This window comes from Asparagus officinalis, chromosome 8, assembly GCF_001876935.1.
Source record: "Asparagus officinalis chromosome 8, Aspof.V1, whole genome shotgun sequence".
NCBI classification, from domain to species: domain Eukaryota; kingdom Viridiplantae; phylum Streptophyta; class Magnoliopsida; order Asparagales; family Asparagaceae; genus Asparagus; species Asparagus officinalis.
The window spans coordinates 69,060,340-69,132,428 of record NC_033801.1 but is presented as its reverse complement, the minus strand read 5'-3'; the positions used below and the strand labels follow the sequence as shown (position 1 = coordinate 69,132,428).

At 40.6% G+C, this 72,089-nt stretch overlaps 4 protein-coding genes across 4 annotated transcripts; 3 read left to right on the top strand and 1 right to left on the bottom strand.

Moving 5' to 3' along the window:
• On the top strand, positions 11,049-12,914 carry LOC109821339. The gene has a single exon (XM_020387528.1). It carries the CDS (start codon positions 11,049-11,051, stop codon positions 12,912-12,914), a length of 1,866 nt encoding a protein of 621 aa, XP_020243117.1.
• LOC109822034 (alpha-glucan water dikinase 1, chloroplastic-like) lies at positions 14,463-15,827 on the top strand. Its single transcript, XM_020388193.1, has 5 exons — positions 14,463-14,603; positions 14,692-14,754; positions 14,834-14,893; positions 15,396-15,548; positions 15,671-15,827. Exons 1-5 carry the CDS (start codon positions 14,586-14,588, stop codon positions 15,794-15,796), a joined length of 420 nt encoding a protein of 139 aa, XP_020243782.1. The 5' UTR covers positions 14,463-14,585; the 3' UTR covers positions 15,797-15,827.
• On the bottom strand, positions 21,884-24,491 carry LOC109822702. The gene is made up of 3 exons (XM_020388931.1): positions 24,392-24,491; positions 23,634-23,780; positions 21,884-22,279 (listed from the first exon to the last, which is right to left on the bottom strand). Exons 2-3 carry the CDS (start codon positions 23,744-23,746, stop codon positions 22,057-22,059), a joined length of 336 nt encoding a protein of 111 aa, XP_020244520.1. The 5' UTR covers positions 23,747-23,780; positions 24,392-24,491; the 3' UTR covers positions 21,884-22,056.
• On the top strand, positions 38,237-41,986 carry LOC109821338. Its single transcript, XM_020387527.1, has 4 exons — positions 38,237-38,300; positions 38,427-38,636; positions 40,901-41,050; positions 41,121-41,986. The coding sequence occupies exons 1-4, from the start codon at positions 38,237-38,239 to the stop codon at positions 41,861-41,863; spliced, it is 1,167 nt and encodes a 388-aa protein (XP_020243116.1). The 3' UTR covers positions 41,864-41,986.

Here is a 72,089-nt window from a genome sequence, read left to right as displayed (position 1 = left end):
TGAACGCTTCTGAGGTTCGCCTGACAACCTCGTCTGTTCACCTAGCTCGCCTGCAAGCTCGCCTGAGCATTCAACGCACACACTAGCTCGCCTAGCTCACCTGAACGGTTAAAACCACTTCCCACGATTTTAGGGATTTGGGTATGGTTCTCCTCAGCTATAGTTGTGGTAATAGTCACTTCCCACGATTTAAGGGAATATTTATGGTCCTCCTCAACTATAATTATAGGAATGGCCACTTCCCACAATTTAAAAGATTGGCCATGACTCTCTTTAGCTATTCAGCTATATGAAGGGGGGAGAAGGGCTCTCGGACTGATCTTAATTTTGGATCATCTTTGTGATCACAATCTTGGCATCTTGCTGGAACTCTTTTGACAACCGGTCTTTTGGGAGATAAAATAACTTAAACTTGCCTCTTGAGTATTCGGCCTTTGATTCTAAGCTCGAGTGATCGAACTCTTCATCTTAAGTTTCTACCACGCGTTGGAACTTGTCCGTAATCTCGTTCAAATCGTCCAAGAGAAGCAAACTTGGCACGAGCATCAAGTGAGGCATCCTATCGCTACCAAAGAACCCACGTTAAACAAGGAGAGATAGAATCAATTCTCTTTGCTTCTGTGTAAAAAGTGATTTATTGATTTGTAATACAATTTCAATTAATACAAATTCATAATCAAATTTTACGACCTATAGAAGATGGAGACCACAGTGGGAGAAACCATTCTTTCTGACAAGATGGTGGTGGCGCAATTTGACGAAATTACGGCGGGGATAATTGTTGAGTCCCTCGTAATTGAGTTTGATCAGGCTAGGTATGAGGAGTACTTATCCTCAGCTTTTTCTGACAGCAAAGCATCTCGCAAATACCGCAAAGTTTTGCTTGTGGCTTAGCCCCAAGCGGCTAGGGCTACCGCGCTTGAAATCTCTACTCGAGCAGATGCAGGGGGTTCTATCTCCCCCAAACCAATTGAGGCTGATCAAAAGGCCAAGAATGCAAGTTCAGGGGTTGCTCGATGGGTTGTTAAGCAATCCTTACAAGCTCCTGCTCCCGAGGAAACAATAGTTCATGTCGGCGTGGACCACACCTTCACCGTCAACATGATCGCTCCTCTGTCAAAGAGAGCCAAGCAACGACGACGACAATCCCTCGTTCGCCGCGGGGCACGGGCCCTCATCTCCTTTGATGGCCTGAATTACTATTCAGGCCTAAAAAGGGCCAACCATGAACGCAAAGTTCTCAGTTCAGGCGAACAACACCAAGTTCCCAAAACTGGTGAACTCAGCTTTTTAGGCGAGCCTAACAGTGCAGGCGAACTTTGCTATGTGAGCAAAGTTCCCAATTCTGGAGAACTTCCCAAGTTTGGCAAAGTTCCCAGTTTTGGCGAACTGCGTAAATCAGGCGAACCCAGCAGGTCAGGTGGGCTTCACTTCACTAGCCGTGTTCCCAATTCAGGCGAGCTGAGCAAATCTGGCAAACCCACCAACTCAGGCAGATTTCGCTTTCAAATTCCTAAATCTGGTGAACTAAATAAATTAGGTGAACTGAAAGCAGTAGGCAAACTGAAAGCAGTAGGCGAACCTCACAAGGCTCGCCCAACGGTCTTATCTCGCCTGCAATCAGACCTTCGCCAGAAAGGCAAGGTGGCAGTTCGCCAAACAGACGAACCTCGCCTGAATGAACAAAAGGTCAGACCTCGCCAATCTAAGCAAGCTCGTCTGAAACCAACACTAGGTGAATTTTCCAAGTATTCTTTCAAGTGTTCTCTTGAGCCTTCTTCGTACGATTGTTCATCTGATCCTTCTGACACTAGGGGTTGTTACCATCAACCAACAGGAGATCTTAGAGAACGTTCGACCCGCAAGCGCACAATTCACGTGGCGACCCTTCAGTGCTACTGCGAAAGGCTCATTACAGGGTGTTGCTCCTCCCTGATAAAGCCCGAGTCAATAAGCTTTTTAACTTCAGACTCGATCGCTTCCATGATCTGCGGATAAAACTGTCTTTGCTGTTGTTTGACAGGTTTAACATCTGGCTTAATGTTGAGATGGTGCACTGCCACATTTGGATCGAGTCCTGGCATATCCTCGTAGTTCCAGGCGAAGACATCGATGTATTCTCCAATGAGAGCAATTAACTCTTCTTTCTCATTTGGCGGGAGGTTGTCGCTAATGAATATCGGTTTCAGATTATCCTCATTACCCATATTTACTTGGGTTACTTGGTATTCGGTAGGGGGTTCCCTTTATTCATACCTATCACCGTACTGCATATTCAGGTGATGAACCCAAGGGTCTTCCCAGGTTAGCATTTGATCGTCCTCCTCAATTGTGACGGGATTGATCGCAGTCATATTTGACATTTGTCCCTTGAACATTTCTCCAAGACTAGTGTCGGAGTCCCAAGTTGAAGAATCGAAAGAATGCCCGTCTTTTCCTTTATTAGCTATTTGATCGATGACTTGCCAGCAGCACTCGTTATCGGACGAGGAGACATAGCCTAAGCCTCTTCTGTGGCTATAATAATTATCGGGCTTTCCTTTTGGTACATAGGCCATGCGAGGCGGAACTCACGGACCTCGACCAAAACAAAGACCTTCCCCAAGTGAGAAGTCATATCCATATCTCTCCATGAGATTACGCACTTTTGTGTCATATTTAAATAGATGAGGAGCAGGTTTATCATCTTCGTCATCTTCTTCCAAGAAGTGGTCTGGTATTGAAAATTTCTTCCCTTTACCATAAATGACTTCTTTCTCACCCTCTGTCCTTGCGGGGATGACAAGTGTCATTCCGAACGAATCCTGCACATGCTTGTTCGTCATGCAAGACGAATGGAGTGGCATATACAAGTCAGGGGTATCATACAACCCTTTCATGATGTTATCAAGACACAAAGAGTACTCTAAATCATCATTTATTGCCACTCCTTCGGCAAGTTGCCAATTACAACTGTTGTCCGATGATTCTTCATCATCAAGATTAATTACAATGGGTACAATGTCATTAAGTACAAAACCACCATTGTAATCAGACCCAGCTTCGGTATCAGCTTCTCCTCCGTTGTCCGTGCCTTGAGTCGATGGTTCAGTATCGAATTCAGCACCGTAGAGAAGAGAGTCAGTAAAATAATTCTCTAACCCCTTAAACGGTTGCTTATCCGTGACCACCGTCCTGACCTCGTTGTTAGTGTCTAAATATTTAAGACACTGATGGAGGGTAGAAGGGACTATAACGTTACTATGGATCCAAGGTCGACCCAATAATAGGTTATAAGAAGTCTCTGCGTCAATCACATAGCATGTGACTTCTGACTTTAAATCTCTAATCTGGCACTTTACCCAGATTTTACCCAATGGTTTGGACCCACTGGTGTTGAATCCGTAGATCGTAGTGCCCGTGGAGGCCAGCTTACTGGCCGATATTCTAAGATTGTACATTAATCGGAGTGGCATGATGCTAACAGCGGAACCCGGATCGACTTGGATCCGGTTAACAATGCTGGAACCAATGTGCCTGGTGAAATACAAGGGCTGGTCATACTTTGAATTCATTGTTTGCATGTCCTCCTTAGTGAAAGAAATGCAGGGAAGGTGGTGTGTCGCGAGGTTACAATGTTGCACTAAATGCTCTGGTTCGTCAGGGGATGGTTTTATCTGAGTCAGGAAAACGTCAGAATTGGCCAAGGCTTCTTATAGTGCTTCCCTCGTGTCCTTTGAAAGACGTAGTAGCTCATATAGAGTTATTCTAGCTGGTATATTGGCTAACTACGCCATAATATCAAAGCGCTGCGGAGTGTTCGAGCTCCCCGGTTTGTCTCTCCCAATCGGTTGATTGAATCGAGACTGTTCGGGTTCTAGCCCTCCTGGTATAATGGCTCTTTCTCCTTTAGCTTTTGCTGAGTCTTTTCAACTGGTGCCGGGGGATTCGTGACCACCCCCATTTCCACTAATGTCTTGGAGTGAATGGTTTTGGTTACCCCCTGTTTAGCTAATTGATCGGAAGCACTCGGATATTTGAAATGGTACTCATTTCCACTCCTGGTAGCAAAGATCTCTTGCTCGTCTTCGGAGAGTGGGAAAGTAGGAATTCCTTCATCATTTTCTTCTGGAATAGCTACAACTCCATAACAGGACTTTCCTTTCCCCTTTGATTTCTTCTTAGATGACGACCCAGCCCATTGTTCATCTTCGATCAGATCAGGATGGACCCAGAGAATCTCGTCATTTGGGGTTGTGTGTGGTACAAGTCCTTTCTGGCGTTATCTGTGAGGATCGTCGTTGACGGTCTTCACCGCTACATTTATCACAGGCTCATGTTGGAACCAGTTCAAAGGAAAAGATCCTAAGCTAATTGATACGACATTCACACCCACCTTCTTTTCCTTGGCCAATTTCACCGTAAGGACTCCAACACCGATCAACGCTTGGATTTTATCCTTGAGGGCGTAACACGCTTTGGTAGGATGATGCACCGCTCTATGGAATGCGCAATATTTTGGGTCGTTAACCTTCTTGGCTTCTTCCTGATCTTGGATTGGGGGTAACTTGATCTTGTTATTCTCCATGAGGTGTTTGAAGAGACCGGGAACCTCATCCTCCCTGAAAGAATAAACTTTTGGGAATTTTGGTTCGGTAGTCTTTGGCTTTTGTGACCTCTGTTGCCATTGCGATTGTTGAGGGCCCTTTTGTGGTTGCTGTTGCGGTTGCAATTCGAACGTCTGGTTCACATCCACCGCATTCGCTTGAGCTTTCCCTTTACCTCGAGGAACAAAATTCTGCTTCGAAGTATTAGTCGCCGTTTGACCTCTTTCGGCCTTCTTCCTTTTGAGGAAACGTTCGGCTCGTTCTCCTCGCACTTTTAAGTCCTTCCAAGTTTTGGATGGTGTCATTCTCATGGCTTCTAGGATATCCAGTGAAAGGTTGTTGTGACAAGTCTCGAGGATAAAATCTTCACTGACCGGATCTCGACAATTCATCGCTTTGTTCCGGAATCTTTTAACGAATTTCTCCACCAACTCTCCATCCCTCTGTTTCTCATCAAACAACGTTCCGATTGAGGCGGCGATACCAATCGAAGAAATTCGTAAGAAACATGTCTTCTATGTCGTCCCAACTGTTGATACTCCCCGGCTTGAGGCGGCGATACCAATCGAAGGCCGCTCCACGAAGAGTGCCCACGAATGACCGTACCATTAAAGGTTCATTGTCGGAGATTATTCCTAAATGGGATTTGAAATATAACAAATGCTGGGTGGGGAAACCTTTTCCGTCGAACGACGTGAAGTTAATCAAATTGAACTTGGCCGGATATGGGATTGACTCTCATTCCCTCGGGTAAGGACAGGGTATCCCAAACTTCTTTACTTCTTGGGCGATCATTAATGCATTAATTTTGCTCTCCAAGTCCCTCATCTTCTTATCCTCGCCCATATCTTTCTTTGAGCGATTCCGATGAGAAGTGACGTGGTCCTCCTTTGTATTATTATCATCCGAGGGACCACCCCCTGCATTATTAACAACGGGAGGGGTATCCATGTTGGCGTTCTCATCCGCTGACCGATCGTCATCAACTTGGTTAGGATTATTACGACGGCTGGACTCTCCCTGCTGATTCATCAGCGCCGTAATTTGTTGGCTATGCATGTCTCTCATTTCTTGCATAGCCATCTTCATCTCGAATTTAAAATTCTCTTTCTGCTTGGTTAAAGCATCCTCGAGAATTTTAGTCATTTGTTCGGTATTAATCATGAATGATTCATAAGATTTCCCGACACTGGATGTCGTATCGTTAGACGCCAACGCGGAGAAAGCATCTAACGTTTCGTCGTCGGAGGACCATGACCTCCGTGGTCTAGGCCTGACAATTCCAGACCGCAGCCAAGTCATGCGCTGAGATGTTTCTGCAAAAGGTCCAGGATTGAAGCGTTGCACGGACCTGCCTTTGTCGGGCATGTTGATAGTTACTCGAGGGAGCTCGTCACCCAAGCCGGTTGGCCTTCTTTTGCGGAAACACCTCGTCTTTGGTTCGGACATTTCAGTAGAGATCCATTCAAATATAGAGTTCCTCCAGGGAGCAATCTCGTGGCAGCTGCCTTCTGAAAACACTGTTTTGATGATTTTCATACACGGACAATAAGAATCCGTCTCTCGGGTATTTCTCTTCCGAGACTTATTCATACCCCCAGCTTGATAGTATAACTCATTGGCTTGACGACCAGAGCAATCCATCGTATGTTGGCACGACCTCCCAGGTATAACGTCGTCATCAGACGAACTCGTTTCCTTCTGGGGATATAATGCTTCATTGGCGTCTGCAAGAGTCACTCATTTGGATTTACGCCTTAATGAGCGTGAAACTCCAACGGGCTCTTGAACTTCGACTCGCAATCCAATACAATCGGTCGTAGGGGCTTTCCCTTTATTATTATTAGGGGGATTAGTACGACCCCCAGTGTAAATGGTCGTTTGGGAGCGCTTCAACGGTATCAAACGCTCTTTAACAGGTGCTTTAACTAGATCTTCGGGGAGAGGACCAAGACGGTCTTTAAGAAGAACTCTGAATTTAGTGAGATCCACGCTACCATATGGCTCTGTCGGAGGTACGGGGATAGGGGAAACGGGATCTAAAGTTGACGAAGGCCGAATGGTAACTTCGTCCAATTTTGCCTTAGGCGCTGACTTCGCCTTTGGCCTCCACACTTGTTTATGTTTGGGTGATTTTTTAATCGCCTCTTCCTTCTGTATTTCTTGCGCCTTTCCCACAAGAATGCGGGCGTACGCAAGTAATGCGCGGTGCTTCTGGATTCGCTCCTCAAAAGTAGAGCGGGTCCTTCTGACATGGACCCATTCATCATTCTCTACTTTGGAGGAGGGGTTGTTTGATCGCCGTTATTGCTCTTGGTGCTTCCTAGATTTCAGATCCCTATCATAACTGATCCTGTCCATTAGCTCCAAAGCCTTAGCCAGTTGACGCGTAAGGCGTTGGCGTTGCCTTTGGCGCGCTCTTTTTGATAGAGTCGGTACGCTTTCCACAGCTATCTTTTTTGGCAGAGGGGAGGCCAAGATCTACAGCTTCGACTTCGTTGGACATTGAATGGGCGTCACGAGGTGTAAGTGCAGTGACGGTGAGTGGATCTTGGATCTTCGAGCCCGAAGTCCAGTGAGCGTTCCTGGAAGAGGAGGCGTTCTTGCGACTGTGAGGAGAGGCGGATCTGGAGGAGGAAGAAGAGAGATACTATTCAAACATCTGCTGGTCGAATTCATATTTGACCTCTTCGTTCACCGGGATCTTGATCGCCGGTTGTGTCACGACAGCCTCGGCAGAGAGGCTGTTGGCTCCCACTATGGTCGCCAGCTTGTTTCCGTCGAAAATCGCCTTCATTATCAATTTTATTACAACTTTAACCGTTTAAAAAACAGCTTAAAACCGCCAAATTAGCATTTTTGGGCTGCAGACACCCATGGGTGTCTCAGCGTGGCCAAGACACCTCCGGGTGTCTCGGCCTAGCCGAGACACCAAGGGGTGTCTCGGCGAGGCCCAAACATAGTTTCGCGCGCTCTGTCCGTTTCCGTCGTATTTTTGTTGTCCAAACTTGGAATTGTGTGATTCAAAGTGCGTTGGAAAGCTGACGAGGAGATCTACGAGCTTCCATGATTGAATCACACGTGGAGTAAACGGGACCTGAGGGGCACTTCGTCTTTTGTAAGTGGCGCGTAACTCCCGATCAGTTCGTGTTTGGTTATTCTAAAGTTTCGTTGCTTCACACGGTCTGTCGACTCACTTCATGCGTTTATCATTGTCAAATGAGCTTCTGTGACTCGAATAGCGACGTTCATCGTCTTCTCTCTGTCTCGAGCCACGTGCAGGGACCTATAGGCAATTTTTGACGCATACATTCTTCTCCCCCCTCCTCTTTGACGTACGACACTTTGCAGAATTATGTCGTCAACGTACGAAGCCCGCTTTGGATGTGCGCTATCATGGCTGGCACTAGTGCATAAGATCGCCTGTAAGCCAAACGGACAGTGGGATAGACAACCTCTACCGGGATCGCCTCAAAAGACTGTGTGGGAACCACACATCTTTTCAGCCACAACATGAGGTACCCAGTAAGTAGGGCCTTAATTAGTTGATATCAGGGTCTTGGCCTGATGGTGGAACGATTAAAAGGTCGCTCCCACCTTGAACCTTCCTTCATCATGTTCGAGGGTGTCTAAGACCTTACTCCTGAATATTCTCTTCTCCACCTCCACCTGATCACAAGAGTTTAACGGCGAGATCGGTATCTTCTTCTCGTCGGTATTCTGAGATAGGTAATCAGCCCAGTTTTTGTGGCTGATTCACAGTGTCCTTTTCTTTTTGCCCTTGTGATCCACCGATCCGATAGTATGAGGGCAAAAGTGGTAGTGGTAGAGCAGTTCCCATAGAGTCTCCACCACTTTGGGTCGCTTCTCAGAGAGATATTCGATCTCTCGTTGGCCGGGGACGTACACTTCGTACAAGAACTCCTCCATCAGCAATCCCGACATTTCATACATTTTATGAAGTGTGAAGCCTAACTCCTCGTTTGGAGTGAAGAACGTACCGCTTTCAGAGCAGTAGAGTTCCAGTATGCTTTGGAACTGCGGTGCGTTAATCTTCATGCCAAATTGCATGGCCCTGATGGCAGAATACAATTCCGTACCCTGTAGGACAGAGTTCTCCTCCAATATGAACTCAGTGATCCTGGACCACCAAAGGCTATTGTCGGGTGCGAAGTGGATCCACCACGGAGCTCTGAAGTCTTTGGGAGGAAATTATCCTCCGACAGTGAAGAAACGATGGCAGAAAGTCTCCGCCACCGCAAGTCTCTCCTATCAGAGCGGTGATGCACTTGCTGAAATTATCAATGCCAAATCCAACGGTTGAACCTGTGAAGATTCCATAGGTGACATTGTCTTGAGTAGGAGTCAGTTTCTAGTTCATTATACGAGGGACAGAGAGCAAGCGCAACTCCACTATAGAAAATCCCCTTAGCATGCTTGGGATGAAGTAGCGGGCACCGTCCACAACGAGACCCATTTACTCTCGTCGAGGAGCAAAATTGTTGGGTCAACTCTCGCATCAACGAAGAGGAAGTGTGGCTTTTTCATCTTCTGACACTGGGAGTCCGTCATCGCCGCATCAGTGATCAATTCCCGTAGGGTCAAGTAATGACCCTCAGACACCCTCTGTTCTAACTCCGTGAGGCTATCAGCAGCAAATATCGGTATAGGATCAAGGAGGGGGAACCTGGGAGGAGCTGAGGAGCCCACACCATAAGCGTGGCCAATAGCACTAGCCCTTGGAAGAGCCTCATCAAAATAAGCCGCTACAAAATGAAACAAAACGAAGTTAGAAATTTTTAACACAAAATCAAAAAAATTCGCCAAGTCCTAAACATAAGTGAGCTACGCTGTGTATGTAAGCTTGATAAACACGTAAAATATGCATTATCTTAGTGTGTTACAAGCATGATTTATGAGTGTTTAATGCATATTTCGTGTTTAGATCGAGGATAATGCTGTTGTTTGTGTTCTTATATGTAGGTATTGGCTCAAGATTGAAAGATTTGATGATCGTTGGAAGTTTTACAAGAGTTTGAAGCAACAACAAGATTTTGAAGGAATGGTTCGTGAAGAAAATGGATGCACGAGTATGAAGAACTGGAATTTCGACCATGATGCAATTTGAATCAAGAAAAACTCAAAAGATGAAAGTTGTAGATCTCTTCAACAGGATTCCAATGCAACTTGAATCACCTCATTCCGAGGTCGGACGCAAAAGTTATAGCCAAAATACCGAAAACTGAAGAAACAAGCACAAAATCAGCAAAACAGCCCCTACCACACCCTGGTGTGGTGCAGACCACACCGGTGGCGCGGGAATTAGTTATTTTCTAGATTTTTGGGGACATATAAATAGATGTTTTGACTTAGGGTTTTGGATATCTTTTGTTTTCTTCTTTTAGCCATCAACTAGCAACTATTCTAGGGTTCAAGTACTAAAGGAAGACATTAATCTCTTGTAGAAGATTGGATTGCAAGTTCTTATTTTGAAGATTTCAATTGAAAGACGGGTTAATTCTTTCCTCTCTTTGATTTATTTCTTCTTATGATTGATTTGCATAATTATTTGATGTCTTCTCTTATTCCAATCATGTGTGAGTAGATTTCTTGTCTAGGATTGGGAAAGAACCTAACTTTTTGGTGATTGATGATGAATTGATATAGGTTCTTGGTGAAAGTTTAAATCTTTGAACTTGATTTCTTGTGTTTTAATCTTGTTGATTCGCTTGATCACCGGATTAGCAATCATAGGTAATTAATTAAAGGACTGAAAGGTGAAGATTAATACCGAATCTCTAGAGATTAAGCAGGGAGCTCGAACCACGAAAGTAGGCTAGATTCCTTGGGGATTTGATTTGGATTAGCATAAAGCTTAATGGGTTTAATTTAATCTTGATTCCACGAAAGTAGGTTAATTGAGATTGATTAGGCACGATCTTTAGACCTTGAAAGAGGCTTTAGATTAATTTAGGCTAATTCACCCTTTCTAGATTAAACCAACACCAAGAATTGAAATAATTCATCATTGAACACCTAAGTTGTGGTGATAACCCAATCCTAGTCCTTCATTATATTGAATTCCATCCGATTAGTTGTTTATTTTATTTCTTTTATTAAATCTCTTCTAATTTACTCATTAGTTTAGCTAGTCTAATAACGTAAAATTTGGTAATTAACCCTAGTCCCTGTGGGATCGACCTTGATAGCTACAACGAGTCTGTGCGCTTGCAGATTTTGCCCATCAAGTTTTTGGCGCCGTTGCTGGGGACTACGGTGTTAATATTGAGTGCTTACGTTATTAAGCTAGACTAGATTTTTTTTATTTCCCTTTGCTTCTCACTTTCTTTTATGCAAGGGAATCAAACAGAAGTAAACGACGAAAACAATCCTGAACTATCAGTGACTCTTGCAAACATAAGAAGGTCTATAAGGGAGCAAAGGAACACAGAACAAGCTACGATGGGAGATCAAAATCAGCTTCTTAAGGATTTCGCAGCCCCAAATTCTCAAGGCACACAGTCAAGCATTACAAGGCCCAATGTTGAAGCTAATAACTTTGAGCTGAAACCATCACTGCTCTCAATGGCTCAGCAGAATCAGTTTGGAGGAGGTGCTACTGAAGACCCGAACCTCCACCTATCGATTTTCTTGGAGTATTGCGACACTTTGAAACTTAATGGAGTGACCAATGATGCTATTCGACTCAGATTATTTCCATTCTCTCTAAGGGACAAGGCTAGGGCTTGGTTGCACTCATTGCCAGCTGGGTCCATCACCACTTGGGATCAATTGTCCAGAGCATTTCTTGCAAAGTATTTTCCTCCAAGTAAAACAGCACAGATGAGGAACCAGATCACATGTTTTGTACAGAAGAAAGGAGAGTCACTCTATGAAGCTTGGGAACGCTACAAGGAATTATTGAGGATGTGCCCTCACCACGGACTGGAGAAGTGGTTAATTGTTCCCACCTTCTACAACGGGCTCACTTACAACACACGGATGACTGTTGACGCTGCTGCAGGAGGAGCTTTGATGAACAAAACAATTGACGAGGCATACACTCTCATTGAAGACATGGCTCAAAATCACTATCAATGGGCGAACGAGCGTACTCCTCAGACATCAAAAGGAGGCAAGTATGAAATAGATGCTTTAGACTATATATCCTCTAAAGTTGATGCTTTATTTAAGAAAGTTGAAGGCTTGAGTATTAATTCGGTGACGTCTACTTCAATTTCATGTGAGATATGTGGCTATGTGGGTCATTCTGCACTTCAATGTCAATTAGGAAACCCCCCATCCATTGATACTTCTGGTAATGAGCAAGTTAACTATGTTAATAACTTTAATCAGAAGGGAGACCCATTCTCCAACACTTATAATCCGGGGTGGAGGAATCATCCTAATTTTTCTTATAGAAACCCACCTGGAAATTCCATGCCCGCATCTAATTTTGATCCTCCTGGTTTTCGTCCCCCTCAATCCAATTTCCCTTCTCAAAAGTCAAATTTGGAAAATATGATGGAAAAGTTTGTGATGACTCAATCAAAATTGAATGAAGAATTTAAGCAACAACTACAAACCATGAATGAGGTAGTAAAACAATTGGCCTCTAAGATGGATTCCCTAGCTACGCATAACAAGATGTTAGAAACACAAATCACTCAATTAGCGCAAAATGCTAGCTCTTCCTCTAGGCCTTCAGGCATGCTACCTGGACAACCTGAGACGAATCCCAGAGGTCATGTGAATGCTATAACCCTTAGGAGTGGAAAACAATATGAGGGACCTAAGATGAAGGAAAATGATGCGGTAGATGGTCATCATGAAGAGAAAAATAAAAATGTGATAGATGTGGATACTGATACCCAGATGCAGGAAGAAGAGAAAGCTGAGAAATATGTGGCCCCCGCTCCTTATAAGCCTCCTCTACCCTTTCCCCAAAGGTTAGCTAAGGCTAAGTTAGAAAAGCAGTTCAGAAAATTTTTAGAGATTTTGAAAAAGTTGCACATCAATATCCCGTTCACTGAAGCTATTTCTCAAATGCCTTCCTATGCTAAGTTCTTGAAAGAGATCCTATCCAATAAAAGGAAGTTGGAAGAATACGAGACTGTGGCCCTTACTAAGGAGTGTAGTGCTATCATCCAGAATAAGCTGCCTCCTAAGCTTAAGGATCCAGGTTCATTTTCTATTCCTTGTGTTATTGGTAATGTCTCTATTAACCGTGCTTTGTGTGATTTAGGTGCAAGCATAAGTTTGATCCCAATGTCCATCTATAAGAAGCTTGGCATAGGAGATTTGACTTGCAAACCATTACTCAGCTGATCCACTCGAGAAGTGTTTGGTAAGTGACGATTCAATAAATGATGAAGACCCGGAGGTAGTCGTGTATGCTCAATCTTTAGAATCAACATCAACTGCTCCATTTCGAAATGCAAAGTTTGAAAGTCTAAAGTTAAAGTCAAAAGGTTCTACTTGTGAAGAGGATAAAGCACCCATAGGCATGACATCGTTCAAGTTGGTATATGACAAATCGTGTCATCTCCCAGTTGAGTTAGAGCACAAGGCGTATTGGGCTATCAAGTTGCTAAATTTCAATATGAAGACCGCAGGTGAGGAAAGAAAGCTTCAACGTCATGAGCTAGATGAGTCACGATTAGAATCCTATGAGAATGCTCACATTTATAAAGAAAAGACTAAACGATGGCACGATAAGAATATCCTTCGAATAAAGTTTAATCAAGGAGATATGGTATTACTTTTCAACTCTCGTTTGAAGCTTTTTCCGGGCAAGCTCAAATCTCGGTGGTCCGGACCTTTTCAAGTCCGTGAGGTTTTTCCTAGTGGAGTTGTTGAAGTTTGGAGTGAAACAACGGGATCTTTCAAGGTGAATGTGCAACGATTGAAACACTACATTGTTGGGGAACAAAACGAGAAAGTGGTCACTTATACCCTTTCCGATTCCCCTTTGTCGGAGAATTGAGGCAAAAGGGGTCGAGCTCATGACCATAAACGAGCGCTTCTTGGGAGGCAACCCAAGTTTTCATTCATTTTTTTTATCTTATTTTATTTCATTTTAATTTCATTTTTTTTAATTTTTAATTTTTTTAGGCAATTGGATCGGCACAAATTTAACTTATAATATTTTTGATCGTGCAGTTGTGAAGAAATGAAGACATTGAAAAAAAACTGCAGAAAAAGGAGTTAAAGATGGAGTGGCAGAGCCTACCACACCCAAGGGTGGTGTACACCACACCCACGGTCCACAGAAAAAAAATACAGACTCTACCACACCCATCTCCCACACCCGTGGGTCGCTGGTAAAAAAACAAAAAAAAAACCCACTCTTCAAACCAGCAACATAACCACATCCCCTTTGCCCTAACCCAAATCGACAACCCATCAGCGACCACCCTTCACCACCATCGCCGGCCATCCTCCTTCTCTCCGATCATCAAACCAACCGCCGCCATCTTCACCATCACAGACCATCCGTCACCTCCTTCTGACTAGTGATTCTTCGAATCAACGACCACCCTTCACGACCATCACCGCCCTCACCCTCCACATCATCTCCGACCGGAGCACAGCCGTCTCCCTCCATCACCACCACTGCGGCCCAAACGCCTCCTCCTCTAGATCTAACAACCGAAGCCGCTCTACCCTCCTCCTGCAGAAAAACAATGATTGCAAGGTGAGATGATGGAGGAAGGGCACCAGAAGCTACACAATAACACCAGTCCTGATGTTGTGGTAATTTGTCAGGCACTTATAGGTTATGTTAGTAGTGACTTTGATGTCAATGTTTACTGGGACAGCTTGAACAAAATTGGTGTAACAAAGGAACGCTTATTATGCTATGACTGGGCTATTCACTCAGAACCACATTTTAGGAGTGACCAGAAGGATGACCTTTTACGTGATTTGGGAAACTAGTTGAGGACTCTGAAGGCTGTTCACTCAGGTGCTGATCTTGAGTCTGCAATTGCAACTTGCATGGGATATAAAGCTGAGGTAAGTTTTCATGCTTAACCTACTCTTAACCTACTCTGAAACATACTATCTGTCGATGATACTTGATGGAGCTTCAATATTTTTTCAGGGTGAAGGGTTCATGGTCGGGGTTCAGATAAATCCTATAAGGGGCTTGCCATCTGGATTTCCTGTAATTTTTCGGACTTATTTTAATAATATATGTAATTGTACCTCCCAGTATATATTATTCTTTTCAATTTGTTCGATAGGATCTGTTAAGATTTATTCTGGAACATATTGAAGACAAGATGGTGGAGCCTCTGCTTGAGGTGAGGGCACTAAAAATGTGCACAATTTCAATTTCGCACATGCATTATTTCAACTTGCATCTGCTGTTCTTAGGATTGCTTGATATACACTTTTGCTTCACATAAGCTTAAACTTTTGGATAAAGTAGTTATCAATGTGGTACCAGGGACATGATTGAGAACTTCAGCAAGACATTTAAATTATATTCATTTAGGCCTTTCCTGGAGAGACATTTTTAAATTGAGACTTTTCCACATGGCCTGAAAGTCCGCATGACAGAATAGTATGTTGCTAGCATAGATCATGCATCATGGTAGTGTTGGTTACCTATCAGCTTAAGCTTGTCGATTTAGTAGGTACCTGATAAGTATGCTCTTATATAATTTTGATCCAAAATTTTTATGGTTCCGGTTTGTAAATAACTTTTTTTTATTTCTAGATTGAGGAAGAGAAGTACATAGGCAGAGTTAAGTGGAAATATTAGCAAGTTTGTCCTAAATTTTATGCTTTAACAACTTTCAGGGTTTGTTGGAGGCACGGGTTGAACTTCGACCTCTGTTGCTCAACTCCCATGAGCGTCTTAAGGATCTTATTTTTTTGGATATTGCCCTTGATTCTACAGTGAGGACCGCTATTGAGCGGGGATATGAAGAGCTGAACAATGCTAAACCAGAGGTTCTTCACTCATTCCCCATTATAATCTCACTAGTAGTACTAGAGTAATTTTGTTACTTTTGTTTCTTTCATTTACTTGTGCTTTTGTTTTACAGAAAATTTGCTTTTGATTTTTGTTTCAGAAAATTATATATTTCATCAGTCTATCTCTTGAAAATCTTGCTCTATCGACCGATGATAATGAAGATCTATTATACTGCATTAAGGTATGTCTTTGTAAATTGTTGGTTAGCTTCTCATCTCAGTAATTGTCCTTCATTTTCTTGAGGTTTCTATATGTTACCATACCATGGAGAAATATTGAATCTCTTCAAGGCCACATATAACTTTTGTATGCATAAAAGGTGATTGAGGCACATTTTTGTTTATAGTCCACATTAGCCAAATAGCCTACAATGCACTATTGTTTCCTTTGATTAGCCCCCTTGAGCCTATGAGCCTAATTTTGTTGATTAAACCCACATATGTAACCTTCAAAATCCGATTGTATCCCTTACCCATTGTCTAAGCTAGTGGAGCACAATTTATGATATAACGGGTTATGTGAGCAATGAAATGTAAGATTGGGGGTGTGAAAGTAGGTGTTTGCTTCTTTTATACAAAAAAAAGAAAAAAAAAGAAATGAAATTGAGAAAAAAAAAGATGAATAAAGTGTCCTCTTTATGGTGTATGTAATTGCGGGTGTCGAAAGAATTTATTATGGCATACTAAAAGGAGTAGTTGGAAGAAGTTCTTTAATAGATGATGGAGTTTGTGTAGATGTCATTGATCTTACTTTGAGATATAATCTTTTGCAATCATAGCTCCACTAGTGATAGGCTTTCAATCAATCCCAAATATCTATCCTATCCTTTTGACCCTAGCCCCATTACAACCAAATAAAAGACCTCATGATTTTGTTGCATGCATTAGTTTTCGAAGTGGTGGAGAATTGAGATGAAATGCAAGCTTATGGATTGAATACATCCATTCGGAAGAATTTTGAGCGATACAATCACATCCTTAAACACATGAGAGATTGAGAGTCCACTTATCCTAAAGTGAGGTCTACCAATTTAACTACCTGAAGGTCTCAATTTTAGTACTTCGGGATTGAAGCTAGTTACATGAATTTCTTTTTTCTACTTTGATTTGAGAAAATGCAAGCTTATGGATTGAATACATCCATTCGGAAGAATTTTGAGCGATACAATCACATCCTTAAACACCTGAGAGATTGAGGGTCCACTTATCCTAAAGTGAGGTCTACCAATTTAACTACCTGAAGGTCTCAATTTTAGTACTTCGGGAGTGAAGCTAGTTACATGAATTTCTTTTTTCTACTTTGATTTGAGAATTGGATAGGATGGGTATCCTTGAATTGTGACGCTTGTGATCGTAAATAAATTTTGAAATGTGATTTTGTTGAGAGTTCGGAAATTAATTTGTTAAGTCCCGATGAAAAGTATTTGTTTTGTGATATGTTTGATATTGGTTAAAGGATTGATGAGGGGGTAATCCCTACTCTATTTGGTTTTCACTCCTCCTAATTTTTATTGTTTATTTGCTTGAGGACAAGCAAAAGTCTAAGCTTGGGGGAGTTGATAAACACGTAAAATATGCATTATCTTAGTGTGTTTCAAGCATGATTTACGAGCGTTTGATGCATATTTCGTGTTTAGATCGAGGATACTGCTGTTGTTTGTATTTTTATATGTAGGTATTGGCTCAAGATTGAAAGATTTGATGATCGTTGGAAGTTTTACAAGAGTTTGAAGCAACAACAAGATTTTGAAGACATGGTTCGTGAAGAAAATGGATGCACGAGTATCAAGAACTGGAATTTCGACCATGATTCAATTTGAATCAAGAAAAACTCAAAAGATGAAAGTTGTAGATCTCTTCAACAGGATTCCAATGCAACTTGAATCACCTCATTCCGAGGTCGGGCGCAAAAGTTATAGCCAAAATACCGAAGACTGTACAGACAAGCACGAAATCAGCAAAACAGCCCCTACCACACCCTGGTGTGGTGCAGACCACACCGGTGGCGCGGAAAGACGGGTTAATTCTTTCCCCTCTTTGATTTATTTCTTCTTATGATTGATTTGCATAATTATTTGATGTCTTCTCTTATTCCAATCATGTGTGAGTAGATTTCTTGTCTAGGATTGGGAAAGAACCTAACTTTTTGGTGATTGATGATGAATTGATATAGGTTCTTGGTGAAAGTTTAAATCTTTGAACTTGATTTCTTGTGTTTTAATCTTGTTGATTCGCTTGATCACCGGATTAGCAATCATAGGTAATTAATTGAAGGACTGAAAGGTGAAGATTAATACCGGATCTCTAGAGATTAAGCAGGGAGCTCGAACCACGAAAGTAGGCTAGATTCCTTGGGGATTTGATTTGGATTAGCATAAAGCTTAATGGGTTTAACTTAATCTTAATTCCACGAAAGTAGGTTAATTGAGATTAATTAGGCACGATCTTTAGACCTTGAGAGAGGCTTTAGATTAATTTAGGCTAATTCACCCTTTTTAGTTTAAACCAACACCGAGAACTAAAATAATTCATCATTGAGCATCGAAGTTGTGGTGAAAACCCAATCCTGACTCTTCATTATATTGAATTTCACCTGATTAGTTATTATTTTATTTCTTTTAATTTTCATCTCTTCTAATTTACTCATTAGTTTAGCTAGTCTAATAACGTGAAATTTGGTAATTAACCCTAGTCCCTGTGGGATCGACCTTGATAGCTACAACGAGTCTGTGCGCTTGCAGATTTTGCCCATCAAAGCTCCACTACGCTAGCGAGCTAACAAAGCTCGTCTGACATAATGAACCTCGCCTGCTAACGAACTTCGCCTAACAAGCAGAGCTTGCCTGATTGAGCAGAGCTCGCCTGACAAAGCAAAGCTAGCCTGACTGGGCGAAGCTCGCCTGACAGAGCGAAGTTCGCCTGAACAGCAGAACTTCGCCAGAATTGAAGAAGCTTGCTAGAAGATGAACAACTCATGTTCATCTTCTTAGTTTTGTCCATTGTTCATTAAACCTGCCTGAAGACAGCGGTGGATTGCCGGCGACGGCAGCGACAACGCCAGAGGCGGCGGAAGAGAAAGCCTTCTTCTTTCCCTTTGATGCAAGAACTTTTCTTGATGTCATTTCTGTTTCGAGAAGAAGTCGAAGAAAGCTGAGATCTTTTTCTCAAAGAACTCAAATGAAATTTTTTCTAAGTGTGCAGAAGTCTCTCAGGGAGGGAGATGAAGCCTTTATATAGGCATGAATCAATGGTTGAGATTTGCTATCTCAACCGAAGCGGCCCGGATCGAACGAAACGGTTCGTATTCGATTGTTCAAAACGAATGGTCGAGATTAATTATCGGATCCGACGGTTCAGATCTGATTTTCAAGCATCAAAACGCTTCAAATTCAAACGAGCGGCTGGGATTCAAGCGGCTAAGCTGAACGGCTGAGATTAACCTCAGAAACAACTTTGAAATTCAACCGAAGCAACGGCTCAGATTGAGCGCGTGAAAATGAGGACGCTTCGTCAGATCGCATTTAATGCGATCTGACGCGCCATCGCCGCCTTAGCTGGCAGACGTCGAGCCTCGCCTGCAAGCACGTGACTTGCATGCCACTATTTGGACCTCACCTGCAGTTGTCTGACTCGTCCGCAAGCACGTGACTCGCCTGTCGTTATTTGAGCTCACCTGCAGACTCAAGCTCGTCTAGATGCTAAGTTCACCTAAACACTTAGCTTGCCAGACTTCATTGAGCTCGCCTAAAAAACTCAACTCAACCAAAGTGATCGAGTTCACCAGTAAGGCACCTGACTTCGCCTGAACCAATGAGCAGTGATCATTTTCATTCAAAGTATTCCAGACCCCATACAACCTGGTTCAGGTCTGAAAACTTTGAAGGGGGTTTTGTCGGCAATAAAAATTGTCTTTATCCTAAAATTTAGAAGTTCGCATGTAGGACTTCGCCTGCATGCTCAAGATCGCAAGAACAAAGCCCATTTGGCTTGTTCGCCTGCATCAAACAAGCTAAGTCAAGCTCACCTGAACGCTTGACTTCGCAGGGGAAGCAAAGTTCACCTACCCAGTAGACTTCACCCTAAAAGAACTGAGCTCGCCTGAACGTTCAATTTGCCATCTTGTAAATTAGCTTGCCTGCAGGAGGTTCGCCCGCACGAGCCAAGCTCGCCAACAGGGTTTAAGCTCGTCTGAACACTTCTGAGGTTCGCATGACAAGCTCGCTTGTTCGCGTAGCTCGCCTACAAGCTCGTTTGAGCATTCAACCTGCGCACTAGCTCGCGTAGCTCGACTGAGCGGTTAAAATCACTTCCCGCTATTTGAGGGATTTGAGTATGGTTCTCCTTAGCTATAGTTGTGGGAATAATCACTTCCCACAATTTAAGGGAATAGTTATGATCCTCCTCAACTATAATTGCAGGAATTGTCACTTCCCACAATTTAAGGGATTGGCCATGACTCTCCTTAGCTATAAATAGCCATATTCGGCAACATGAAGGGGGAGAAGGGCTCTCGGACTGATCTTAATTTTGGATCATCTTTGAGATCGCATTCTTGGCATCTTGCTGGAACTCTTTTGGCAACCGGTCTTTTGGGAGATAAAAGAACCGAATTTTGCCTCTTGAGCATTCGACCTTGATACCAAGCTCGGGTGATCGAACTCTTCATCTCAAGTTTCTACCACGCGTTTAAACTTGCCCGCAATCTCGTTCAAATCATCTAAGGGAAGCAAATTTGGCACAAACATCGAGGGATGCATCATATCGCTACCAAAGAACCCACGTTAAACAAGGAGAGATGAAATCAATTCTCTTCGCTTCTGTGTAAAAAGTGATTTATTGATTTGTAATACAATTTCAATTAATACAAATTCAGAATCAAATTTTACGACCTACAGACCATTCAGAAACTGGAGTTGTGCGCAACTTCAGTTGGCCTTCATACGTAAGAGATAAGGACGGAGCCACACTATGAGAAAGATATTAAATTGAAGAAAAAGATTCTCCGGGTAGGAGAAGGTGCTTGCTAAGTTGAAGAGAGCTTGTTGACGGATGTTTGGTCTCCAAGTGGGAGATTATTGGTTTCGGGTGTAGACCCAAACCTTAGAACAAGCATGCAAAGCAAAGATTTCTCTAAGTTAAGAAATCAAACGAGCTTGATAGTTCAGCCGCACTTTGAAGTTTAGGCGAAGCTCGAAGCTGGGTTCAGGTGAACCTGCAACTCAGGTGAGCTTTGGAAGTTCAGGCAAACTTGGAAGATCAGGCAAGATTTGGAGGTTCAGGCGAACTCCAAGTGTAGGCGAGCTCCAAGTGCAGGCGAAGCAATTCAGGCGAGCTTGACTATGTTCAGACGAACATAAGTCATACAGGCAAGCTTCGTAGTCAGGTGAACTCGTAGAAAACAGATTGCTAATATGTTTTGACCTAGGGTTTTCCTATAAATAGGGTACCCTTGTCGCCACTTAAACTTAACTTTGGTAGAGCGATTTCCTGTAGCGATTTTTCGCGGCGTTTTTGTTGCGCCTTGAGCAGCGATTTTTCAGAGAAAAATCTCGCGCCTATCTCACTAAAAAGAGAGTTCTTTTTTTGAGTGATCTCAAGGAGTTTGAGATCATCTCTTGCAAGTTTTGTAATCTTCTTTAATATTCAAAGGAAATTATTGTGTGGCTACTGAGGACGTAGGCAAGTTACTGAACCTCGTTAAAATTTTGGTGTTCTCTCTTTTATTTTTCTTTGCAAATTTTTCTTTTATTTGCTGTGATTTCTTCTTGCCTTCTTTCGACACAAGATCCAAATGGCACGTTTCGCAAGAGGGTTCATTTGACATGTTGTCGATAGGACGAATCGCCCAACAACTAAGATAGTCTTTTAACAGTAATAACTTATAAGTGACCAAAACATAAGTTAGAGAACCCAACTTATATTTTTCCTACTTATAACTTAAAAATAGGTAGCAATAAAAAAACTTAAAAATAAGTAATAAGTAAACCCTTATCAAACATAATCTTGGCACCTTAAGTGCAAACAGATACTTCAAAGAGAAAATAAGTATGTTGCCAACCATGCTCTTAATAGCTTTATTTAACTTATATTAAGCTAGTAACCATGAAGTTTATTGAGTAATCAGGACTACTCAACAAAAAACCAAAAAGCTGGTGGCCAAGATTTGTTGATATTGGAGACTTTAGAGATATGAATGTCGGTGTGAAGGAAAAACAAACACCAATATTAAAGGGTTGGACAACAGACAACAAAGATAATTCAGCTGTACAGCCGACGAAATTTCTTTTACTACCACCATCAAATCTTTTAGATATATAATTAGGTAAATCACAAAATTACTGAACTTGTAATACATCAGCTCACTTGTAAGCTGATTTAGCACGTCCTAAATACAATGATACAGAAGCAATTGCAGAGGATATCATGGATACAAGAGGAACAAGAAACGACCTTAAATAGATGATTGCACCAGTATAGATGGAAGTTATGGAAGATTTGAACAATCAGGGCACAGAATGCGGCCTTGAGACTGACATTTGATGCATGGACTTGAGCTGGTTGAGTCTCGACCATCTCCAAGAGACTGAAACAAATCATCCATCATGCTGAAACCAAAAGGCCCTCCCTTCTTTACTGAGCCCACTCCTTTGCATTGTGAGCAAGCGACCATCCTAAGGTCACCACACCTCTTACACATACCCAAGGCACTGCACGCAATAAACTTAGCTGAAAGATGGAAAATTTTAGACCCCTACAGGCACATCCCACTCTAGGTAGAGGATGCAGGGTTAGTCAACAACTTAGCAAGAGCTCATTTTTCTTTTCTTTTAGGAGAAACAGATATAGCCACTATACTTAAAGGAGAATTCAAAGGATTACTGTTCATGCTACTGCAAATACTTCAGCATGAATAGCAAACAAAATCTGATCCTACGCACACTAAGTTACTGTTTATACTACAGTACATTTTAATGTAGCATAAACAGTAAATCAAATCTCTTCCTTCATACTTGTAGTTACTATTCACGCTACAATATTTATTGTATTATAAACATTAAAGCAAATTAAATGTATTAAAACTTGGTTCTTTCTTTAAGTATAGAGGAGTAGATATGATTTCTAAATCAAATGTATTAAAACTTGGATTCTTTTTTAAGTATAGAAGAGTAAATATGATTTCTAATTTTAAACATACAATAATTAAATCAAATGTATTAAAACTTAGAGAGAGGCAAGTTTAAAATGCAGTGCTTCAAAAAATAGGGGGTCGTGCTTTGCAGGGGGTGCACACTAGTTAAGTGGAATTCAAACGCAAGACCTCTTGCATAATAGTGTAGCTATAGGCTTTCTCTTAGGTACAAATTACAATGGAATTCACTTGGAGAATGTTGGAACTTGCTTACAGGTACTAATATTTAGATGTTTATATACACGCAAAAGCAGGATTGAAACTTCTTAGACATTGTAAAATAAAGCGGGGGAATCTAGAATCGTAGCTAGTACAAAGGTACCATACAGCCTTTGTACACATTAGTAATTTAAAATAATATACAGATAATACCCTTTAAGCAGAAGCATTGCTGTGGGAGAAGATTTAACTCTTTTATTGCGCAATAACCTAACAAAGTTCATTGGTGACCACTGACTACAAGTGAAAAACAGAGATAAATACAAGACGACTAACATCTGTGATCAATGATAAAATCTCCAATCAGTTAGCTATAAGTTACTTAAAATGATTTCAATAAAAAGCTAATGCATATTCTTGATTGTTCCATGAGCATGAAAGAAAACAGTTTTAATGGACAAACTAATATCAGCAACTTCTGCTATATCCAAGGACAATAGGTCATTATGTTGTAACAAGTTATAACCTAATAAGTAGAAATTCATGATCATCAAATGAATTTTGCTAATGGTTCAACAGGTGAATGATCTCCTAAGCTTAAAACTGAACTTCACTTCCCATAGTATCAGCGTGGAAATCCAGTATCAAGTGAATACAATTGAAATGCAAAGGATGAACAAAAAAAAGGACAGTGAGATTTATAGTCAAGCAACCTCCTTTGAGAAGCTGAGATGAAAGCATCCACCTTTGGTGCAGCAATTGTGGCACATAGAAGTATGGTACCAACTCCTAGACCCGCAATCTCACTTGCCGTGATGTTATCCATACGTTGACTCAAAAAATTCTCTAAACTTAATCACCTAGAAACATATAGAGATTAGTTACCGTTGCAAACATCCGTTAATGTGAAACCACCCTATAATGAGCAAGCTATAAATTTGATATAAGTTCTCTACCTCATTTCAAAGATAAAAAGTAAACAGCATGATCATACTAGAACTCTTTACATTATAGTTTTCTTTTATTAAAACAAAGTAAATAACTTGGAGCAGACATTTCTACAAGCACATTAACTGCACCATAGCTAGTGGAACGAACCTGAATACTTGAACATTAATCAACTCCTATATAAAACTCTTACAAAATCCACAACTAAAATGGGCTAAAAACCACTTTTTCCACAATTTTAGAAAAAGGAGTGGTAGGTTAGTAGGGAAATTTTAAAAAAACTAATTGCATAATTGAAGAAAATGGAGGATGTAATTGATGGGTTTCGAGTTAAGTGTAAATTACAATATTCCCAAAATTAATTAAGAAAATTTAGCGCTACAAAGTCCAATGAAATGAGAAAACAGACAATAGTATAGTTGCATAATTAAAAAAAAAACCTAACCTTCGTCATTCTACAAATTCTTCTTTATGGAACAAAGGAAGCAAGTAGGGAAGTATCATCGGATATAATTTAATTTACCTTTGGAAGTTGCTTCGTCTCCGATACCGAGTTCCAGATGAGCAACAGGAAGAATCAGAGGGATAAAAGACTTCATATTTTTATTATTAGCAAAAAAAGAAAATTACTTTTAATAAGTAAAATTTGAAGTCAAACGATTATGTTAGGCCTACTAGCTCAGTTGGATAGAGTGTCGTGCCGCAAACGATAAGGTCACAAGTTCGAGACCCTAACGGACAACATTTAATCTGTGTTTTTGGGGGTTTTTACATCAAAACCATTCTTTTCAGCTCAAGAAGCACGTGAAATGCCGATTTTCACCTTTAACTGTAGCACATGCAGAGCACGTGTGCCTTAATTAATTATTGAAACAATGAATTTTTTATATTAGTCCACGAAATCTTTCATTCTATCGTGTTACTGATGAAGCTAGAAGACACTCTGGAACAAACTGAGATAACACAGTTCAACGAAGGCATTGAAGGAGAAATTGCACTCACAGAGAATTTTTCATTGATTGGATACTACTCTAAAACAACCAGACACTTGCTTAAATAAGTAAACAACGTAACAGACTCAAACAAATTATCCTAAAGATAAGATGAATCCCGCAACCAACTGTGCAGTTGATTGACCGCTTCTCTCGGCCCGGCTTGCATCCCCTGCACGCGTGACTCGGGCGTGATTCTAGCAAGTGCCTTAGTCAGAATATCAGCACGTTGTTCTTCAGTACTCACATGCTTGACAACGATTAGTTCCTTTTCCACGCACTCTCGGATGAAGTGGAAACGAGTATCGATGTGCTTACTGCGTCCATGGAACACTGGATTCTTCATTAAAGCTATTGCAGACTTGTTGTCGACGTAAAGAGTGACTGGCTTGGGCTTACAACCAGTCGCCTCGCTGATCAAACTCCTCAGCCACAGTCCCTGACAAGCTGCTACAGTTGCTGCCATGAACTCGGCTTCACATGAGGATAATGCTATAGTTCTCTGCTTCTGAGGTTCCCAAGTGATCAGATTCTCGCCGAGGTAGAATGCCATGCCACTAGTACTTCTTCTGTCATCGACATCCCCAGCTAGATTGCTATCAGTAAATCGCACCAACTCCTCAACTTCATGTCATTTTCCATACACAAGCCCGTAGCTAATGGTTCCCTTCACATACCTTAGGATTTGCTTGACCGCCTGGTGATGCATGGTAGTAGGCCTCTCCATATACTGACTCACTAACCCGACGGAATAAGAGAGATCCGGACAGGTGTGAGTCAAGTACCTCAAGCATCCGATGACGCGCCTGTATTCCGTTGGATTCACCAATGTTCCATTAACATCCTTTCCGAGTTGCAGCTTTGGTTCCATGGGGTATTTTGTCGGGTTGCATTCGCTCATCCCAAATTGCATTAGTACCTTCTTGGCATAGGCCGACTATCTTAGTGTGACACAATCCCTTCTCTGGTCCACCTCGATTCCAAGGTAGTAGGAGAGTAATCCAAGGTCACTCATCTCAAACTCCTCCATCATCTGCTGCTTAAACCCTTTTATCTCACCCACACTCGTGCCGGTGATAATCAAGTCATCAACATACACTCCGATAATGAGTGTGTCAGCTCCATTGCTTCTTGTATACACCGCCTGTTCTTGTGAACACCTCACGAACCAAAGGCCCTTCAAACTCTGGTCTGATCGTTTGTTCCACGCCCTTGGTGCTTGACAAAGGACGTAGAGAGCTTTGGACAACTTGTACACCTTGTGCTCTTGGTTCTTCACGATGAAGCCTTCAGGTTGAGCTACATACACTTCTTCTTGGAGATCACCATTTGGAAACGCTGATTTGATGTCCAAATGGTGCACCTCCCATCCTCGCTGAGCCGAAAGGGCAATGATCAATCTGACGGTGTCAAGTCTGGCCACTGGTGCGAAGACCTCCTCAAAATCAACTCCTTGCTGTTGAACGTACCCCTTTGCCACAAATCTTGCTTTGTGCTTGAGGGTGTTGCCTTCGCTATCCTTTTTCAGCTTGTAAACCCATTTTAGTCCAATGATTTTGTGACCGGGTGGCAGCTCGGTGAGCTCCCATGTCTTGTTCTTCTCGATGGCCTCCAGTTCTCTCTTCATGGCTTCCTTCCATTCTTTCACATTTGCGGCTTCTTGATAGGTCGCTGGCTCCTCGTCAGCTAGTAGCAATAGCTCATCGTCACAAATCTCTTCATAAATGTCAGCAAGTGAATGATATTTCACATTCCCATCATCAGTAGACGAGGAAGCAGAACTCCCCGGAGATCCTTGGACAGTTGACGGTGAGGCTGGAGCTGACGCGGCCAGCGGACTCAGAGATGATGACGATGTTGCACCCTGTGTCAGTGACTCCGTGGGAACGCCAGGAGTAAAGGGCGTCTGCTCCCCAGCTTCCGTGTGACTGACTGCTACTCTGTCACCATCAATGGGCTCCTCGACGGTGAACGTGACCCAAGCCTGTGGGTCATTTTTCTCAACTTCACTCCATTCCCAGCTTCTTTCTTCCTCAAAGACAACATCATGACTCACGTGAATCTTGCCATATCAGGGATCGTACATCCTATGCGCCTTGCTTCCCGCTTCTACTCCAAGGTACACCATGGGAATGCTGCGGTCGTCGAGCTTCTTTGTATGTACGTTCGGTACCTTGACATGTGCAGTGCACCCAAAAACCCTTAGGTGCTCCAGATGAGGCTTCCTGCCCGTCCATGCCTCATAGGGAGTTGTGCTAGCCAAGGCTTTCGTCGGTACTCGATTGAGTATGTAGACAACATGCCTCACCGCCTCCCCCATCATCTTTGCAGGCACACGCATGCTCTTCAGTAAGCTCCTTGCCATTTCTAGGATAGTACGATTTCTTCGTTCAACAACGCCATTTTGTTATGGCGTGTATAGCGCTGTCAAGTGCCGCTGGATGCCTTCTTCTTCACACAAAGTCGTGAACTGTTGAGACAAGAACTCACCACCACGATCAGTTCTCAACACCTTTATCTTGTGCTCAACCTCCTTCTCGATCAATGTCTTGAACTTCTTCAACACCCCAAATGCTTCACTCTTCAGCCTGATCATGTACACCCACATCATCCGGCTATAGTCGTCAACAAGGAGGAGGAAGTATTTGTTGTCGGCGGGTATCTCCGGTATTATCGGTCCGCACAAATCCGCGTGTACTAACTGTAGCGGGTGTTCGGCTCTGAAGTTCGCCTGTGAGGGGAAGGCATTCCTAGTTTGCTTTGCACAAGACAACCCTCGCAAATCTGCATAGGATGATTGATCTTAGGGATACCGTGTGCCATTACTCGATCCCTCATCATCTTGAGTGCCTGGAAGCTCACGTGCCCAAGCCTCGCATGCCACAACCAAACTGGATCCTCCATGCTTGCCGTCAAACAAACAGGTTCACATGTTTCTAGCAAAACTTTGTAAATCCTGTTGGGGGATCTCTTGACTTTGATCAACAATCTCCCATTCCTATCATATATACACAGAAATGCTCCACACATAACAGTCCTACTGCCATCTTCAGAGAGTTGACCAAGACTAATAATATTGTTACATAGACTTGGTATGAAGTATACCTCCCGCAGTAGTCGTTGTTCACCGTTCTTGCATAGAAATAGGATGGATCCTTTCCCTTTGATTTGCACAGTCGAGCCATCGCCAAACTTCACCTGCCCGTGGATGCTCTCATCCAGGTGATTGAACATAGACCGCTAGCCTGTCATGTGGTTGCTAGCCCCATTATCCAGGTACCACACGTCAGACCCGACTGGTGCCTTCTCATCTGTCTGCAGCTTCAGAATAACATTCTTCTCATTCAACAACACCATGTTGCGCGCGCCCCCTGCGCACTCGGACAAGAGTAGTGCTGGCTCATCATCTAGAACACGGGTGAGATTGGTCTCCTCGTCTCGGTGCTTACTGCGACACTCCGAAGCATAGTGCCCGAAGTTGTTGCAGTTGAAGCACTTGATCATGCTCTTATCTCGGCCTCCTTCACGACCTCCGTTTGTTCCTTGGCGAGTACTAGTGCTACTGCCGCGACCTCCATTGCCGCGGCCTCGGCCACGACCACGGCCGCGTGAGTTACCATGCCCATGCCCGTGGTTGTTTTGAGAAAAAAATTCCTTTCCCCGTGATGACTTTGTGTCGGGTTTAGGATCTCCTCTTATTAGTAGTGCCTGTTCGTGCTGGTCGTCGTAGTCACGGTAGCGCTCCTCATGTGCCTTTAGAGCACCAATCACCTCGTCCACCTGCATGGTCTTGAGATCGCCGAACTGCTCCATAGTCGTGACGATCTGTAAGAACATTGGTGGCACACAACGGAGAAGTTTCTTCACCACATGGCTCTCCTCCATTGTCTCTCCAAGAGAACGTATCTGGTTCTAAGGGTAGTGAGCTTTGTAGTGAACTCATCCACCGACTGCGCATCGCCCATGCGCAGATTCTCAAACTCCCACCGAAGTGCCTGGAGTTTGACTTCTTTCACACGTTCCACACCAACGTGCATGGTTCTGAGTGCCTCCCAGACCTCACGGGCAGTCTCCTTGCCCGCGACTTGAAGCATTGTCTCCTCCGGGATCGCCTAGTAGATGACGGCGAGCGCCATCTGATCCTTCTTCTCGTCCACCGATTCAGCATCGTCAGTGGCCTCGACTGCCACCCAAACCCCGTGGGTGTGCATGTTGGCCTTCATCTTCATTACCCACGCTGGGTAATTCGACTTCGACAGCATCGGGTACTTGAGGGTTACCGAGCCCTCCCTTGCTGTTACTGTGTCGGTGAGCTCCTCGCTCCCACTCTGGGATTTGCTTGACAATGGCATTTGCTTCGGCATACCGGCTCTGGTACCACGTGATGAAGTTAGAAGACACTCTGGAACAAACTGAGATAACCCAGTTCAACGAAGGCACTGAAGGAGAAATTGCACTCACAGAGAATTTTTCATTGATTGGATACTACTCTAAAACAACCAGACACTTGCTTAAATAAGTAAACAACGTAACAGACAAACAAATTATCCTAAAGATAAGATGAATCCCGCAACCAACTCGTGTATCCCGCAACCAACTGTGCAGTTGATTGACCGCTTCTCTCAGCCCGGCTTGCATCCCCTGCACGCGTGACTCGGGTGTAGCCACGTCATGATTATTCCAACAGTTACTCCCCTAAATCATCATATTTTGAAATTTCTCCCCCAAATCGATGCTATCTTCACCGAAGAGCATTGTCCTCATAAGAAAGCATCGATCTTTTGCTCATTCATTAGGGTTTCATTGGGTTTTTTTCCTTGAATTGGACGGTTAGAGAGAGAGGATTGAGGGGAGGTAAGGTTAGGGTTTAGGAAAAGGATTGAGGGGGTTTTCCCCTTAAATTGGAGGAGGAAGAGAGGGAGGATTGAGGGAAGGTGATGTAAGAGTTTAGCGATTAGAAATATTAGGGTTTGGGGATTAGGCTAGGATTTAGGGATTTGAGGATAGGGTTTCTTTCTCTGATTAGAGGGTGGGAGAGAGAGAGAGAGATGAGGGACTAGTACCAAAATACGAAAGATTTGGGGACTAATATTGAAAAAACCTATATTTTAGTAATAAATTAAAGCACACATGTTCTGCACGTGCTACAGTTGGGAGTAAAATCGGCATTTCACATGTTTTTTGAGCTGAAAATACGATTACGTGTGACATGTGAAGGATGTAGGCAATTTAAAGTGGTTTCTGTCAAAAAATAAATAAATACAGGTGATAAGTATCAATTTTACTAAAAGTTAAGATGATTTTGATGTAAAAACCCTTTTTACTTATTTTGGTCGGGTAGATTATGTTGGTCCTTATTTCTACATAAAAAACAAGTTTGAGTTTAATTGACTATGTCCCCACAACCCAATTGCCCGTACAGGTCGAATACGCATTGAAATTTAATTTTGCCTGGGCAACAGACATCCGTAGTTTAAAATCAGCTTACAGTGGATATTTACATTTATGCCACTAGTTGATATCTATATTTGTTCACACCACTAATGATTAGGTTTTTTTGGTATATATATATATATATATATATATATATATATATATATATATATACACACACACACACACACACACACACACACACACACACACACACTAGATTTTATGCACGTGCAATGCACGTGATTAAATACTGTGATTAGGTATTTTTGGTTTATTTTATTACTAAAATTATTCCTCAATTACACTTTGATTATTTATTTATTTGATGTTTATTTGAATAGGCTACACCCAGTTTAAATTTTATGTTGATAGTTAAATTGTCAGGAGATAAATATAATCTAAAGCCAATTTTTATTTTTATTTCTTTTGGATCGGCATGAAACTGAGCTTGGCCTGAGGAAGTATAGTGTTATGAAAGTGAAAACACTTGAAATAATAAAATTATAAAAGGAAGATGAATAATAAAGCTAACGAGCCAAGATGATTGATTTAAAGTGGGCTAAAATAACAAAAAATAGTTAATAAAAAAATCATAAACTAAAGAGAAATGCTAACTCTAGTACATTTTTATATGATAAAAGCATTCATATATGCATATGAAAGTACTAAAAATAGTTTATAAAAATCCCTTCTAAATATTCCAAATTTTACTAAAAAATAAAATTATTCTATAACAATTCATAAAATATTATCTTTTATTGCTTCTATTTTATTTTTTATTGAGTTGAGATCAATCCTACTTCATCTTTATCTTTTTCCTAGACAATTCTAGAGTAGTATCGTCATCATCTACATCGATTATGATATGAGACTGAAACATGTTATCTTTCATTGGGCTCATTCATCTTTTGTCTTCTTGTCTAAATTCACAAAGAAGTTGAATATATTTCTTATGTTCAACACAAACTTCTGACAATATAGACTTTGATTTTTCCTATTCTAATAAGAATAAATGTTAATTTCATATATACGAATTTTTTTGTATTTTTAATTTATTACTTAATAAGGTTAGGAGCTACATCTTTTTTTTCTACAATGAATTCTTCTATTGTGTATCCAATAAGAATTTTTGCTTTGTCATAATATTGCGTTTGCTCTATCTGTGTCATTTTCCATGAGGATCTGAACTAAATACATTACATTTTTTATTATTAATTTTTTAGATTATAATATTAATATTTAATTTTGATATATTTATTACATGAAGAAGGGATATCACTTAATTTTGGTACTACATCATCGGCGAATCTATAACATTTTTCATCTGGACACTTATTATTAACATCTTTTTCCACTTTCTTGTTGTAGCCTTTGCAAACATAGAACTACCGCTCAACTCTATTATAAATGCTAGTTATCGTTGCTTTAAAGGTGCAATAGTGTGTCTATATATTGGTAAATTATTCTTAGGTTTAATTATATGAATTTTAGAGTTGGTTTTCGAAGATCATACCTCTTTCAAATGTTATAATGGTTGTATATATTAGTAATTTAAATTTTTGCTGCATTTATAAAGATCCTTAATAGAGATGCTTTTGTCTTTGCAGCTTACTCTAAAAGAGCGCTGCATATTAGCTTTAAAATATAATATTTTGTTTTACGATGTTATATGGATGTTTGCTTGGTTTACTTACTATTCTCTTATTTCTTCAGTAAGTTGTATCTTTGGATTGAAGCGGAACCCGGTCAAAGCCAGGTTCGCCGTTAACTCCTGCAAATCCGCCTGCGAACAAAATTCGCCTACAGATGAGATAATCTTGCAGCAGAAACCCGCTGACAAGAATTTCTCTGTAGTTGAGGTTCTCCTACGGCCGAATTCTGACTAATGCAGGATTATAAGATAGAGTACACACGCAAGTGACAATAGGCCAAAAACGAAAGGGCTAATTTCATTCATGAAAAAGAAGTCACATTACAAGCGGAAAATTAAAGGCGAATTACAGGGATTTCAATCTCAGCTCCGCCTCACGAATTTCTTCATACTTACTATTCTCTTATTTCTTCAGTAAGTTGTATCTTTGGATTGATATATATTATTAACGCAATTTAAGATGATATGCATATCTCCTCTATAAATTTGAGACAGATATAAGATGAATTTTATATTTAGTGGTCCTTAATAAGAATTTTAGTAATGAAATATACTACCTTCATATTTAGGGATTTTGAATTCTAATAGTGATATTTCATAATTATCTTTGACCGTGTCTTTAAGAATTGATCATTCGTTAGTAGTCATACCCTTAAACAAAGTTACACGCAGGGTCGTGATACTATATAAGAAAAAGAAAAAGGGTGATTTTATATTTTTTGCTTATGCAGAGTCATGACATAGTAATTTTTCTTTTATCTTTCATGAAGAATGTTTTTTTAATTGCAACAAAGTTATATATATTCTTCAGGGGGTATTTAGTCTTCTATCGATTAATGATACTTATGTATTTTTGCTATTCTTATATATTGGTAAAATTATATGCAGTTACTTTAATTTATACAATAACATTAATTTTTAATATATCATATATGTTTAAATATTTATTTTTTAACTGGATATTTTTAATCTGTTATTATTACTATTTTTTACCAGTATCAACTTGACTATTTTCAAATTCTGAAAAAGGGATAGTAAACCTTAAAGTAGAAATTATATTTATATATCTTAATGAAAGAATATCACATAATTACTCTTCTCTTTGCCAAGTTCTAATTTTTTAGATTTTGATTTTATGTAATTTTAAACTTTTGAGAGTATTTTGTCAAATTTTTAAATTTTTTTGCTTTTTTTGTAATACTTCATCTAATAAACCGATACTACGAAGCTGTTTCATATAATTTATTAATCTTATTTAAAATTTTGAGCTACAGATAGTTCAAGGGGTTTTATGATAGAATATAAGTATGATTGGGATATATTATAATTTAAATTAAATATTTAAAATAGTACAATGTAATTTTGACTATAGAAAGCTTTTCCCGAACTCGTGTTTTTAAAGGGAGTATGATTTTTATTTTTCTTAAGTTTCTTTTTTATAATTTTAAGAATGACTTTTGTATTTTTGATTTGTTTGGTGGATTTTTGTAAATATCCTATCCACATTATGTACATTTGTAGGTCTACGTTGTTCCCGGGTTCGACCTTTAGGGTAGATATTATTTGTCTCATTAATTTATTTGGTTTTTGCATATACACCATTCATTTTGTAGACATTTATAAATTTGGTATTTAATAATTTTATTTAGATTTACATTTTAATTTAAACTGTATCCTTATCTTCATACTATATATATCCAATAAGAATTCATCAATTTATCAACTTACTCTTACTTAATAGAATAATATTTAAATTTTAAGGGTATTTTTATCTATTGAAAGATTTTTCCGAACTCATTCTTTTAAAGGGAGTATGATTTTTGTTTTTCTTAATTTTTCTTTTTTATAATTTTGAGAATGACTTTTGTCTCTTTAATTTGTTTGGTGGATTTTCCTCTGTGCACGAGATCAAGTCTTGAATGGTCTCCCTGACATCCTTGAGAGCTCGATCCTTCTCCTCGATAGAGTCAGTGGTCAATCGCCGGCGAGATTTAACGCCCTCCAACTCTTTTGCCACGCGAGCACGAGCCTTCTCTTGAACGGCCAGGGAAGCCTGTGCTTCGGCTACGACCTGTTTCAGCCTCTCTACTTCGAAGGAGAGTCGGGAGAACTGGCTATCGACCGTTTCCTCCTCGCGGGCCACCCGTGCATCCTCGGCTTTGACCTGCTCAGACTCTGCTGACGGGCACCACCGGAGCCGGTGCGACCAATGACGCCCTCGGTGCAGTGGTCACAACGTCAACGGCCGCCGCCGACGAAGAAATGGTCACCTGCAGAGTAGGAGCCTCCCGTTGAAGCGGAGACTCTCGCGCCGATGAACGACCCCCAGCCGACGCTTCCGCAGGAGCAGGAGATCCCCCTATTTGGCCAGGCGCGTCCTCAAGAGCCAAATCCTCTTCCTCGCTGGACAATGCCTCGTGAACCGAGACATTGTCATCCTCCTCAGATTCGCCCGCCTCCTCAGATGAGCGATTCGCCCAAGAGTGAGGACCCTCCTCACCTGCGACTTCACGGGTAGGATCAGCTACAAATACACTAAAAGAGGTTAACAGAGACCCCTCAAAAGGGACCCTACTAACGGTCGGGTATGGGAGGAGGAGTAATGCTAAAACACACGCTTACCTGAGCCGGTGGGCCCCTCCTCGTCTCCAGCCTCCCCTTCTTCGTCGGAAGGAATGGAGATCACCTTCTCAATCGCGCCTGCATAGGTCCAATACCAATGTCAAAAGGTATGGGATCATCGTTGCGATCAAAGACGCTATGCAAAAATTACCTCCTGATGCAGACGCAGAAGCCGCTGGGGCTCCCGTCTGTGGCCTCACACCAGTCTGCGAAGGAGCGTCCTCCGAAGTCGCCAGAGCCGCCCCCAATGCAGCAGAAGGGGCAGGCAGTGCAGCTCCAGATCCAGACGTCGCTGCTCCAGGAATGCTTACCTGGGGAGCATTATCCCGACCTTCCGCCGCTCGGATGGTCTCCGCTGTCTCATCACCACGGGCCTTCTTAGCCGCCCCCGCTTGGGAACTCTCGGCCGCTGCCTCCCGTTGACACTTCGAGAGAAGCGAGCTACTCGGAGACAGAAGCGGCGCCCCCATTTGTCTAATGGTCGGACTCTGGACCGGTCTTGGGCGCGAGCTACTCGGAGACAGAAGCGGCGCCCCCATTTGTCTAATGGTCGGACTCTGGACCGGTCTTGGGCGCCCGAATTCCCTTGGTTCACCAGGGGCATCCAGCGAATGACAGGGAGAAGGAACTCGAACCTCGGGAACCTCGGATTCGTCTAAGCCAGCGTCAAAACCCTCAGTATCCTCAATTGGATCCTCCGAGAACAACTCCCTAGCAGTTTGGTGGCCCCTTCGCCTTGAAGAGCGGAGAGAACCCCTGACAGGACGATCGCGTTCCACCAGACATGAGTTCTGGTTTTCTTTTTTATAATTTTGAGAATGACTTTTGTCTCTTTAATTTGTTTGGTGGATTTTGTAAATATCCTATCCACATTATGTATATTTGTACGACTATGTTGTTCCCGGGTTCGACCTTTAGGGTAGACATTATTTGTATCATTAATTTATTTAGTTTTTTCATATATGCCCTTCATTATGTAGACATTTGTAAATTTGGTATTTAATAATTTTATTTAGATTTACATTTTAATTTAAACTGTATCCTTATCTTCATACTATGTATATCCAATAATAATTCATAATTTATCAACTTACTCTTACTTGATGAAATAATATTTGAATTTTAAGGATATTTTTGTCTACCGAAAATTTTTTCCGAACTCATTTTTTTAAAGATGTATGGCTCGAGATAGCATGTAGGGCCCGTTCTCAGAATGTGATACCCCGGTCGGATATTCACCAACCAGCGAAAGGCACCGCGAGTAAGGACCGTGTAGTGATCCGCCGTCGGAGCATCCCTGAGAGATTCTCCATATCCACCCCCGCTGAAATAAGGGAATGTTTTCAGCGAAAGTTGTTTCCATTGCAGATTCCATTAAAACTTCGATCGTTTACAACGAATTACAATGAAAATAAAAGAAAATACAACTCTCGAGAAAATAACACAGAAATTGTTTATCAACTCCTGCTTTTGTGGGACTTTGCCTGTGCCGGGAACGCTTTAGTTCGTGGACCACCGATTCGTAGATCGAGAGGTTGTTTAAGGATCTCTCCTTCGTTTATCGAAGTAAAGATTTGAAAACGAATATCTTATCGATGTAAGATGTCCGTTCTTCCAAAGATCAAGTCTGAGCTTAGATCTCTAGGATTCACCAAATGATGCTTGTCAGAGGGTGAAAATTCTCTCTTTCTTTCTCAAAATCACCAAAGACTCAAGTATCTTCTGCTCCAAAAATGCTCTCTGTCCTTTAATTCGTGCCTAGGGAGGTATTTATAGGGCTCTCAGTGCACCACAGTTGAAACGGAGGCGAAATAACTGACTGGCCGTTTTCTCTTTGGCCGCTGCAGTCTACACTGCCGCGGCTATTGGCGCGGCAGTATAGGCTGCCGCGGCCAAAGAGACGGTTATGAGCACGTTCCATCGCGCTCAAAACTACTCTCCCACGAACTTTAACCACCTTTTTCGTGGTTTAACCGCTTTTCCACGTCAGCACACGTTCTATCTTTGATATGCTGCCACGTGGACTTCAAAAAATCATCAAATAACTGTCTTATAACTGCCACGTCATCCTCTTATAACCAACGCGACACTATAGGCCGCCGCGTCTAAGCCGCGGCACCTTGGTCTGCCGCGTCATAGCCGCGGCGCCTTGGTCTGCCGCGCCATAGCCGCGGCGCCTTGGTCTGCCGCGCTATAGCCGCGGGCCAGTGAGGCTAACTAGGGGTCTGACGGTGTTGATAGACGGCAGAGGTGGTGCCGCCCCTACCCCTAGGGTTTCTAAAACCTAGGGGCAATTTTGTAAATATAAGATTTTTATTTTATATTTTTTTAATTTAAACAAATTCTAGAAATTAGTTTTTAATTCTAAAAATTATTTAAAAATAGTAAAAATATATGAAATATTTTGGGAAAATTTCTAAAAAATATTTTTATTGCTTTTTTGTAGAAATTTTAGAAATTTTTTATATGGGGGCCACTAGATTTCGTAATAGAGTTATTTTTTTAGATTTTAGAAAAATAATTTTTAAACTTTGGTAGTTCAAAAAAATTATTTTTATACACCAAAAAATTTAATTATAAAATTTTAATAAAATATTAGATTTTAATGGGTAGCTATTCGAGTAGGATCACCGAGGGCATGTACCAATTTCATAAAAAATGAAAAACCCTTATAAAATTGATAAGATAAAATAAGGGAGTTAAATAGATAAAAGGGAAATTGTTTTTATGTTCGTCATGCTGCATATTTGGACACATTAGAATATATAAACAAATAATTACTAGTGGAAGATTTCAGGTAGAGATGACACTACGATTTAACAACCTAATCTAGTTTATCTTTAGGAAATCTAATATTCTAGTTTCAAAAATTTTATGATGATTTTAAAAATTATATCTTTGATCACCTATGGTTGGGACCCTAGGCTTTCTTTTCTTTGTTTGGGATGTAATCTTATTATCAGTGTAAAAGGCTTGATGAGATGGAATGTTCTTCATGGAAGAATAATACTCCACGTAAATGCTAATAATCTTAATCGATCTATAATTAAAATGCACTAATTCTTCTCTTAAGTACCAAAACAATTATTCTGATGTCAGTCTAAGACTGAGTAGATTGAGATACTTTTGTTAAAAGATCCATTTTCTTTTGAGAATAGAAGATTTTAATGAGTACTGAGGCGGCTATATCCGAGTCAGAACAAGTTAAAGATGGAATTAGAGATTTGAGGCCGGTCAGAACAAGATTTGAAAGTAATAAGATTGTTCAATGTAGTTCATCAAGTGGACTGCAAAGAGAGACTATCTTATCGAGGACTATAAGGATAATCTAAACGCAAAGAGCTTCTGGGGTGCTTTTAATGTAAGATTCAGGTATATCCCTTCAACGAGGATCCAAGTTCTTATCATTAAGTTGGATTCAATTGAGATGATTGCTAGGGAGAATATCAAATTTAATTTCAGATGTTAACATCTATAATTAGGGATCATGAGATAGTTGGAACTATGTCGAGCATGAAGCGGTAGATCCGAGCAGTTATTTAGGCTTTGCATAACTCTAAGAAAGATATTTGTTACGTTTATTGCACATTGTAGATGTGATACATCTAGATATGTGAAATTAAAAGTGAAGTTGGAGTCTAAACACTAGGGCATATTTAAGGCTAAAATGTCTACTTCAACTATGGAAGCTGGATACTCGAGGCACAAGGCTGAGAGCCTAGTTGCAATAGGTACATCAAGAGAGTTTTTAGAATATATTCTAAAATAAATAAAGCAATTAAAAGGTGAAAAATCCAGCTAATAAGAGAAAGATTAATTGATTTCACTTCAAACAAGCCAATATTGTCATGCAAAAGGGCGCACAACCGATAAAACTTGGGATTCACAGAAGGCATCTGTGGGGCAGGAGGAAGTATTGAATCTGGAATTAGAGCAGAAAGATCTAGCTAGGGATTATGTAATGGTGCTAAGTACTGATGCACAGGGGTCTCCTTTGAGGTTAGGGAACAAATATATCTCTCAAGATATTCTATATGCTCTCATTAAGAGTAAGGAATCGTCTCTAGGTAGTTAGACTTGTGGGATTCTAGATGATTTTCCTTTTGTGGGTAACTTACTTAGATTTACTTTGAGATTTCTCTACTTATAAAGCCAAGCTAATAGCTTCGTTGATTTTAGAATGTAACTCATTACAAGGTAATTGTGTTATCTTCTATTTTATATTGTGTCATGGATTAAGATTGGATCTAATTTATGGTATATTAGATGAAGTTGCATTAGAGGACACATGAAGGCTCACTAGGGCGACCTCCTTAGTATATGTACTAGGGTATTTATCCTTCCATGAGTATGGTCTCATGGGAAAAACCACTGGAGAGTCATTTTGGCAAGCTATGAGTACCTCAATTGTAATTTGTTCACTCTGTTATATGTAAAACAATATTTATGAAGGTACAAAACAGAAGGCCCAAATTCCTCTTGTTTAAAGAGAAGCTCTATATACGATCATGTGTATTTGATTTCGCTCCTAATTGAGTGCATGAAATAGTTTCAAGTGCTAAATCAGCAAGGTGGGTAATTAGTTAAACAAAAGCATTAGGGCTTTGCATATTAATCGTGAGAGATTATCTATCTTGAAAGTTTAAGTAACTATATCAAAATAAAAGAAAAATCATATAGTTGATGATATCCTATATTCTGCTATAAAATGGTATTTTTCAGAAATTAGGAATATAACTCTACTAGATATAATTCAGAATTGCTACCCATTAGGTCTTGGGGAGATGTTCTATTGATAGTGATATATATTCTGAACCGTATACCTTTGAGATCGGTACAGTCAATACTCTATGAGTCATGTGAAGTCGAGGGCGTACGTTGGATCACTACATCCATGTGGGAGTATTGCTTTCATATACAACTTTTTTTATTGGATGAGAAGTTTGGACCCAAGAATGTGAAAACTTTTTTTTCATACACTATTTTNCTTGTAGGTAATATGATGACTCTGTGACTAAAATAGTTATGGTATATTGAGTTCCACAAGGAGGATTCTTGCACAAAAAAGGTTAAGATTTAGGCTCATATGAGATTGAGGAGACTATCATGGATTTAGCAATGAAGGATTAATTAGTTCCTCTACCAGCTAGGGATAGTGAGAGCAAGATATTTTTAGATGACTTGAAGCCATCTATGGAATCTCACTCCCTTAGAGATCATTCCATGGACTTGTATAAAGACGATATTTTTTTAGAACAATGGGGAAATGTTCATGGCTGCAACACATGTTATTGCGAAGCTTAAATCATGTGAGGACAATTTCTAGGTCTATAGTAAAAAAGTGGAAAACAACAATCAATGGGGAGTTCGAGTTCATGAGGAAGAATTAAGTCTAGGACTTGAGAAATCTTCTAACTGAATGCAAGACCTTTGAAAAAATAGGTTTTTAAGGTCAACCAGTACAGGATATACAAGTGATGTAGGGCACACTTAATAGTGAATGAGTACACCCAAGTAGTAGGGTGGGCTACTGAAAGAAACATTTTATCTAATGGAGAGAATTGTCTCTATTCGCGTGATATTGACTCTTATGCTGTAAGTGGATCTTAAACTAGTGCATATGGACATCGAAATAGCTTTATCTATGTAGAACGGGAAAATGTAATCTATGTGGATCACCCTATGTCTCATACACAAGGGACTTGAACACAATGTGTAAAAGTTAAAGGATCCTACCTATAACTTGTAACATTTTTGTAGTGTGTAGTATGTTTGATCCTATCAGATTGTGTTAGGTCATGGTTGTTGGCCTTCTTGTTTTGATGATGATTTACAAACAATTTACATGTAATATTGTTTGTCTAGTGTTTGTGTTTTATATTTATTCTAGGTAAATAATATGTTGGATGATGGATGGAATTGCGCATTCACGATCATATCCAACGGATGTTGGCGGAATTGTGGAGTGAAGCAATGCAATTCAAGTTAAAGATTCAAGTTCAAGCTTCATCCGCAAGTATACTAAGTCAAGCTTATTGAAAATCAAGATTGCTTGGGTAACATTTAGATTAGGTGTTATATTATGTGTGTTGGTACTTTAAGCTCAATATAATATGCACACACATTTTATTGGTTTCTTTATATATATATATATAGTTATATATATATACATAAGTTAAGTTTTGGCTTCTATGTATATTTAGTTATATATATACATACATGGTTTTGAGTTTTCAAGTTTTAATATGAAACAATTGAATATTTGTCTAATCGTGCTTTGAAGTTGGATTAATACTTGCGGAGTGATCATTCATCCTTTTCTCGTTGACAGAACTTGTTCCTCAAGATTTTGTCGCTTTGGATCCGAAGCCATCAGGTGTTTCAGGTGAACAACCGTCTCCTATAGTAACTCAACCGACGATCGTTATTCCTGAACAGATCCCTGTTGTTATAGAATCTGCTCTGACCTCAACAAGCCAAGGTAACTCGGTCGTGAATTCTTCCAGCGAGCGTACATATTCTTGTACTTAACTTATTTGTTCTCTTTGCAGCTATTTCTTCTTCATTGTCCGAGCGGATTCAAGTTTTATTGGCAGATGAAGATCCGGACAAAGCTGCCCTCTGTGTTGACGTCCAAAGCTTCGTTCATTTCTTAAACGCCATGGTCGATCGGATTCTTCTTAAAGGTTCACCATTTGAACTTTTCAGGAAGTCTCTCGATCGCCATGTATCAGGAATTAAAGAACAGGGGTGCACCGAATTATCTAACTCCATAGAAGCTTATTTGGTCGATCTTAAACAACACATTGAACAGTTACAGAACTTTCGAGTTGATGGCGCACCTTCTTACATCGCTTCCGAAATGGACCTGAGGCTACAAGCATGGCGTGATTCTCAGAAATCCGCTGAATCCGAACTTCAAACACTGAAGACTCGCATTGATCAACTCCGGGTGAGTGCTGCCAAGAAAGCTCAAATCAAGGTAGACCTGTATCGTGATTTGGAATCACGTCGGACAGAGGTAGCCCAGTTAGAGAAACGACTTGCCGAAGCTAAGGATGCTTGCGAATTTTTGGAGTCTGATCTAGCAGAAGTAACTCAAGCTGAGGTGGATATACTCCGGCAACTTAATTTCCAGAACAAGACTTTTGATGACAAAGAACAAGAGGTTGCCAGAATTCAAAGTATCGATGAAAGAAAATTTAAAGCCAAACTGATACCTGAGCTCGAATTGGCTTACGCGACAAAGCTTTCTAAATTAGAAGATGAATTCCGTCATTACAAATTATTGTAATTTTGAAAACATGCATCTTTTCTTTTGTGCTGCTTTGCTTGAACTCTTTTGGTTAATACAATGAACTTTTCTTTTTTATTGAGATTTTATTATGATTACTCATTCTTGTTTAGAATAAATAGTCATAATACTTATAGGATTTTTGGCAAATCCTCAGCCATCAACGGATTTGATATGCCTTTACCAACTACCGTTTGAGTCGGGCTAGTATGTGAATTATCTAAGTCCGTTTCACATATAACGTTGCGCTAAAAGAATTAAACTCTTTTAGGCTTTGAACTATCATATTGAATATGTAGGCTACATGTGTTAGATGTAGGCTTATCTCTAATAAGGGATAGAGATAACATCCCCCATGTGATATGGATTTTAAAGTGTGAATAGGTTGCGCTTCCTATATAGGACAACGAACCCGAAATCAGAGAGGAAGAATTTTATATTCTATCTCCCGGTCTCTTGTTTGTTGGTAGAGATAAACCCAGAATTGGAGAGGAAGAATTTTATATTCTATCTCCTGGTCTCTTGTTTGTTGGTAGAGATAAACCCAGAATTGGAGAGGAAGAATTTTATATTCTATCTCCTGGTCTCTTGTTTGTTGGTAGAGATAAACCCGGAATTGGAGAGGAAGAATTTTATATTCTATCTCCTGGTCTCTTGTTTGTTGGTAGAGATAAACCCAGAATTGGAGAGGAAGAATTTTATATTCTATCTCCTGGAGCAAAAGAAACTCGAAGTGGGATCTTCACTTAGAGAATCTGGATTGACCTGAATAATCCTAACTGTCGTAAGGTTTGATTACTCAATTCGAAAGTGGATCTTTCGTTCGCAAAATGAATCGAAAGGAGATTTTGGTTGTGGTCCTAACTGTAGTAAGGTTTGACCAAGTGGGAGTTTTGAGGATCTCTCGTTCATGGAAGGAATCGAGAGGGGATTTTGGTTTTGGTCTTAACTATTTAAAGGTTTGACCAGGTGAGAAATTGGAATAGGGTACAAATAACAATGAGTTCGTTGATTTGCACGAACTACTCGATGGGAAATTTTGATTTCAAACATTTAACATGAAATAATTTGTCAACTGACACCGACTGACGATGATTGCTCAATCCGACCGGTGGAGGTTTCATAGCGTGAAATTATAAATTATTGAATCTCATCTTCCATGATCACATTACAGGGTTTTGTGAGGAAAGATTAACTTGTCATTAAATCTCATCTCAACAAAAGTAGTAAAAGGTTCCTAATTATTTTCATAACAATTAAGAACGTATCATTCGCATAATCAGTTCTCATTTAAAATAATCAACTGATATCGGGTTATCCTGAAATATCCCATATAGGATTTTCTAGAAACTTCCCGTTTTACGTAAGTTATCCTGAAAGCATTACGGATAATACTTTTTCAGGAACTTTCCATTGATTGGCATCATCAATTTGTTGCCATCCTGAGTAACCAGGCGATAGGCACCGTTCGAGTAGACTGTTTCTACTACAAACGGTCCTTCCCATTTAGGTTCAAATTTGCCTTTCTTCTTAGAAGTGAGAATCATAGGTCTTCGAACAGCGAGAACTAAATCTCCTTCTTTAAAGCTTCGTCGTCGGACTTTTTTATCGAAAGCCCGAGAAATTCTAGCTTGATAAAACTCGATCTGTTGTTGAGCTTCCAAGCGTTTCTCATCTAATATCTCTAATTCCTCGAGACGTTTCTGATGATGTTCTTCCGTCGTCATTCCCGTTACGAGAGCGATACGGAGAGAAGGAATCTGCACTTCCAATGGAAGAACGGCTTCACACCCATACGTTAAAGCATACGGGGTGGCTCCTGTAGGCGTGCGGACGGTCGTACGATAAGCCCAGAGAGCTTCGCCGAGTTTGTCGTCCCAATCTCGTTTATTGGTTTTCACCAATTTCGCCAGAATTTTGATGATAGTCTTGTTAAAAGCTTCGGCCAGTCCGTTAGCTGTAGGATTATAAGCGGTTGACGAAACGTCCTTAATCCCGAATTTACCGCAGAACTTGATGAATGCGTTGCTCACGAACTGAGGACCGTTGTCGTGTACTATTCGCCTTGGCACACCGTATCGATATATGATATGGTGTTTGATAAATTTGATGACATTAGTCGTCTTTACTTCTCTAAGTGGAACTGCTTCTGCCCATTTCGAGAAATAATCGGTGATTGCTAAAATAAAACGGTCCCCTTTAACCGAAGGCGGAAAAATAGGACCTACAATGTCCATTCCCCATGTCTCAAACGGCCATGATGTCGCCGAAGGATGTAGATACTCAGGGGGTATGTGCATATAATTCGCATGTAATTGACACGCTTCACATTTTCGTGCGTAGTCGACTGCGTCTTTTACCATAGTTGGCCAGTAATACCCGATTCTCCTAAGTCGATCACAGAGCTTAGGACCGGGCTGATGTGCACCGCATATTCCATCATGCGCTTCTTTGAGTGCTTGTTCCGCTTCTTTTCCGGATAGACAACGGAGTAAAAGACCATCATACGATCGTCGATACAACATTTGCGCTGCGACATTGTAATAAAATCTCGGTGCTCTTCGTCGAATCGATTCCCTTTCTCATACATCTTCAGGTAATATACCATGTAAGACATAGTCGATAATAGGAAAACGCCAATCTCGAACTTCAGGTTCAACTCCTATTGAGTAAACCTCTTTGGCATTCGAATCGTAGATTGGGACAATAAGCTGGTGAGTCCTCACTGTAATCAATTGCTCTGTTTTGGGAGGTTGAGCCAAGGATACTGACAATGCTGCCAATGCGTCTGCATATGCATTTTGGAGACGCGGAACGTACTCGATAAAAAATTCTTCAAACGAGCTTGCCATCTCGATGGCCACCTGGTGGTATGGAATCAGGTCTCGATTTCTGACTTCATACTCCCCTCGTATTTGATTAACTACCAGTTGAGAATCTCCAAAAGCCTCGAGGTATTCGACCCCCAGTTCTTTGGCGAAATTAAGTCCGATTATTAATGCATTGTATTCAGCCACGTTATTAGAGCATGGCTCAGTTAGTGAATATGCTCTAGGCAAGATGTGCTTTTCCGGGGAAACTAAAACGACCCCCACACCTGAGGAAATTTTAGAACATCCGGGTGCACTTGCCACGTTGGTTGATCGAGAAGCCCCATCGAAGTACAATTGCCACACTTGTTGATGCGAGGTGGTATTAACTTCGTGAGTTTCATCTGGCAGATCGTCGTACAATTCGACTACATCCTTCGTAGGGTTTTCCGCCAAAAAATCGCAAATAGCTCGTCCTTTAACAGATTTCTGTTGCTTGAAGTACAAGTCATATTGCGATAGGAGTAAGGCCCATCTAGCCAACCGCCAATTCATGGAAGCCGGTTGGGTCATGAATACTCGTACGGGATTTATGTTGGAAATGACATAAATCGTCTGTCCGACTAAATAATGTCGCATTTTCTGAATCGCGAATACCAAAGCGAGGCATTCCTTCTCAATTATCGGATAACGAGACTCAGCTCCTACCAATGTACGACTCAGATAATACACAGCTTGTTCGTGACCGTTATCGTCGTCTTGTGCAAGTAATGCACTTAACGAATGGCTCGTCGCTTTGACATAAATCAAAAACGGTCTGCCCGATTTCGGTGCAACGAGAATAGGAGGATTCGCTAGATATTTCTTAATATCTTCGAATGCCCTTTGGCATGCTTCATCCCAAACGAATGACACGCCTTTCTTCGCAAGTTTAGAGAATGGTTGACATTTTCCGGAAAGATTTGATATAAACCGACGGATATATGCCAATCGGCCTTGCAACCCCCTGAGTTCTTTAAGATTCTTCGGTGGTTGTAGCTCATGTATCGCTTTCACCTTATCAGGATCAATATGAATACCCTTTGTAGTGACGACGAACCCAAGAAATTTACCGCTCGACATTCCAAGGAAGGATTTAGTCGGATTCATTTTCAGCTGATGAGTTCTCATAAGCTCGAACATCGTCTTCAGATCGTTAATGTGGTCATTTTTATCGCGACTCTTAACGACCAGGTCATCAACGTAGCATTCGACAGTTTTCCGGAGGTGCTCTTGAAAGATTTTCGTCATCGCTCGTTGGTACGTAGCGCCGGCATTCTTCAAGCCGAATGGCATAACAGTGTAGCAGAAAACACCCAGGGGTGTTCTGAATGCTGTATGTTTTTCATCATCTGGATGCATCTTTATCTGATTATACCCAGAAAATCCGTCCATGAACGACATTCTCTCAAACCCGCATGTGTTGTCGATAATGACATCCGTAATTGGTAGGGGAAAATCGTCTTTAGGACAGGCGGTATTCAGATCTCTGAAGTCAATACAGATTCTGATCTTTCCATTCTTTTTAAGAACTGGGACTATATTGGCCAACCATTCGGGATGTTGTTCTTCTCTGACAAAACCTGAATCAATTAGCTTCTTGACCTCAACTTCTATTGCCTCCATAATTTGCGGCCGAAACCGTCTTTGTTGTTGTTTGACAGGTTTAGCATCCGATTTTATATTAAGGGTGTGCATTGCTACGTTTGGGTCGAGTCCAGGCATATCTTCGTAATTCCAAGCGAACACGTCGATATACTCTCGGATGAGGGCGATTAGTTCATCTTTCTCGTCTGGTGGAAGATCCCCACTGATAAATATAGGTTTTGGATTATTTTCGTCACCCATATTAACTTGCTCTACCTTATCTTCAGTAGGAGGTTCTCTTTGCTCGAATCGATCCCCGTATTGGACATTCATGTAATGTGTCCAAGGATCTTCCCAAGTGGGCAACTGATCGTCTTCTTCTGTTGTAGAAGGATCGACTGTTGCCATGTTTGACATGAGACTTTTGAATTTTTCTCCAATGCTTACATCAGAATCCCAATTTGAAGTGTCAGATGAATGCCCACTCCTGTCTATTAATTGGTTAATTATCCGTTGGCCATAATCGTCATCGGATGATGAGGCATAACCCAGACCCCTATTACGACTGTAATAATTATCTGGTTTTCCTTTTGGTACATAGGCAGGACGGGGTGGAACCCTAACACCTTGACCAAAATAGAGGCCTTCACCAAGTGAAAGGTCATAGCCTTGACTCGCCATATAGTCATTCGCTTGAGAACTATACCGGGAGAAGTGTCGCCCGGGTTTTTCTTCATCCGAATTACTGTCTAAGAAATGATCTGGAGTAGGGGATAGTTCCCCTTTTCCAAAGATTATCTCTTTTTCACCCCATACTTTTGCGGGTAAGATTACAGTTGTTCCGCATGAATCTTGGAGGCGTTTCGTCGTCGTACAAGACGAACGAAGCGGCATATGTAGATTAGGGTTGTTATACAGTTCCTGCATTACATTATCAAGACAAGGCAAATACTCTAAATCACCCTTTATTATTTCATCGGCAAGCTGCCAGTTACAACTTTCGTCCGACGATTCATCACCGTCAAGATCGATTACAAGAGGTTCAATGTCATTTAGTACAAGACCTTCACTATAATCGAACCCGGCTTCGGTATCAGCTTCTTCTCCGCTGTCCGTGCCATGGGCCGATGGTTCAGTTTCGGAGTCTTTTGTTTGGGGTTTTTGCTATTGGTTTCTCTTCCTATATAAACCCCTCAAACCCCTTCTACCAGAGGCAACTTAAGATGAGTCTTTAAACAAGAGTTTAACAAGGGTTTAAGTTTGTTTTAAGTTTGGTTTTAAGTTTGTTTAAGGGTTTGGTTTGTGAAGAATCCCACAAGAGCAAGTGGAGATCAATTCATTGATATTTGAGCTTCAATCCATCTCTCTCTCTTGTCATTTATTGGAGAAGTTTTCTAAACTCTATCTATCTTTATATTTTGTATTATTTGGTTATCATTTTATTAAGCTAGTATTTATATTTGAGTTTAGTTTGATTTGATTTGATTTCACTTATTGTTTACACACACCCACTTGAGCTTATTGTATTTTTATACATAGTATATTTGGGTTGGTGAGAGTTGTAACAATTGAGTGTGAGCTTTAATTGAGTTCTCGCCTTGTATTAGAGAACAAATCATTTGTTGTTATTGTGAGGTGTGGAGTGTAGACGTTGATCAGTGAACGTTGAAAACCGACATTGTGAGTGTTTGTGAACGTTGATCGGCGAGCGTTGAAAACCGACATTGTGAAGTGTAAATATTATTCGGGTGAGCGTAGAAAACCCGGTTGTGATAGTGTATTTCTTCCCGGGAGTGGGTAGCAGAGACGTAGGACGGAAGGTCCGAACTCCGTAATTATATCGCGTGTTTGAGTTTGCTTTGACGCACTTCTCTTATGTTTATATTTCTTATCGTCATTGTCCATTGCTCATTATTTATATCATCCACTATCTTGTTTATTTTATTTACCCTTGTGTATATCACTTATCCTAGCTAACATATCTTGTTGTATTTTATACTTGCTAGGATAACTTGTTAATTAGTTTTAATTGGCATAAAATCGGATTAGATTAGCATAAGACCCTAATCATCCCCCCTCTAGGGTCTAACAATTAGTATTAGAGCTTGGTGCTCTTTGATTTAAGGTTTAATCACCTTGAGTTAAAGATCCAAGTTATCTTTTTGTGATAATCTTATTTAGATTTAATTTGTATCTTACTTGCATACATTTTCATATTATGGATATGCATTGTGCACATTGTTTAGGTTATACCATTAATATTGCTCCTAGATTAGATAATTTTCCTTATGCACAATGGTGTGTGATATTTAAACTTTTTGTTCAATCTAGACACTTTAATTTATGGGAAATTATAGATGATGCTTATATAGTGCCCACTTTGGAGAAATCCAAGTGGAATAAAAATAATCATCGTATGTTTATAATAAACAAGATTTTGTTAGAATTTTTACATAATGCGTTCAATTCATCTTTTTCTAACAAACTTGATTCTTTTGATAGAGCTTACACATTGTGAAAACTTATAGAAGCACATTAAGGGAATTTGGTGGTGATCCGACAAGCTTTGGAGGATTCCGCTTTTAGTTCATGTGGAGCTTCATCTTCATGCACACGGCCACTAGGTGATAGCCCTAGTATGGTATATGGTTCCGAACCCGATAATGATTTATCTAGTGATGAACTCGCTTGTGCATCTAAGAGATTGTTGCATGCCTACAAGAAATTGTAAAATGATTTTATTGATTTAAAAAGCAAGCATGATAATTTAGAATCCGATCATTAGGAGCTAGTGTCAAAATTGGATATCATTGTAAAAGAAAATACCAAGCTTAAAGAAAACAATGACATGTTAATTTTGGAAAATAAAAAAATAATCACATCTATAACTAGCTGATCTCATGAAAAAGATAATGCCATATTAGAAGTATAGAGCATAAAAAATGATACTGCTTCTTTTATAAATAACTATTTATGTTCGACTTCTAATGTTAATGCATATGTGCCAAATGATGAGTTGAATGTTGTTAAAAATCGCATTTCATCCTTAGACTCAACTCTTAACATATGCATTGATAATCATAAGAAACTTATGGACAAGTGTATCCTTAGACTCAACTCTTAACATATGCATTAATAATCATAAGAAACTTATGGACAAGTGTGCTAAATCTAGTGCTATAACTTATAAATCACCTACACCCTATGCACACTTGTATAACAAAGTTTACAAGTGCTCCATTTGTGGTCGTAAAGGCCATTTAGCTAAATTTTGCTATGATGCACACAAATATAAGAATAATAATGCTCATTGTGTATCTCATCAAGTTTCTTGATCATCATGTACACTTACACATTCACATGCTCATTCTCATAAAGTTCATCATAAGCATGCTAGTGTGTTCAAATGTGAGTTTTATGGTCGTTTTGGTCATTTGACAAAATTTTGTTTTGATTTGAGGAGAGTTTCTCGTTTGCAAAATAATTTCCAAGATAAACCTATTTTTACAAATGAATCTCGTGCACAACCATTTGGTCAATGCAAATTATTTCAACCTTTTCATTGCATAAATTGCAATCGTAAAGGTTATTTATACAATTTTTGTTTTGACCGTATCCGTGCACCACATGCGCCCAAGAGGGTTCATAACCCTAAGGCTTTGAGCTCTAATGATAGGAGTCATGTCCCTAAACCTTTTGGTACCAAGAATACTTGGTACCAAAACAAATTTGATTTTAAACCAAGAATTTTAGTGTTTTTATTTTTCTTTTGTCTTGGTTTTGAAAAATGTTTTGAAATTTTTGTAAATGAAAACAATTTTCTTTTGATCAATTCTTTTGTTTTCATTTTATTAACTTTGATTTTGATGAGAGGTTTGTGTTTATAACCCCTCCGGGTTTATTGGGTGTTTATTCCCAAATCATGTTTACCGGATGCTAGAATGATTATATGGGTTGGAACAAGCTTAAGAGCTTGATATATTGTTGCCTCTCTTGAAATTCTTTTGTCAAAGATTTTGTTTTGAATTGTTACTTTGAATTCATTATATTTCACTCATATGATGATATTTATATGTTTGTACTCATGGATCATCTATTCGTGCCTTATAATGTATTCTATGAGTGGTTTGATCAAGTTATACAAAGAAAATTTTCTTTTTTGATCAAACATTGTTTTTGGACTCAAATCTTGATTTATGATTTCAGTTGGGGTGATTTATTTTCATTTGAAAACTTTTTTCATGGTTCTCATTTTTTCCTCATTCCTTTGCTTTCATAAATTTATTTTATACATTGTTTTTATGTTTGACTAATGAGACATTATTTTATAATGACATATCAATATGTGTTCTTATTGTCTTGTTTGTATATGAGTTATGTTTAGCATATTCTTCATTTATGATTACTCACATGTTTTTTGCCTTAGCATTCATTTCATATATTTATTAAGGCATTTCGATAGGGAGAGCAATCCCTATACTTATTTTATACTCACTCATACTCATATGTAGGGGGAGCTCTCGCTCTCTTCATTCTGTTTTCCCCTTTTTGATGTTGTCAAAGGGGGAGAAATATTATGAATATATTCTTTCTTGTTTATATGCATGATATATTATACTTTATATATTCTTTTCCTTTCATACATATATCCTTTTTGTAAATTGTTTGTCATTATCAAAAAGGGGGAGATTGTTGGCCTTCTTGTTTTGATGATGATTTACAAACAATTTACATCTAATATTATTTGTCTAGTGTTTATATTTTATATTTATTCTAGGCAAACAATATGTTGGAGGATGGATGGAATTACACATTCACGATCATATCCAATGGAGGTTGGCGGAATTGTGGAGTGAAGTAATACAATTCGAGTTAAAGATTCAAGTTCAAGCATCATTCACAAGTGTACCAAGTCAAACCTATTGAAGATCAAGATTTCTTGGGTAACATTTAGTTTAGGTGTTATATTATGTGTGTTGGTACTTTAAGCTTAATATAATATGCACACACATTTTATTGGTTTCTTTGTATATATATATAGTTATATATATATACATAAGTTAAGTTTTGGTTTCTATGTATATTTAGTTATATATATACATACATGGTTTTGAGTTTTCAAGTTTTAATATGAAACAATTGAATATAATTAGAAAACATATTTTTGTTTCATACTTACATGCATATATATGATTTCATTAATATCAATTTTATTTAGTTCAATGAAATCATGTTTTAGTGCATTATATGTGTATTTTGATAAAATACTATATTCATTATTTATAGACTTCATAACAATAGTTTACATCTTTTTTAAGTCTATAAAATTATTTTGTATTATTTTAAAACATAGTTAAGCTAAAATGTCAAAACTCATATGTTCACATTTTCCTGTTTTGGATTATTTTGCAAAATAATGATATTTTTCATTTGGGAGGTTCTTTTTGAAAACCAGTTTTTATAGCATGTGTATTATCATGTCTACAATCATTTCCTAAAGTTTTATATTTTTTGGAATTTGTTTGATATTTTTAAACAGGGTTTTAAAATCAGAAAAGTGTTTTCAAACCAGTTTTTCTCATGTATCAGTTTGCGGTCGACCGCCACGGTGGCTCGCGGTCGACCGTGGCGATTGACCGGATGAAGTCCAGAGAGTTTTGCGGACGACCACCACGATCGATCAGATGTTTTCCAGAGCCCAGTTTTACCTTTTTGTTGCTCGCGGTCAATCGCGAGTTTTTCACGGTCGACTGCCGATCGCCCAACGGCTATTTTTGGTACAGAATCAAGTTTCTCTTCCTATATAAACCCCTCAAACCCCTTCTACCAGAGGCAACCCAAGAAGTTTTTAAACAAGAGTTTAATAAGGGTTTAAGTTTGTTTTAAGTTTGGTTTTAAGTTTATTTAAGGGTTTGGTTTGTGAAGAATTCCACAAGAGGAAGTAGAGATCAATTCATTGATATTTGAGCTTCAATCCATCTCTCTCTCTCTCTCTCTCTCTCTCTTATCATTTATTAGAGAAGTTTTCTAAACTCTATCTAGCTTTACATTTTATATTGTTTGGTTATCATTTTATTAAGCTAGTACTTATACTTGAGTTTAGTTTGATTTGATTTGATTTCACTCATTGTTTACACACACCCAGTTGAGCTTATTGTATTTTCATACATAGCATATTTGGGTTGGTGAAAGTTATAACAATTGAGTGTGAGCTTTAATTGAGTTCTCACCTTATATTAGAGAACAAATCATTTGTTGTTTTTGTGAGGTGTGGAGTGTAGACGATGATCGGTGAAAGTTAAAAACCAACATTGTGAGTGTTTGTGAACGTTGATCAGTGAGCATTGAAAACCGACATTATGAGATGTAAATGTTATTCGGGTGAGCGTAGAAAACCCAGTTGTGATAGTGGATTTCTTCCCAAGAGTAGGGAGCAGAGACGTAGGACGGATGGTCCGAACTCCGTGATCATATCGTGTGTTTGAGTTTGTTTTGGCGTACTTCTCTTATGTTTATATTTCTTATCGCCATTGTCCATTCCTCATTATTTATATCATCCACTATCTTGTTTATTTTGTTTACCCTTGTGTATATTATTGGCCTTCTTGTTTTGATGATGTTTAACAAACAATTTACCACTAATGTTGTTTGTCTAGTGTTTGTACATTTCTATGTATTGTAGACAAATAACGTAGTTGGAGGATGGATGGATTACGCCATAACGATCATATCCAATGGAGGTTGGAGGAATTGTGGAGTGAAGCAACGTACAATTCAAGTTAAAGATCAAGTTCAAGCTTCATCCGCAAGTGTACCAAGTCAAGCTTAATTGAAGATCAAGATTGCTTGGGTAATTATATATATATACACAAGTTTTGGTTTCTATGCATATATATAGTTATATATACATACATGTGTTTTTGGGTTTTCATGTTTACAATATGAAATCACATATTTCATATTTACTATTATGTTTTTGAAAACATTGCATAGAATATGCAATTTTGTGAAAATTCTATATTCTTTATTTTTGGACTTAACAATAATCATATACATATTTTATTAAGTCTATATAATCATTGTGCAAAGTTTCAAAACATGGTTTAACCAAAATATCAAATTTCACATGTTTATATTTTCGTGTTTTGAACTATTTTGGAAAATGATGATTTTTCACAAATGGGAAATGCAATTTGGAAAATTATTTTTGTAACATGTTCACTTACATGTTTATATACTTTTCCCAAAGTTTCATAATTTTTGGACTTCATTTGTTATTTTTAACACATCTTCAAAAGTCTCAAAAATAGCTTTAAAAACCTGTTTTAAGTGTATCAGATTTCGGTCGACCGCACCGGTCGACCGATCCTGAATTTATGTGTTCACTGGGCGACAGAGAGTCTGTCGGTCGACCGGTCCGGTCGACCGAGAGCTCCATCGGTCGACCGATGAAATTTTCGGTCGACCGACGATAGCTTTTTCAGCGTCCAACGGCTAGTTTTATTACCGTTGCTGGGGCTGTTTCTGTCTTTTGGCTTGAGGTTTTTGACTGAGTTTTTGTGTGGGTATAAATACCCCATTGCTGTTTTCTTTCAAGCTAACCAAGAGATTTGTTTAAACAAGTTTAAGGGTGTTTTGTGTTTGTTTAAAAGAGTGTTTAAGATTTTGGTTTGTGAAGATAATTTCACAAGGGCTTGAGGAGATAATCTTTGGTGTTTGAGCTTCAAATCATCTCTCTCTCACTCTTGTAGTTTATTGGAGAAGTTTTCTCAACTCAATCTAGCTTTACATTTTATTGTTTGATTATCATTTTATTAAGCTAGTGTTTATATTGAGTTTAGTTGATTTTATTTATCTCTTTGTACACACACAACCATTGAGCTTATTGTATTTACATTCATAATATAATTGGGTTGTGGGATTGTATAACTTAGAGAGTGAGCTTATAATTCGTTGTCATTCATTGTAGAGAACAAATACTTTGTATTGAGCCTAATTGTGAGGATTCACTTGTAATACACTTGTACACCGAGAGAAGTGTGTGGTGAGAGATGGGGTCGAGACACGGCTAGGTCCAACACTTAGTGGGTGTAGAGTGTGATTGCAAGAGTGTGAGTTGTAGAGTTTTCGGTTAGCTAGAAAACCGTACTGTGAGGGTGGAGTGTAGCCACATTGTGAGAGTGTGAGTGGAGATCTCCTCGAGGTGAGGAGCGGAGACGTAGGTCGTGGGGACCGAACTCCATAATCATATTGTTTGTTTGTGATTGCATTGGTGCATTTACTTTTATGTTCATATCTTATATCGCCTTTGTATATTGCTTGTTGATTATATTGCCCACCATCTAGTTTATGTTTATATCACCCTTAGTTTCATATCCTTGCATATAACTCATAATATACCTCATTGCTAGGATATATCCCTTGTTCATATTACTTATCCTAGCTTACATATCTTGTTGTATTTCATACTTGCTAGGATAACGTATTAATTAATTTTAATTGGCATTTAATCGGATTAGATTAGCAGGGTCTAACAATTGGTATCAGAGCTTGGTGCTCTTTGATTTAATGTCTAATCGCCTTGAGTTAAAGATTCAAGTTATCTTTTTATGCTAATATTGTTTTGATTGTATTTGTATCTTGCTTGCATATTTTTTACAAATTATGGATATGAATAATGCATCTTGTTTAGGCTATGATTCTAGTATTGCTCCTAAATTCAATGTTTTCCCCTATGCTCAATGGTGCTTTAGATTCAAAATATTTGTTCAATCTAAAAATATCGATTTATGGGAAATCATTTATTGTGCTTATATTGTGCCTACGTTGGAGAAATCCAAGTGGAGCAAACATGATAAAAAGATGTTTATTATGAACAAGCTTATGTTAGAATTTTTATTAAATGCATTTGATTCATTTATGTCTAACAAGCTTGATTCTTTTGATAGCGCTTATACATTATGGAAATTCATAGAAGCGCATCAAGGAGACTTGGAGGCGATCCGACAAGCTTTGGAGGATCCCGCTTCAAGTTCTAAAGGAGCTTCATGCACACGAGCACTAGGCGATAGCCCTAGTGAGGTTTGCAAGTTCGAATCTATTAATGACTTACCTAATGATGAACTTGCTTGTGCTAGTGAAAAATTATTACATGCCTTTAACAAATTAAAAATGATTTCATTAATTTACAAAGCAAGCATGTACTAAAGTTAATGCTAATATGCCTAATGATGAGTTGAACAATGTTAAAAACCGTATTTCTTCTTTAGTTTCAACTCTTAATACATGCATTAACAACCATAAGAAGCTTGTGAATATGTGTGTCAAGTCTAAGTCAAAATCATCTACTCATCATGCACACATATATAGCAAAGTCTACAAATGCACAATTTGCGGTCGTAAAGGCCATCTTGCTAGATTTTGCTATGATGCATACAAACATAACAATGCTAATGCTCATTGTGCATCTCATGTAGCTTCTTCATCACATACACATGCATATGCTTATCATGCACATCATAAACATGCTAATGTGTTCAAATGTGATCTTTGTGGACGTTTTGGCCATTTGGCAAAATTTTGCTATGATTTGAAAAAGACCTCACTTTTGCCAAATAATTTTAAAAGACCACAAAAGTTTAAGTGTGATCATTGTGGTAGATTTGATCATTTGACCAAGTTTTGTTTTGATTTGAAGAGAGTTTCCTATTTGCAAAATAATTTTAAAGAACCATCTTTATTTGCAAATGTTTCCCGTGCACGAGCTAATTGTTCGCGGGAAAAATTGCTTTCTTTGATTCCATTGCTTTCTCAAGTAATAGTTTTTCGATTATAAAAGATCCGGTCTTTTTATAAGATCCGGTTATAATAAAATCAAAAAAGAAATAAAAATTACAACTTTCCTTTTATGTTGAACGAATCGCGAGATCCTGTTTTGCGGTCTCTCGCTTTTGTGGGTTCTTTGCCTGCGTCGGGGTTAATCCGTGGACCACCGCGCCATCTAGATCCGGTTGGATCTACACGGTATAGTGGGTGCTATCTCACGAAGGAAATAACAGTCGAGGGGATTATTTCACCAAGGAAATAATAGCCCTAGTTATCGAAATCGACCAAGCGAAATCGAGACTCTTCTCGGGATCAAAGGCCAAGCTTTGATCCGGAGGAAAACCGTGTAGATCTCAGATCTGATCTCTCTCGAACTCCTGCCTTATTTGGCGTGGATGATCGCTAAGAACCAGATTTGAGAGTCCGAGTCTTCTAAGTTTGAAAATCCGAAGGTGAGTTCTCAATCCAGCAGAGTTTCGGCTCCAAAAAACCAACCTCCAAAACAATGAGCCACCAAGCCTATTTATAGGCATTTAGAACCAGATCTGGGCTCAGATCTGGGCCCAGATCTTGGCTTAGCCCAGGTGGCTTGGCCACCTAGGTGGCTCGGTTTTGGCCGAGTCACCTAGAGGTGGCTCGGCCACCGAGCCACCTCTTGGTGGCTCGGTTTGGCTCACCGAGCCACCTCTTGGTGGCTTGGCCATGGCCGAGCCACCTCTTGGTGGCTCGGCTTTGGCCGAGCCACCTGGGGGGTTCGGCTTTGGCCGAGTCGCCCGGGTGTTCGCCGTGTCGTCCGTTGTTCGGTTTCGCGGTTTATCCAAGCTTCGTTGTTGATCCGAACTCTGATTTGGTAGTCCATATCCTGATTTGGCAATAAATCCGCTTCGGTGTTCGAGTTCGAATCCGTTCTACGGTTGGATGACTCGTTGGCTCACCGAACCGTTAGCTTGATTCCGCACGCGAGTGGATGTATTCCGTTGTTCGCGTGCGGTTCGTTAACCTCGTCGCCTCGTTAATCCGCTTCGTCGCATGTCACTTGTCTTCGGTGTTGTGGTCCAACGATCGTGTTTGGATGTCGCCCGATGGTTCGTTGGTTTGTTGAATCACCGTGCCGAGCTGTGTTAAGGGACCTATAAGCAGTTTTATACGCCTATAGATACCCCCTCCAAAGTATTTCAGCCTCGTTCTTTTATAGAAGAGTCTGTAATACTTTGGATATGATTGCCCCAACCTTCAATCGGTATGACGGGACTTCGGAATGGCTTCTGTTCTTGATTCCTTCAATCCTTCAGGCTATTCGGTGCTTTGTCGAATGTCTGTAAGGGTTCCGGCGCTGCATTTATTGTCTGACCATTGTCGGAATTTTGAACTTGAAGTCGATTCCCGATTTTCTGATCTTTAGCTCGTGTTTGTTGGTTCAACATAGAACTGACCATCGATTGTCGGTGTTGAGTGGTTATTTACGACACGTTGTCCGGCGTAGTGTTGTTGAGTTATCCTTAAGAATATTTTTAGAAAAATATTCTCCAGAAACTTCTCAACCAAAAATAGGGAATAGTTTATACTAATATACCTTATTGGAGTACTTTTCATGTCCGAATGAGCCGAACCGGCCTAATAATGAGCTGAACCGGCCTGATTATGACCCTCGGTTGATTTGAAGTCGTTTCGATGGTCGGTTTAGCTTCAATTTGAATTCTGGTTTAAATTTGATTCAAACTGGTTCAACCTGGTTCAAGACTGGTTCAACCTGGTTCAAAGCTGGTGCGGGACTGGTTCAAGACTGGTTCAGCCTGGTTCAAGGCTGATTTATCCTGGTTTGGTCTGGTTCAGCCTGGTTTGGCCTGGTTGGTTTGGCCTGGTTCAGCCTCCTTTGAACTGATTTAGACTGGTCTGGTCTGGTTCAACCGGGTTTGGCCTGGTCAGTGTAAAGGACCTGCAATTAGCTTCAATTGCTGACTCCTTCGATTTTTAGTCTATTCGATGCTTTGACGAATAGCTAAAATCCTTCCGGTGCCGCGTTTATCGTCTGGCCGTCGTCGAAGTCTCAAATCTAAGACTGATGAGTTGAGTTTGGCTCGTGTCATCGAATTGACTATCTCCGTCATGATATATTGACTCGTGTTGACTTTTTGATCGCAACACGTTGACTGGCGTTAACCTAGGGTTACACGTTGATAGGCGTTGACCTTAGGGTTTTGAACGTCGTACGTTGACTTTTTGATCGCAACGCGTTGACTGGCATTGACCTAGGGTTACGCATTTACCGGCGTTGACCCTAGGGTTTCGAACGTCGTACGTTGACATTTTGATCGCAACGCGTTGACTGGCATTGACCTAGGGTTACATGTTGACCGACATTGACCTAGGGTTTCGGATCGCTTGAAATTTGTTGGAGTATACACAGTTTAAGCTCTTAAGGTATTTGAGCATGGCGGTCCTAAATATGGAACTGCAGGACCAACTATTAAAGCTGATTCATCTGCACGTGTGGATCTTATCCTGAATTTGTTGGATGTCTAAGTCACGAAACCAACTAATGGGGCTGGTGCGTCAGTGACTTTCGCATATATAGGATTTTTGGCGAACCCTCAGCCATCAACGGGTTTGATGCGCCTTTTCCGACTACCGTTTGAGTCGGGCTAGCATGCGGATTGTTTAAGTCCGTTCCTCATGTGACGTTATGCTAAAAGAGTTAACCCTTTTAGTGCTACGATATTGAATACGTAGACTTCGTCTTTCTCCTGTGAAAAGACTAAACAGCAACGTGTATCAGACGTTGACTTAGGATTTTAGGCAAATCCTCAGCCCTGAACGGATTTGACATGCTTTTACCGATTACCGTTTGAATCGGGATTACATGCGGAATGTTTTAAGTCCGTTCCGCATGTGACGTTGTGCTAAAGGAATGAACTCCCTTATACTTAATGCTACGACTTCGAATACGTAGACTTCGCCATTGTTACGGGAACAGGCTGGCCGGTAACGCGTGTTAGGCGTTGACTTTAGGATTTTTGGCTAACCCCCAGCCTTCAACGGATTTGATTACATGCGGATTGTTTTAAGTCCGTTCCGCATGTGACGTTATGCTAAAAGAGTTAACTCTTTTAGTGCTACGATATTGAATACGTAGACTTCGTCTTTCTCCTGTGAAAAGACTAAACAGCAACGTGTATCAGACGTTGACTTAGGATTTTTGGCAAATCCTCAGCCCTCAACGGATTTGTCATGCTTTTACCGATTACCGTTTGAATCGGGCTTACATGCGGATTGTCTTAAGTCCGTTCCGCATGTGACGTTGTGCTAAAGGAATGAACTCCCTTAGACTTGATGCTACGACTTCGAATACGTAGACTTCGCCATTGTTAAGGGAACAGGCTACGCGGCAACGCGTGTTAGGCGTTGACTTTAGGATTTTTGGCTAACCCCCAGCCTTCAACGGATTTGATTAGCCTTTACCGACTACCGTTTGAGTCGGGCTAGCATGCGGATTGTCTAAATCCGTTTCGCATGTAACATTGTGCTAAGAGAGTGAATTCTCCGAGACTTTGTGCTATGATGTCGAATACGTAGACTTCGCCATTGTTATGGGAATAGGCTACCCAGCAACGTGTATTAGACGCTGACTTATCCCTACTTAGGCTTCGGGATAGAATACCCCAGAATCGAACTCTGGTGTCTTTTTCTGCGGAGAAAGACTGAACCGGCGATGTGTGTTAGGCGTCCGCATATCCTTTCTTAGGATTCAGGATGAAATTCCCCATGCGTGTAAGGCATGGATTTTGGTGTTATTAATAACAACCTGTCACAATATTGAATATGTGAACGTGTGTTCTTTTTAACGGTTAAGAACTAACCGGCAGCGCGGGTTAAGCGCAGACTTATCCTTGCTTAGGTTTCAGGATAGAATACCCCAGAATCGAACTCTGGTGTCTTTTTCTACGGAAAAAGACTAAACCGGCAGCGCATGTTAGGCGCAGACTTATCCCTACTTAGGATTCAGGATAAACTTCCTAGGATGAACCCTAGATTGACAAATTTTGGAAAAGATCGGTGCGGGAAAGGAAGAATTTTATATTCTATTTCCCGGTCTTCTTTTAGGGTGAAGGCGAACCCGAATACAAGGAAGGAAGAATTTTATATTCTATTCCTTGATTCTGGAAAGGAAGAATTTTATATTCTATTTCCAGCGCAAAAGAAACTAGAAGTGGGATCTCCACTCCGAGAATCTGGAAAATCTAGATAAACTTACCTTTTATAGGATTGGTTATCTAATCTGAAGATGAGTTTTTCGTTTATCGAAGCGAAATTTCAACTTCGGTTATAACCATGAGAAGGCTTAACCGAAGAGAAAAAGAAGGGAGTCTTTTCATTTATCGAAAGGGGACTCTGAACTGAAAGTGAACCTCTTGTTCATGGAAAGAGTCAAGAGGGCCAGAAAGACACTTTTGGTGGACTCACTGTCAATTGAAATGGATCAGTGAGGGATTTTGGTGGTGAGAATGATTTTGGGTTATCCTTTAGAATATAAAGTGTAATATTCTTCAAGGAACTTCCCGGTAAATGGGTTATCCTGAACGTACTAGGGATAATATTTTTTCAGGAACTTCCCATTTATTGGCATTAATTGCCTGGCGCCCTCTTGAGTAATCAGGCGATATGCGCCGTTTGAGTAGACTGTGTCTATCACAAACGGTCATTCCCATTTGGGTTCAAATTTACCTTTCTTCTTGGAGTTGAGGATTATCGGTCGGCGAGCAGCGAGGACCAGATCTCCTTCCTTGAAGCTTCTCTGTCGGACTCTTTTGTTAAAAGCCCTTGACATCCTGGCTTGGTAAAACTCGATGTGTTGTTGAGCCTCCAAACGCTTTTCATCCAGCCTCTCGAGCTCTTCGAGACGCTTCTGATGTTGTTCCTCCGTCGTCATCTCCGTTGCGAGGGCGATCCGAAGGGACGGAATCTGAATTTCCAGCGGTAGCACAGCTTCACATCCGTATACCAGCGAATACGGGGTAGCTCCCGTAGGCGTGCGTATGGTGGTGCGATAAGCCCAGAGTGCTTCACCGAGTTTATCGTCCCAGTCTCGTTTATTAGTCTTCACGAGCTTTGACATGATCTTAATGATCGTCTTGTTAAACGCCTCAGCTAATCCATTCGCAGCGGGATAATAAGCTGTTGACGAAACATCTTGAATTGTGAACTTGTCACAAAACCTGACGAAGGTGTTGCTTATGAACTGTGGACCGTTGTCATGAATGATCTGTCTTGGCACGCCGTGTCGGTATATAACATGATGTTTGATAAAATTGATGACGTTGTTCGTCTTCACTTCTCTAAGCGGAATTGCTTCAGCCCACTTTGAAAAGTAATCCGTGATTGTGAGAATGAATCGATCACCTTTGACTGAAGGGGGAAAAATAGGACCGACAATGTCCATACCCCATGTCTCGAACAGCCAAGACGTGGTTGACGTGTGTAAACGCTCTGGTGGTTGGTGCATATAATTTGCATGTATTTGACAAGCATGACACTCTCGGGCGTATTCGATTGTGTCACGAACCATTGTTAGCCAAAAATATCCCATTCTTCTGATGCGATCATACAGTTTGGGACTGGGCTGATGCGCACCACATTCTCCTTCGTGTGCTTCCTTAAGAACTTCTTCTGCTTCTTTGTTCGAAAGGCATCGGAGTAACAAACCATCGTACCCTATACGGTATAATGTATGGGTCTCGGTATTATAGAAGAATCTTGGCGCTCTTCGGCGTATTGATTCCCTTTCTTTTACGTCCTCCGACAAAATGCCATATTGGACGTAGTCAATGATAGGAAAACGCCAATCTCGGGACTCAGACCCAAGTTGAGTTGAATTCACCTTCTTAGCGCTCATGTTTCTATCATCTTCCTCTTCAATATCCATATCGTATATGGGTATGCAGAGTTGATGCGTCCTTACTGTGACTAATAGTTCAGTTTCGGGAGGCTGTTCGAGTGACACCGCTAGTGCTACCAGTGCATCCGCATAAGCGTTCTGGAGACGAGGGATGTATTTAATAAAGAATTCTTCAAAAGAATCTGCCATTTTGATGACTTCCTGGTGGTACGGGATCAGGTCTTGGTTCCTGACTTCATACTCTCCACGGACTTGGTTGACTATCAATTGAGAATCCCCAAAAGCTTCGAGATATTCGACCCCCAGCTCCTTGGCGAAACTAAGTCCAATGAGAAGCGCGTTGTACTCAGCTACGTTATTGGAACATGGACTGGTCAGTGAATAAGCCCGAGGCATCACATGCTTCCCCGGGGAAATTAAGACAACTCCAACTCCGGAGGAAACTGTAGAACATTCGGGGGTTATTGCCCTATTAACTGCTCTCGAAGCACCATCGAAGTATAATTGCCATACTTGTTGGTGCGATATAGTGTTAACCTCGTGGGTTTTATTCGGCAAGTCATCATATACTTCTGCCGTATCCGTTATCGGGTTTGCCGCCAACAGATCACAAATCGCTTGTCCTTTGATCGACTTCTGCTGTTTGAAGTGCAAATCATATTGGGACAAGAGAAGGGCCCACTTCGCTAACCGCCAATTCATAGAGGCCGGTTGCATCATAAATACCTGTACTGGATTAACATTAGAAATGACGTAAATCGTCTGTCCGACCAAATAATACCGCATCTTTTGCATCGCAAATACCAATGCGAGGCATTCTTTCTCAATCATCGGATATCGAGACTTGGTGCCTATCAAGGTCCGACTTAGGTAATAGACTGCCTGTTCGTGACCATTATCATCGTCTTGTGCTAGTAAAGCACTTATCGAGTGGTTCATCGCCTTGAGATAAATCAAGAACGGTCTACCTGATTTTGGTGCGACGAGAACAGGAGGATTCGTCAGATATGTTTTGATATCTTCGAATGCTTTTTGGCAAACGTCGTCCCAAATAAATGACACCCCTTTCTTGTTTATCTTAGAGAATGGTTGGCACTTCCCAGAAAGATTTGAGATGAACCGCCGGATGTAAGCTAAACGCCCTTGCAATCCTCTGAGTTCTCTTAGATTTTTAGGGGGTTGCAGTTCATGTATCGCCTTTACCTTATCAGGATCGATATGTATACCTTTAGTAGTGACGACGAATCCAAGGAATTTTCCGCTGGACATTCCCAGGAAGGATTTAGTGGGGTTCATCTTCAATTGATGACTCCGCATGAGATCGAACATCGTCTTCAAGTCCTTGATGTGATCTTCTTTGTTGCGGCTTTTTACAACCAAATCATCAACGTAGCATTCGACTGTTTTCCTGAGATGTTCTTGGAAAATCTTAGTCATTGCTCGCTGGTACGTGGCGCCTGCATTCTTTAGACCGAAAGGCATCACCGTGTAGCAAAAGACACCAAGGGGCGTTCTGAACGATGCATGCTTCTCGTCATCTGGGTGCATCTTGATTTGGTTATATCCTGAAAAGCCATCCATTAAAGACATTCTCTCAAATCCACATGTATTGTCGATAATGACATCTGTGATTGGGAGAGGAAAGTCGTCTTTTGGACATGCCGTATTCAGGTCCCTGAAGTCAATGCAAATCCTGATTTTACCGTTCTTCTTCATGACTGGAACAATATTGGCTAACCAGTCTGGATGTTGCTCCTCTCGGATAAATCCTGATTCGATCAATTTCTTAACCTCTGCCTCAATGGCTTCCATAATCTGCGGACGAAACCGTCTTTGCTGTTGTTTGACAGGTTTGGCATCCGGCTTGATATCGAGGCGGTGCATTGCCACATTAGGGTCGAGCCCTGGCATATCTTCATAGTTCCATGCGAAGACTAGGGCTTTGAATGCTTCCCCCAGACTTGTATCGGAATCCCATTCCGATGAATCTGACGAATATCCATCTTTGTATTGCTCAGATGATTGGTTATTGATTAACCAGCAACATTCGTCTTCTAAAGAAGATTCATACCCTAACCCTCGTCTGTATTTATAATAATCGTACGGTTTCCCTTTTGGTACATATGTCGCTTTGGGTGGAATATGAGGACCTCAATCGAAGTATAGACCTTCTCCGAGTGTGAAATTATATCCCTGTTTTTCCATGAGCTTGCGCGCTTCTGGACTATACTTAGATAAATGCTGACCATGTTTGTCATCATTCTCATCTTCCCTTAAGAAATGATCTGGTAATGGAAAATCCTCTCATTTACCGTAAATCACTTCTCTTTTGCCTCCTATTTTGGTAGGAATGACCAAGGTTGTTCCGGAAGAATGCTGGAGGCGTTTCTTTGCTACATAAGACGATCGAAGCGGCAGATATAAATCGGGATTATCATACAATTCTTTTATCACATCATCAAGAGACAAGGAGTACTCTAAATCATTATTTATTTCATTATTGGCAAGTTGCCAGTTACAACTGCCCTCTGACGTTTGTTCATCGTCAAGGTTGATTACAAAGGGTACAATGTCGTTTAAAACATAACCTCCATTGTAATCAAATCCGGCTTCGGTATCAGCTTCTTCTCCGCTGTCCGTGCCATGGGCCGATGATTCAGTATCGGATTCGTTACCATAAAGGAGAGAATCAGTGAAATAATTCTCAAACCCTTTAAATGGTTGTTTATCCGCGACCACCGTCCTGACCCTTCCATCAGTAGGTAATGCAGGGAAGGTTTTTAGCCGCTATATTGCAGTGTTGAATTGACAGTTCTGGCTCTTCAAGTGCCGGCTTGATCCGAGTAAGGAACACTTCTGAATTGGCCAAGGCTTCTTGCAAGGCTTCCCTTGTTTCTTTGGACAACTGTAGCAACTCATACAATGTTATCCGCGCTAGAATGTTAGCTAGTTGAGCCATAATATCGAAGACGTGCAGAGTGTTTGAGCTTTCCGGTTTATCTCTTCCAATCGGGCGATTGAAACGAGACTGCTTCGGATTCTGAACCTCCTAGGGCCTCTTTTCTTTCTGTTTATCAACCAGCTGTCGTCGAGCTTCTTCAACCGGTCTAGGAGTCGTAATCACACCCAGCTCCGTGAGAGTTTTAACCGGTCTAGGAGTCGTAATCACACCCAGCTCCGTGAGAGTTTTGGCTGGTCCCCGTTTAGTTACCCCTGCTCAGCTAACTGATCACTAGGTGATGGGTAGTTGAAGTGATACTCATTTTCGCTTCTAGTGGCAAAGACTTCTTGTTCTTCTTCAGGGAGCGGGAAGGTAGGAGCTTCATCACCATCCTCTTCGAAGATCAAGGAGGTAGCATTGCAGGACTTGCCTTTACCCTTTCTGGTCGAGGAAGTCGTCCACTGATCGTCTTCAATTAGGTCGGGATGAACCCAGAGGATTTCGCCGTTTGGGGCTGTGTGTGGCACGAGTCCTTTTTGGCGCTGTCCATGTGGGTTGTCGTTCACCATCTTCATTCCTACTTTGGTAATGCGCTCTGGTTTAAACCATGTTGTGGGCACCGATCCGAAACTAATTGAAACTGTATTTGCTCCAACATTCTTGGACGGCTTCGGGGTTATGATGCCTACATCAATTAACGCCTGGATCTTATCCTTGAGATGATAGCATGACTTGGTAGGGTGATGGACCACTCTATGGTATGCGTAATACTTCGGATCCGTCACTTTACTAGCCCCTTCTTGATCCGCGATCGACGGCAGCTGGATTTTGTTATTCTCCAACAGGTACTTAAAGATGCCGGGAACTTCGTCATCTTTGAAGGAGTACACCTTAGGAAATCTTGGCTCCGAAGATTTCTGCTTCTGAGGTCGTTGTTGCCATTGCGACCGAGATTGTTGTGGTGCTTGTTGCTGCGGCTGTTGCTGAGGTTGCAATTAGAAAGTTTGATTAGCATCAACTGCATTAGCATGTGCCTTACCTTTCCCTCGTGGGACGAAATTCTGCTGTGGAGCATTCGTCGCCTGTTGGCCTCTTTCCGCTTTCTTCCTTCTGAGGAATCGTTCGGCTTGCTCTCCTATTGTTTAGCCATGGCTTCTTCAAGCATTTTTGCCACTTGTTCCGCACTTATCATAAGTGCCTCGCGGGGTTGTTCCTCGCTGGATACCGTATTATCTGATGCGACCGCCGAGTCGGCATCTGATTCTTCATCTTCTTAAGGTAATCTTGTCCGAATCCTACCATAAGTCGCTCGTTTGATGGTTCCAGACTGTAGACGGGTTATACGCCGGGGTGCTTTTAGAATCGACTCGAGATTATCCCGTGCCGATGTCCCTTTGCTGGTCATATTAGTGGTGACCCTCAAAAATTCTCCGTCTTCAACCATCATTCTTCTTCATCGGAAATACCTAGGCCTTGGTTTTGACGTTTTGGTACTGAGCCTTCAAAAACAGAAATTCTCTTGGGGACTATATTGGTGCAGTTGCACTCTGACAATACTGTCCGAATGAGTTTGGAACAGGGGCATTAAGTTTCTAATTCTCGAGGACTCCTTTTCCTAGTTTTACTCGTACCCCCAACACGATAGTACAACTCATCTGCTTGAAGGTCGGAGTAACCTATCGTGTGTTGGCACGACTTCTCAGGTATAACACTATCGTCATCAGACGACAATGTTTCCTTCTGAGGGCGAACTGCCTTCTTTGGGCTTTCAAACGTCACGCGCCTTGAAACATGCCTTTGCAGGCGTGAGTTCTCAGCGGGCTCCTGGACTTCAATGTGCAAATTGGTACGCATAGCTGCCCTGATCTCCTTGTCATGTTGAAGGTGACGGTGACCCCCAGCATGTTGAGCCGTTCGGGGCTTCTTTATCGGGCCCAAACGTTCTTGAACTGGAGCTTTGCACCGTCCATCGGGAAGTGAACCGAGGCACTCCAAAACTGACTTCTTTCTTCGGGATGATTCTGCTTGATCTCCCGGAGTAGCCATGGGAATTATCGGTGATTTAGAGTGGTTCACCGGAGGTTGAACTTTTACTGAAGGATGCAAAGGTTGTTCTTTAGCCTGAATCGCCGCTTCAGGCTTCGGCCTCTAGACTTGGCGGGTTGGTGGCGGCTTTTTGGCCACTTCCTTCTGTAGTCTTCTGCGGGCTTCCTGGACTTGAGCCCGTGCTTGCACTGACAGTGCGCGGCGCTTGCGAATGCGCTCATCAAGTGTCGAACGATTCTGTTTGACACGGATCCATTCATTCGTTGGCAGCTTGGAGGAGCTACCATTCATGGTTTGTTGAGGCTGCTTGCCTCTCCTGCTCTTCAGATCCGCGTTATAGCGGACTCCGTCGGTGGACTCCATCGCCTTTGTGAGTTGCCGCGCCAGGCGTTGACGTCGCCTCTGGCGGGCTCTCTTCGAGAGAGTCACAACGCCCTCAACGGTGGAGGCATCGGCGAGAACAGGGTTGACCTGGTTGGAGGTCGGCGGAACTTCACCCGACGCAACTTTGGCGTCAATTGGGGTGAGAGCTTCGTTGGCATTCTGTACTTCTTCATACCAACGAACTTTTCTCCTAGAGGAGAACTTCTTGGACTTGCGGGGGGAGGTGGATTCGGACGAGGATGACAGATACTCCTCGAACTTTTGTTGGTCGAATTCATACTCGACCTCTTCCTCGACCGGGATTGAGATCCGCGGCTGTGACGCGACGATCTCGGCAGCGAGATCGGAGGCTCCCACTGTGGTCGCCAGATTGTTCGCGGGAAAAAATTGCTTTCTTTGATTCCATTGCTTTCTCAAGTAATAGTTTTTCGATTACAAAAGATCCGGTCTTTTTATAAGATCCGGTTACAACAAAATCAAAAAAGAAATAAAAATTATAACTTTCCTTTTATGTCGAACGAATTGCGAGATCCTGTTTTGCGTTCTCTCGCTTTTGTGGGTTCTTTGCCTGCGTCGGGGTTAATCCGTGGACCACCGCGCGATCTAGATCCGGTTGGATCTACACGGTATAGCGGGTGCTATCTCACGAAAGAAATAACAGCCGAGGGGATTATTTCGCCAAGGAAATAATAGCCCTAGTTATCGAAATCGACCAAGCGAAATCGAGACTCTTCTCGGGATCAAAGGCCAAGCTTTGATCCGGAGGAAAACCGTGTAGATCTCAGATCTGATCTCTCTCGAACTCCTGCCTTATTTGGCGTGGATGATCGCTAAGAACCAGATCTGGAAGTCGAGTCTTCTAAGTTTGAAAATCCAAAGGTGAGTTCTCAATCCAGCAGAGTTTCGGCTCCAAAATTCCAACCCTTGAAAAATGAGCCATGCCCCTTCTATTTATAGCCTTCTGAAAGCAAGTCCTATTTATAGGCACTCAGATCTGTGCCTTGGCACAGATCTGGGTCGGCCACCTTGGTGGCTCGGCCACCTTGGTGGCCCGGCCACCGAGCCACCAGGAGGTGGCTCGGCCATGGCCGAGCCACCCCTAGGTGGCTCGGCTTTGGCCGAGCCACCTAGGTGGCTCGGCTTTGGCCGAGCCACCTGGGTGGTTCGGCTTTGGCCGAGTCGCCCGGGTGTTCGCCGTGTCGTCCGTTGTTCGGTTTTGCGGTTTATCCAAGCTTCGTTGTTGATCCGAACTCTGATTTGGTAGTTCGTATCCTGATTTGGCAATAAATTCGCTTCGGTGTTCGAGTTCGAATCCGTTCTACGGTTGGATGACTCGTTGGCTCACCGAACCATTAGCTTGATTCCGCACGCGAGTGGATGTATTCCGTTGTTCGCTTGCGGTTCGTTAACCTCGTCGCCTCGTTAATCCGCTTCGTCGCGTGTCACTTGGCTTCGGTGTTGTGGTCCAACGATCGTGTTTGGATATGTTGCCCGATGGTTCGTTGGTTTGTTGAATCACCGTGCCGAGCTGTGTTAAGGGACCTATAAGCAGTTTTATACGCCTACACTAATGGTCCATAAAAACAAATGGATCTCTTTCATTGCACATATTGCAATCGGAAGGGTCATTTGAGCGATTATTGCTTTGACCGTGTTAGTGCACCACATATGTCTAAGAGGGTTCATAACCCTGGGGTTTTGAGCTTAAATGATAGGGGTCATGTCCCTAAATCTTTTGGTACCAAGAGTTCTTGGGTACCAAAACAAATTTGATTTTTAAAACAAGAATTTTAATGTTGTTATCTTTTTTTTCTTGGTTTTGAAAATTATGCTTTAAAATCTTTTGGTTATGAAAACAATTTTTCTTGTATCAAATCTTTTGTTTTCATGATTATTATTTTTGTTTTGATGAGAGGACTATGTTTATATAACCCTCCGGAGTTATTGGGTGTTTATTCCCAAATCTTGTTTACCGGATGCTAAAAAGTTTTGAAAAACGTGCTCTAAACTTTTTATATGAAAATAATTTTTAAATGATCAAATCTTTTGTTTTCATGTTTATTTGTTTCAATTTTGATGAGAGGTTTGTGATCATATAACCCCCCAAGTTTATTGGGTGTTTATTCCCAAATTTTATTTACCGGGTGCTAAAATATTTATATGGGTTGATACTAGCTCAAGAGCTAGATATAGTTGCCTCTCTTGATTTTTGAAAAAACATGATGATTTGGTTTTATGATTTAAATTTTGATTTATGATTTCTTTTGGTTGATTCGTTTTCATTTGAAAACTTTTTGCATGATTCTCATATTCCTCTTCTTTTGATTTCATAAATCTATTCTTTTATATGGTTTTTATATTTTTGTGTTAATAAGACACTTCTTTCATATTAACATATTCATATGTGTTCTCATTATCTTTTTCGTATGTGAGGAGTGCTTAGCATATTCATCTATGCTTGCTCACATATGTTTGCCATGATCTTCATTTCGTATATTCTATATGGCATTTTGATAGGGGGAGCAAATCCCTATATATTTTTTTATATACTCACCTATGCTCATTTATAGGGGGGGCTTTCGCTCTCTTATTCTTTTTGTCCCCTTTTTGATGTTGTCAAAGGGGGAGAAATATTGTGAGTATATTCTTTCTTGTTTATATGCATGTGAATTATAAATTATATATTCATTTACTTCATGCATATGTTTCTTTTTGTAAATTGTTTGTCATCATCAAAAAGGGGGAGATTGTTGGCCTTCTTGTTTTGATGATGTTTAACAAACAATTTACCACTAATGTTGTTTGTCTAGTGTTTGTACATTCCTATGTATTGTAGACAAACAACGTAGTTGGAGGATGGATGGATTGCGCCATAACGATCATATCCAATGGAGGTTGGAGGATTTGTGGAGTGAAGCAACGTACAATTCAAGTTAAAGATCAAGTTCAAGCCTCATTCGCACGTGTACCAAGTTGAGCCACAATGAAGATCAAGATCATTGCTTGGGTAACGTTAGTTTAGATGTTATATTATGTGTGTTAGATACTCTAAGCTTAATATAATATACACACACATTTTATTGGTTTCTTCGTATATATATAGTTCTATATATATATACACAAGTTTTGGTTTCTATGCATATATATAGTTATATATACATACATGTGTTTTTGGGTTTTCATGTTTACAATATGAAATCACATATTTCATATTTACTATTATGTTTTTGAAAACATTGCATAGAATATGCAATTTTGTGAAAATTCTATATTCTTTGTAAAAACTCCATCGGTCGACCGCACCGGTCGACCGACGATGGTCCAGAACAGTCCTTCGAGTTTTTGTTCTCCATCGGTCGACCGACAGAATTTCCGGTCGACCGACAATCTAGCCGTTGTCTTCTAACGGCTATTTTCCTGAGTTGTTTGCTGGGGCTGTTTTGTCATTTGGCTTGGGGGTTTTGGCTGAGCTTTGAGTGGGTATATATACCCCATTGCTGATGTCTTTTCAAGTGAGCCAAGAGAGTTTAAAAACAAGTTTAAGAGAGTTTTAATCAAGGGTTTATGTTTGGTTTAAGTGTGTTTATAAGCTTTTAAGCATTTGAGTGTTTTGGTTTTGTGAATCACTTCCACAAGAGCTTGAGGAGATCATCTATTGGTGTTTGAGCATCCAACTCTTCTCCTTCCACTCTTGATCTATTGAGAAGTTTTCTAAACTCAATCTAGCTTTATATTTCATATTGTTTGATTATCATTTTATTAAGCTAGTATTCATATTGAGTTTAGTTGATTTTATTTTCTCTATGTTTATACACACAACCCTTTGAGCTTATTGTATTTACATTCATAGTATAATTTAGGGTTGTGGGTTTGTGACATTGAGAGTGAGCTTAATTGAGTTCTCACCTTGTTTAGAGAACAATCAATTGATTTATATTGTGCTTAATTGTGAGGATTCACTTGTAATACACTTGTACACCGAGAGAAGTGTGTGGTGAGAGACGGGGTCGAATCCAAGAGGAGTGGCGTCGGTTGACGTGCCTAGGGAGAGGTTGTAACCGAGCACTTGAGGAGGAGGACACGGGCTAGGACCAACACTTAGTGTGTGAGGTGTGATTGCATAGTGATTGTATTGTGAGGTGTAAACGTTGTTCGGGTGAACGTAGAAAACCCGGTTGTGATAGTGGAGATCTCCTCGAGGTGAGGAGCGGAGTCGTAGGTCGTGGGGACCGAACTCCGTAATCATATTGTTTGTTTGTGATTGCATTGGCGCACTTACTTTTATGTTCATATCTTATATCGCCTTTGTATATTGCTTGTTGATTATATTGCCCACCATCTAGTTTAGATTGTTTACCCTTGAGTTTATATATCCTTGCACATACATTGCTATATCTCTTTGTTAGGATATATCTTATTGTTCATATTACATATCCTAGCTCATATACATTGTTGTATTTCATACTTGCTAGGGTAACTTGTTAATAAGTTTTAATTGGCATAAAATCGGATTAGATTAGCATAAGACCCTAATCCCCCCCCCCCCTCTAGGGTCTAACATATATCACTTATTCTAGCTCACATATCTTGTTATATTTTATACTTGCTAGGATAACTTTTTAATTAATTTTAATTGGCATAAAATCGGATTAAATTAGCATAAGCCCCTAATCACCCCTCTCTAGGGTCTAACAATGGTTT

What these genes read in the sequence shown, in the direction of transcription:
- LOC109821339 (XM_020387528.1), top strand. Translation starts at nt 11,049, where the DNA reads ATGGGAGATCAAAATCAGCTTCTTAAGGATTTCGCAGCCCCAAATTCT.
- LOC109822034 (XM_020388193.1), top strand. An exon ending in GCTTGCCATCTGGATTTCCT is followed by an intron (nt 14,755 to 14,833) that starts GTAATTTTTCGG and finishes TTTGTTCGATAG; the next exon opens with GATCTGTTAAGATTTATTCT. An exon ending in TGGTGGAGCCTCTGCTTGAG is followed by an intron (nt 14,894 to 15,395) that starts GTGAGGGCACTA and finishes AACAACTTTCAG; the next exon opens with GGTTTGTTGGAGGCACGGGT.
- LOC109822702 (XM_020388931.1), bottom strand. Translation starts at nt 23,746, where the DNA reads ATGGATAACATCACGGCAAGTGAGATTGCGGGTCTAGGAGTTGGTACC. An exon ending in ATCTCAGCTTCTCAAAGGAG is followed by an intron (nt 22,280 to 23,633) that starts GTTGCTTGACTA and finishes TATTGCGTGCAG; the next exon opens with TGCCTTGGGTATGTGTAAGA.
- LOC109821338 (XM_020387527.1), top strand. Translation starts at nt 38,237, where the DNA reads ATGTCTACTTCAACTATGGAAGCTGGATACTCGAGGCACAAGGCTGAG. An exon ending in TGAGAGCCTAGTTGCAATAG is followed by an intron (nt 38,301 to 38,426) that starts GTACATCAAGAG and finishes GTCATGCAAAAG; the next exon opens with GGCGCACAACCGATAAAACT. An exon ending in TCTGACCTCAACAAGCCAAG is followed by an intron (nt 41,051 to 41,120) that starts GTAACTCGGTCG and finishes TTCTCTTTGCAG; the next exon opens with CTATTTCTTCTTCATTGTCC.